This window comes from Triticum urartu, chromosome 2A (genome assembly GCF_056163025.1).
Source record: "Triticum urartu cultivar PI428250 chromosome 2A, HENAU_Tu73, whole genome shotgun sequence".
Taxonomy (NCBI): domain Eukaryota; kingdom Viridiplantae; phylum Streptophyta; class Magnoliopsida; order Poales; family Poaceae; genus Triticum; species Triticum urartu.
Genome location: NC_141874.1, coordinates 50,299,417 through 50,370,772, shown reverse-complemented (window position 1 = coordinate 50,370,772; position 71,356 = coordinate 50,299,417). Strand labels below are relative to the sequence as shown.

The 71,356-nt window shown below is 44.9% G+C and overlaps 3 protein-coding genes and 6 pseudogenes across 4 annotated transcripts; 5 read left to right on the top strand and 4 right to left on the bottom strand.

Moving 5' to 3' along the window:
* The first annotated feature begins 3,037 nt into the window (after positions 1-3,037).
* On the top strand, positions 3,038-4,706 carry LOC125540899 (aspartic proteinase CDR1-like; annotated as a pseudogene).
* Positions 4,707-13,932: 9,226 nt separating this feature from the next.
* On the top strand, positions 13,933-24,048 carry ESP4 (HEAT repeat-containing protein). The gene is made up of 28 exons (XM_048698532.2): positions 13,933-14,235; positions 14,626-14,785; positions 14,868-14,963; positions 15,048-15,162; positions 15,247-15,409; positions 15,624-15,795; positions 16,141-16,266; positions 16,416-16,877; positions 16,954-17,541; positions 17,742-17,810; positions 18,479-18,595; positions 18,678-18,923; positions 19,568-19,615; positions 19,697-19,840; positions 20,331-20,408; positions 20,487-20,549; positions 20,640-20,747; positions 20,916-20,996; positions 21,101-21,148; positions 21,575-21,649; positions 21,940-22,035; positions 22,136-22,216; positions 22,320-22,391; positions 22,637-22,681; positions 22,768-22,851; positions 23,232-23,335; positions 23,422-23,594; positions 23,751-24,048. The coding sequence occupies exons 1-27, from the start codon at positions 14,048-14,050 to the stop codon at positions 23,570-23,572; spliced, it is 3,780 nt and encodes a 1,259-aa protein (XP_048554489.1). The 5' UTR covers positions 13,933-14,047; the 3' UTR covers positions 23,573-23,594; positions 23,751-24,048.
* Positions 24,049-25,181: 1,133 nt separating this feature from the next.
* Positions 25,182-25,342, top strand: LOC147983610 (U4 spliceosomal RNA; annotated as a pseudogene).
* Positions 25,343-28,267: 2,925 nt separating this feature from the next.
* On the bottom strand, positions 28,268-31,499 carry LOC147983609 (MLO-like protein 1). Its single transcript, XM_087543038.1, has 13 exons — positions 31,319-31,499; positions 30,943-31,221; positions 30,656-30,772; positions 30,507-30,558; positions 30,308-30,399; positions 30,139-30,213; positions 29,970-30,058; positions 29,796-29,845; positions 29,606-29,646; positions 29,208-29,417; positions 28,979-29,046; positions 28,841-28,901; positions 28,268-28,629 (listed from the first exon to the last, which is right to left on the bottom strand). The coding sequence occupies exons 1-13, from the start codon at positions 31,442-31,444 to the stop codon at positions 28,426-28,428; spliced, it is 1,464 nt and encodes a 487-aa protein (XP_087399164.1). The 5' UTR covers positions 31,445-31,499; the 3' UTR covers positions 28,268-28,425.
* Positions 31,500-38,295: 6,796 nt separating this feature from the next.
* Positions 38,296-40,285, bottom strand: LOC147983608 (uncharacterized; annotated as a pseudogene).
* A 2,622-nt stretch (positions 40,286-42,907) lies between these two features.
* LOC147983607 (U4 spliceosomal RNA) lies at positions 42,908-43,068 on the top strand (annotated as a pseudogene).
* Positions 43,069-44,015: 947 nt separating this feature from the next.
* LOC147983606 (uncharacterized) lies at positions 44,016-46,746 on the bottom strand (annotated as a pseudogene). The gene is made up of 2 exons (XR_015614996.1): positions 45,517-46,746; positions 44,016-44,685 (listed from the first exon to the last, which is right to left on the bottom strand). The product of XR_015614996.1 is annotated as an uncharacterized LOC147983606 (transcript).
* An 11,394-nt stretch (positions 46,747-58,140) lies between these two features.
* LOC125540897 (peroxidase 21-like) lies at positions 58,141-59,659 on the bottom strand. The gene is made up of 2 exons (XM_048704427.2): positions 59,467-59,659; positions 58,141-59,341 (listed from the first exon to the last, which is right to left on the bottom strand). The coding sequence occupies exons 1-2, from the start codon at positions 59,657-59,659 to the stop codon at positions 58,383-58,385; spliced, it is 1,152 nt and encodes a 383-aa protein (XP_048560384.2). The 3' UTR covers positions 58,141-58,382.
* Positions 59,660-61,548: 1,889 nt separating this feature from the next.
* Positions 61,549-62,585, top strand: LOC147983605 (protein FAR1-RELATED SEQUENCE 5-like; annotated as a pseudogene).
* Positions 62,586-71,356: the final 8,771 nt, after the last annotated feature.

The following is a 71,356-nucleotide window of genomic DNA, read 5'->3' as shown; positions in this document are numbered from 1 at the left end:
TAGTATCTTTGGCAATCAAAACGACATGCATGCTTTTGACCACTGTAACAGAGGTCTTCATGGACATGTCACCTTTAATCCATTTTGTTGTTGATGGTTATAACATATGTATATTTGTGTATGGCCAAAATGGGTCAGGGAAACCCTTCACAATGGTTCATAATTTTCCCGTCTTTGTGGTAATTTTATTCTGATTGCAAAATCAAAACATTATTTTGTGATGTTGCAGAGTTGTCCTGAAATACTAAAGAAGAGCTTGGCGTCAGTTATAGGACTTTAAATTTAAATGTTCGATATTCAAGCACAGAGGATGGACACATTTCGTTATGAAATTTCAGATCTTCTTCATAGTGGTCCAAACAAGAAATATCCTTCATTGTTGAATTAGGTACTGATGAATCAAACTTGCAATAGTCATCATTATCCTATTACACAAATGAATCTCCTTTTTTGTGATATACATAACAGCAATCAACATTAGGAACTCGAAATAGCTCTCAAAAAGGCATTGCAGTTCCAGATGCAAACATAGTTTTGGTCGCATCGACCTTCGGTATGGTTGATTTGATGGACCTTGGTCAAAATAACTGTGCAGTTTGCTCAATGGCTATAAATTACAGTAGTCGCTCCTATAGGTAATGCTTGATTTTTCCAATGCCGACTTTCACTGCTTGATTTTTCCAATGCCGACTTTCACGCCAAAAAAGAAATAAATCTGAATCTGGTGTTTTTAGGGGATGGTTGAGGAATGCACTTTTCCATGTTCAAGGGTGAAAATTAACATAGGGCACAGTCCTAAGGGGTTGCATGCATCTTGTGGATTGACAGACTGAAGGAGGCACAACACATAAACAAGTGATTTGTTGAAACTAGCGGATGCCATCGTGTCCCTCGCTTGGAAAAATGTACATGTTCCTTACCGGAATTTAAAGCTTACTCGGTTACTCCAGGACTCTCTTGGTATCTCTAAAACTCAACATCCTAATTAATTTGCACCTTCTTGGAGCCGAGTCTATCACTGATTTGGGATGTCCACTTGTTTTGTAAAAAAATATATGAACACATGTGGGCCTCCCAGTTATATTATGCGAGTTATGTGGATGTGGATGGGGGTTGGGTTTGCTCTCTTCTGAGTAGAATAATATTCCTACTTTAAAAAATACGGCAATTCACTTATGATTGTCTGAGCAGAATAATTTTTCTACTTTAGAAAATATGGCAATTACTCTTCATTAGAGATGGTTTTGCAACAAATTATATGTGCGAGCGGTTCATATATTTTTAAAATCAACACATACAATTTTTTGGTTAGTATAGAAGGGTAAATGCATTGCTTGGTTGCTTCAAGAGTTAATAACTAACACGGCGCCTACCAGTTGCATGCCCAACAAGGGACATCATATTTTTATTCCATGGTAATATAATGCACCACATTCAACTGTATGTTACAACAAGGCAATGATTTAGGAGATATGCCTCCTCCCCCTTGATGGAGGTGGCGGATCGGCACAAACACGTGGGGAGGGGGTCATGCTGGAGAGCAGGACGGTTGACGGGGGTGTCCTCCTTGACGTTTTGTGCAGAAGAATGGTGTGAAGGAGAGAGGATGCCATGGCAAAGGTGAGGTGGGCGTCATCCGGTTTTGAAGCAATAAATGTCCTGCTACGGCGGGAAAGCATGTGAATACAGGAGGATCCCGCAGTAGAAGGGAAGGTTCTTTTTGCATTGGGCCCGCGCGTTGGAGATAACTTGATGGGTAGTTTGGACAACCACAATCCCATCCCCGAATTGGTCTAAATTTGGTGGTGCCCGGACTGTCCAGACGGTTAAGTTTTGAGGAGCCCGGACAGGATGGCAATTTTACCCATGGATACGGGTACCCGCGGGTACCGTACCCGCATGGGCCGAGTATGGGCACAAGTTTATACCCATGGGTAGTACCCATACCCTGCCCGTTAAGTTATGGGTAGGGCACGGGTATAGCCTCATACCCATGGATATACCCATACCCTATCCATTTATACTGACATGTGAACTTTATCCATGGAGCTCCAACATATGCGCAAGGGTTAGTAGTGTCAAAGGAGGTGGGCGACCCAACTACTCCCGTAATTAAGCCTCACACCATCACACGAAATACCTTCACCTTCATTAAATGTTTTTTATTGTAAAATATGCTATCAACGAATATAAAATTATGAATAACTTGTGCACTCCTTGATTTACCCGTTGGGTACCCAATGGGTATGTGTACCCAACGGGTATGGGTACGGGTAAAGTCTCATACCCGTGGGTACGGGTATGAGTAAAAATTTATACCCATTAACTACATGGTTATGGGTATGATATTGCTCTACCCGCCCTATACCCTGCCCATTGCCATCCTTAAGCCTGGTGGGCGCCCGTCAAAACATGCTTGGATGTGTGAGGGAGAAGTGAGCTTCTGCATTGCAAACGACCTTAATTATTTGTTTGATCTTGTTTGATGTTCAACACAGGATTGGACGTATGAGGAAGAAACGAGCTTCTATCTTGAAGACGACCTTAATTATTTATTTGATTAATTTATATGTATTATAGCCCATGACAACGCACGGGCGCATTCTACTATTTTTGCAAATAGTTCTCTCTTTCTCTCGAGCATGGTCGCTAAACCTGGCTCTTGAGCCCAACGATACTTCTATTGTACCTTATACTCTTATTATGCAATAAAGTGATCATGTTTATCCCTAAAAAAAGTCGTACGTAAGATCACGCTCCTTGCGATCAGACGGCTATGCACATCGCGAACAGACGGCCACGCACGCGGTTTATGCAATCTTTGGATCAGTCGGCTTAATTTGATCCATTTCCAACTAGTAACAAATAAGAAATATCAAATCAGTTCAATCGTTGCCGTTCCTGAAAGGTCTAGTGTTGATGCCATTTTTTTTGGCCCGCGGAGAAAAGGAATCAATTGATCACCTGCCTGTCTTGCCACTCGAATGCTTCATCCTAAATTCCTAATTAACATGCAATCACTAATCATCTTGTAGCATCAACTTAATTACCGGCTTCCAAGTATGCTACTCGTAATCAAAAAGAAAAGGTATACCACTGATCTCTGGCCAATCAAATCTGCAATTCCTGTAAAAAAAATCCTTACTTACCACTTTTGAAACACACTGCCCGCTATTAATACTGCCCTTAGAAGAAGATCGAGTTAGGAATTAGGAACTTAGAAACAAACAATCAATCAAATTCAATGGTGTGCACCATGTGTCGCGCCCTTTTGCTCCTTGGCCTCTTCCTGATCCTGACGCCGCTGGTGTGTGGGTACACCGACGGCGGGTTCAGCGTGGAGCTCATCCACCGGGACTCCCCCAGGTCGCCGTTCCACGACCCGTCGCTCACCCCGCACGGCCGCGTGCTTGCCGCCGTGCAGCGCTCGTACGCCGGCTCAGGCTCTCCCGACCCTGACGGCGCGGTGTCGGAGGTGATCTCAGGCACGTTCCAGTTCTTCATGTACGTCAACGTCGGCACGCCACGCACCCGGATGCTGGCCCTCGTCGACACCGGCAGCGACCTCGTGTAGCTCAGATGCACCAACGGTTCTGCTTCTCCGGCACCGCCGCCGCCAGCAGCGGCAGCAGCAGCCGGCGGGACGAGCAGCGTGTTCGACCTGTCCTCCTCGTCGACCTACGGCCTCGTGGGCTGCCAGTCCGACTCGTGCCACTCGGTCCACGGCACCTCCTGCGACGCCACCTCCTTGTGTCAGTACAGCTACTCGTACGTGGGCGGCTCAAGCAGTAGCGGCCTCGTCTCCACCGAGACCTTCACCTTCGACGACGCTCCCGGTGGCCCGCAGCTGCAAGTGCCCAGAGTCAACTTCGGCTGCGCCACCACCGCCAACTTCCCCGGTTACGGCATCGTAGGCCTCTCGGACGGGAAATCTTCCCTGATCAACCAGATGAGCGCGGCCACGTCGCTCGGCCGGAGGTTCTCCTACTGCCTCGCGCCCTACTTAAGCGACGCGTCCTCGGCGCTCAACTTCGGGTCCCGCGCCACCGTGACGGAGCCGGGCGCGGTGACCACGCCGATGGAGGCTTCCTACACCGTCGAAATCGTGGCCGTCAGGGTTGGGAACTCGATCATCAAGCTGCCGAATTCGAAGCGGTCCCCCGTCATCGTCGACTCCGGGTCGATGCTGACGTCCCTCGACGGGGAGCTGCTGGACCCCATCGTGGAGGCGCTCGCCCGGAGCATCAAACTCCCGCGCAAGCAGTCGCCCAACCCGGAGCTGTTTTCGGTGTGCTACCAGGCGGACGGCATGAAGGCGCTGGAGAAGGTTTTCCCGGACGTCACCTTGGAGCTGGGCGGGGGCGCCTTGGTCAAGCTCAAGGCGGAGAACGTGTTCATGGACCTTCTGCTACGGACCGTGTGCTTGGCCATCGTGCCGGTGAAGTATGAGGGTTCGGTTCCGACGATCGGCAGCGTCATGCAGCACAACATGCATGTCGGCTACGACCTCGACAAGCGCACCATCACCTTCGCCCCTGCCGACTGCGCCACCTCTTTCCCCTCTCCTCCCGCCTCTGTTGTCTAGCTGGTTAGCTAAAGCTAATTGCCAGGTAGTAATAATCACTAGGTTTAGGTTTTTTTAAGAGTGAAAAAAGAAACAAACTCTTCAATGAAGGAACTTTTTTTTGGGTGGAAACAATGAAGTAGCTTGTGAACGCTCCAAACCGAATCAGGATAAGAAGGTGAATGATAGATCAAGAAATCAAATCCAAAAAAAAAGGTAGAAGAACAAGGACAAGAAGCAAACGAACTAACATTTCCATTATTCCAAATTCTGAAAGAAAACTCCATATGTCGAAAAGCGGGTGTACATAGAAACAACGGATTTGCTATTTCACATACTTTCTAACCATATGATTTAGACACCATAGATTCGTGTTCTTTTGTCTTTTTTTTTGTCTTTTGGCGTTGCCTCTGTACGCGTCGTTCGCGCATGGTTTCCCCTAGCGTTTAGGCCATTGTTTTATTTTCTTAGAGCCCTCCTGTCTCGGCTCAGTGTTGGTTGCGGACACCAGTAATTTTTTTGCTTTTTATTTCATTTTTTTCTTTTTCAAATTTGTAAACTTTTTTTAATTCATGAAATCTTTTATTTTTTATTTTCTCCATTTTCTAAAAAATTAATTAAAAAATCCATCGCTGTCAATTGACTGTCCACAATAAAAGAGGCTGTCTTTTTTCTTGTCCTAGTTTCATTTGGGATTATTTGCTACTAGCGGACATTCACTTTGGCACATGGGAGCATATGCTTCTGCCACCGGTAAAATATTTCAGAATGTCAAAAAATTCCAGAAAAAACATTGGTGTGTATATCAAGAGAATCTATGTGGGCACACCAAGTTTTGCGGAAGACATTTTTTGTAGCCTATGTAAAAAAGACAAAAAGATTGTCCCGTGAAATGCCTTTTTAACATCGAATTTTGTCTTTTTCACAAGCGAAAGGAAAGTTGTCAGTTTTTCGCAAACAAATTTGTGAGGCGTAGAATGTTGAGATGTATGCATGAAACCTTTTGTCACCATTTTGTGACATTTGAAATACATTTAAAACACATTTTTAAAGCGAGAAGCATATACACCCAGGAGCCAAAACGCCACTCACTAGTATTTATTTAAATGGCTAGATAACATGTTGGTAGCTAGTCTGATGCACATTTATGTTTGGGTGGCTGATCAACGCAAGTTGTTTGCTGTTGCCATCACATTCTTTTCTTCTATTTCCTTCTCTCTCTCTCTCTCTCTCTCTCCTCCTTCTTTTGCTTGTGTGTAACTATCTACTAACTCGAAAGAGACGGAAATCAAAACGGAGTAAGGATATTGGGTTTCCACCTTACCTATTTCATGTCGGTCTTTTGCATCCCTAAAAATGTCCTCAAAACCATTGACTCCCTTCGTAGGGCCTTCTTTTGGGCGGGAGAGGATTCTTGTTCAGGAGTTCAATGCCTTATTGCATGGAAAAATGCGTGTACACCTAAAATGTATGGTGGTTTAGGGCTAAAAAACCTGCATGTTCAAAACAATTGACTGCTCATGAAATTCGCAGTTAAGGCTTTATCCTCTTCTCCGACACCTTGGTTGAAATGCTTAGACCTTCAACATCCAAACGCACTAGTCTCCTCCCACCAAACCTCTTTTCTCTGCCGTACCATCTCCCAACAAATCCCCACCCTCCAGAAAATCTCCTTCGTATTAACAAACAGTAGTTCACACACATACTTTTGGGACGACACTTGGTTGACCCCAAGACCTCTAGCTACCACCTTCCCCCACCTCTTCTCACACTCCATTATTCCAAATTCTGAAAGAAAACTCCATATGTCGAAAAGCGGGTATACATAGAAAAAACAGATTTGCTATTTCACATACTTTCTAACCATACGATTTAGACACCAAAGATTCATGTTCTTTTGTCCTTTTTTTTGTCTTTTGGCGTTGCCTCTGTACGTGTCGTTCGCGCATGGGTTCCGCTAGCGTTTAGGCCATTGTTTTATTTTCTTAGAGCCCTCCTGTCTTCGCTCAGTGTTGGTTGCGGACATTAGTAATTTTTTTTTATTTCGTTTTTGTTCTTTTTCAAATTTGTAAACTTTTTTAATTCATGAAATCTTTTATTCTTTTATTTTCTCTCTTCCATTTTCTAAAAAAATTAAAAAAATCCATCGCTGTCAATTGACTGTCCACAATAAAAAGAGGTTGTCTTTTTTCTTGTCCTAGTTTCATTTGGGATTATCTGCTACTAGCGAACATTCACTTTGGCACATGGGAGCATATGCTTCTGCCACCGGTAAAATATTTCAGAATGTGAAAAAATTCCAGAAAAAACATTGGTGTGTATATCAAGAGAATCTATGTGGGCACACCAAGTTTTGCGGAAAACCGGCATTTTTTGTGGCTTGTGTAAAAAAGACAAAAAAATTTGTCCCGTGAAATGCCCTTTTTAACACTGGATTTTGTCTTTCTCAAAGCGAAAGGAAAGTTGTCAGCTTTTCGCGAACGAATTTGTGAGGCGTAGAATGTTGAGATGTATGCATGAAACTTTTTGTCAGCATTTTGTGACATTTGAAATACATTTAAAACACATTTTTTAAGCCAGGAGCATATACACCCGGGAGCCAAAACGCCACTCACTAGTATTTATTTAGATGGCTAGATAACATGTTGGTAGCTAGTCTGATGCACATTTATGTTTGGGTGGCTGATCAACGCAAGTTGTTTGTTGTTGCCATCACATTCTTTTCTTTGTTTTCTTTCTCTCTCTCTCTCTCTCTCTCTCTCTCTCTCTCTCTCTCTCTCTTCTCCTTCTTTTGCTTGTGGGTAACTATCTACTAACTCGAAAGAGACAGGAATCAAAACTGGGTAAGGATATTGGGTCTCCACCACAAATTCCCCGGGCCTATCAACATCTACTCATGACTATGTACTTGATGGATATCTCGGCAGAATATGTTGTAGTAATTGACAGCCCCAATTGGTGGACTTGCATTCCAATTATTTTGTTAGTGGCATTAATGATGGATTAAATCGAGACAATAACGTGCTCTGGTGACATCGCCAAACAACAATGAGCACATACTAACACAGTGGCAGGAGGAAAGAGAAATCAGGCCTATATCTAATGATGAAGTGACAAAATGATTCCAAACAATTGATACCTCACAAAACTGTTACCTAGCTAATTGACACTTGTTGTGATAAGGAAATAATTTAGATAAGACATAACAAGAATATATTGGAAACCAGAAATCATGCCACTGCCCCGCAAAAAAAAATCGACTATGGTACATTTAAAACAATGTTAGTGGACATGACATCTATATATCAGCATAATAAAATATGAGCTATGATTTGACGCAAATAATCTTAATCTTAGCATTCTAATCTAAGCAATGACTCGAAAAGTTAAGTTCAATATCGGTAAATTTTGCAGTGGAGTTCCAAACTTGTCCGCATCTTAAAGTCAGCACCACATTCCATGTAATATTCGTGCAAAATTACAAAACCAATCTAATTGCTGCGATGCTATTGAAAACTTTTCTCTTCGAACGATTGTCGCAAGGGTCAATGGTTTGACCATGGTCTCAAATAACCACCCTGTCAGCACAATTCATTTTTTAGAGTGTGCGGATCCTGTCATGCATGCATGGTTGAACCTACCGACCGGGCAAGATCGCCCTGCTTGCTTCACTGACGCATCAGAACTTGAGAAGGCAGCAGATCGAAGAAACACGAGTTGCAGGCCATGCAGGGTTCACACTGGCTCCTCCCACTCCAACTATAACCAGTTGGCACTTAACTAGTAGCAGTTGGCGCCGATATGGTAACACTGCAACTACTGTATATACTACTCTCTCTCTCTCTCTCTCCTTATTAGCATGTTGCTGAGGAGGGAGGACAAGAAGCACAACTGGACACAGGAATCTTCCTGCGCATGGCTGGCCTTTGTCCCATTAGAGGGCACGGATCGCAAATCGCCTCCTCAGAGGGACAATGGTTGGGAGGCAGGGAGAGCATGGGTGACAGGATGATAAAGTGTGTGTTTTTGGAAAGCAAAGAAAGGAAGCAACACATGGATCATCCATGGGCCTCCTGGATCTGATTAGTTAACTACTCAAAGCTGATGATAATGAGAGCTTTTCATTTCTGCATGCACATGGATGGCGACTAGGTGACTGAGAGACACTACGGGTGTGTTTGGTAGAATGGATGAGGGCAAAAGTTCCCAATCCGACACACTTTTGCTTGTTTGGCAGGGTGCATGGGCTCACCTCAGCTATGCTCATCTGATGCATAAAAGTGCCCTCAGCCATGCTCATCTCATGCACCCCAGACAGGGTGCATGGAGGCAGCTATGCTGGCCCTGACACTCGTCCTCACCGATCAGACCATATCCGGATATGTTTATTTTTTCAAAAAGAATTAAAATTTCAAAATTGTTTAAATTTTCAAAAAAAATCATAATTTCAAAATTTCTTTGGATTTTCAATAAATATTTGAAATTTCAAATTTTCTAAAAAAATCATAAATCTTCAAAATTTCAAAAGGAAATCAAAATTTGTTTGAATTTTGAAAAAAAATAGAATTTTAATTTTTTATAAAATATTCAAATTTTGTTTAAATTTTCAAAAAAAACTCGTAATTTCAAATATGATCAAATAAAAAAACAGAATTCAAAGTTTATTTTAATTTCCCAAAAAAGTTTAGAATATCAAAATATGTTTAAATTTGTGTTGACATTTTTTCGATTTTGTTCATCCACCAAAAAATATATTCAGAATTCGAAATTGTTCAGCATGTCTAAACACATGCAGGCTGCCAAACAAAAATCTCAGCTCAGCATGTCTCAACGCATACATCACTGCCAAACAACAGCAACTGTATGGACTTAGGGCATCTCCAGCCGTTGGCCCCCCAGGAAGGGCAAAAAATCGCCCCCTGGGGGCGCACCGGCGCTAAACAGCGCACTAGGGGCGTGATGTCCCCCAGTCGCGGCCCCCCACGGGTTTTTAAAAGAGTCAAATACGGCACAAACACGACTCAAATTTAACGCAAACATCGACGAGTTCGTTCAAATTTAAACATACTTTAAAAAAAAGGGAAAAACTACCGCGGGCTACCCCGCCGTCTCCCTCGCCGCCCGCCCACGCGGTTCTACATGCCGAGGAGGCTGTAGAACCGCGTGTAGTCACCGCCGTCGTCGTCGTCGTCGCCCCCGCCTACGCCTCCGCCGTCCCTGCTGCATCCCTCCCCCGGTTGGCGCGGCGGGTTGGACGGTCCGAGGGCGTCGTCGTCGTCGTCGCTGTCGAGGACCACGATGTCGTGCTCATCCTCGCGCCCACGCTTGCGGCCGGCGATCTCCTCTAGGGCCCGGCGCTGCCGGACCATCTTGTCGCGGAGGTAGTCGTCCCGCGCCCACCGCAGAGCGTCCTCGTCGGAGAAGCCGCGCCGGGCTATCTCCTCGTACTTCGAGGGGAGGCCGGGCTCCAGCTTGGGCTCGACGAGGACGAAGCGGCCGGTGGGGGAGGCGTTGTCGCCGATGCGGATGAGGCGATTGATTCGCCGCGGGAAACGAGGCGATGAGGACGACGAAGGGCCGAGAAGAGAGCCGTGTCACTGACGCGGCGGGCCCGCGACTGTTTCGCATCAAAACAGTTCGCCCCGGCGTCCCCAGGCGCCCCCCAGCGCGCCGGGTTCGGCCTGGGTCCGCCGGCGCTGTTTTCGGCCCAGGCCGGCAAAAATCGGGCTCCTGGGCCGCGACTGGGCCGATTTTTCGGCGCCGGCGCAAAAAAAACGCCTGGGGAGGCCTTCCTGAGGGCGCGGCTGGAGATGCCCTTAGCATGTCTACACTCAGCATGTATGAAATAAGAACAACTAGGCTAGGTCCATACATGCTACCAAACACACCCTACACTACACAACCGAGCCTGCCTGCCTACCTACTACTGCGGCTCCATTTGTTTTGTTCCGTGAGATCGCTTGGAATGTGAGTCATCGATCGCTTATCTTACTCATGTGTCGGGACGATGCATGGTTCAAATGAACACGCGATCGTATGCTTCGGAATTGATTGAAAAGTGGGATCCGCGTCGACGACAGGCGGACTCCTGTCAGGACGCACACACTTGCTCCCTGTTTTCCTGTCTCGCATCTTCAGATTTAGAGGGCAGCTTCCTCCTATCTTCCGTCCGTTGAACTCCACGTGCTTCATCTAGCTAGAGGCGAGCTAGAGCTGCTAAAAAGGTCCCGACCAGCGTCGTCGAGTCCGTCTATTCCCAGATCGTCCAGGATTCGACTGTTCAATCACGGCGGCAACTTACTTAAGAAAAGAAGTTCATTCTCACGTCAGCTAATTAGCCCTCCAAATGCCACAACCTGTTGCATCCCAACGACCCTACGTTGCATGGATACTTGGATATACGAGTCAATTTTCTAAAAATTAGGATACGTGGATACGCTTTATATATATATATATATATATATATATATATATATATATATATATATATATTATCAAAAATATGAATAAAAAATAAGGAGCTTCCATGTAAAAGCATTGCCTCAATAGAATTACTCCTCCTTTTTTTTGCACTTGGTCCACCTCTATCAGTTGGTAGTGGGATTTTCCTAGGTTTATTGCTCTCAATCAGTGCATACGCTCTCTCTTGCTCACCTTTCAACTAAATAAGAATATCGATGGTCACCTTTTGACATGAACTCACCCCAATGTTGGAAATCTTCAAAAGGTGTGCCTTTGCTCTTGAGTAGATTTCATGTTCAACGAGGGGGGTCACGTATCCAAAATGTCCCGCAGCAGTATCCCATGAGTATCAAACACTATTTTTATTTTTAAAAATCAAAAATCGAGGGATACACATCCTGCTGTATCGGGGCAGTATCTGGCTGGATACGCGCGCTATCTGAAGTATCCGTGCAATGTAGCAACGACCAAGCAAGTGAAACCTCCACTAATCAGCTGCTAAACTAGCTTTACGAGGGTATTGGTACTTTGATCAAGTAGGAGTTAGTTCAGTAGGCTCTCCTTTCTTTTGCAGGAAAGAGTAGGCTCTCCTACCGCTTCTCTCTCAGCTCTCCTTCCTTTCCCCGCCACTCCGCGTTGTTTCGTCGGAGTGGGAGTGTCCAACTGCGTCGGGCCTTCACACATTACAGTGCTTGGAAGGATTTTGTGATATCCTCTCCATGTGAGCTATGAGGAGATCGATGAACTTTAAAGCCTTCTAGAGTTATGTTCTATGTACACTTCAAGCATAGGGAGCTCCCTCTCCATGTTGTGAAGTTCAGATCCACCACCCTATCTCTTTTCAAGTTAGGGTTCCACCATACCTTGATGGAATATAATTTCAATTCTAACTCATGCGGCTCCAAATCTTGTTGTTGTTATCTCTAACCAAACGCATCCTAATATGGTGAAATATTGATGTGTGAGAGCCTCTAGTGGTATCCAAATAGAAATATGTTGTATCACACATTTGATAAATAGTAGAAGAAGCTTTGGATAGCTTCAACTTGTGTGTTTTTCACCTCGGTGAGTTTTTTTTTTGTGAGAGCTGCTGGAGGCGATGTGTGCTGACAACACTCACAACTTGCCCTAGATTCATTTGGTGAAGCTGAACTCATACCATATATGTTGATGCATATGTTTGATCCTGCGATGAAGAATGAGTTGAGTTAGTACATAATAATAGTGCTAAAATTTCTTTAAAACATCTTCACTGTGCAATTCATTAATCTTTGTTGTGCAAAATACCACCAAGGCCGAGCATAAATGCTAGGTCTCTCTTATTGTGAGACCGTAACAACTCTTGCCTACATGTTTCCTCGAGTGGGCCGGCCCAACAACCTAGCGAGCGGTTGTCGGAAGGTTCTATCTACATTTGGGATTTATCTAAAAAAAATCAACATTTGGGATTGGCTTTACGAACCTTCTGTTCTGTGTGGTTTTTTTGTTTTCCTACGTTTTCCTTCATCGGTTTACTGTTTTTTCCAGCTTTTGTCTTCTTTTCCCCTCTCCCCTTCTGTTTTTTAAATACATGTCAACTTTTTGTAACACATCTCAAATATCTTTTGTGTATAGGTGAACATTTTTAGATGCATGTTGAACAGTTTTCAAATTCATGTTGAATATTTATTCAAATACATGTCACACATTTGTAGAATGCACATTTGAACATTTTTTAATACATAGTGAACATTTTTCAAGAATGGCATTAACATTTTTGTAAAACAAGCAAACCATTTAGTTAGTATTTATGAAATTCTTTTCAAATGAGAAAAACATTTTTATATGCTATGTATATTTTTTAAAAATTGCACGAACAGAATTTTACATTTCATGAACATTTTCTAAAATATCATGAACATATTTTTAAACGTTTGAACATTTTTGATATATCATGCATAATTATTTGAATGTCACAAATATTTTTAATCAATTATGAGAGAAATTTTTATATTTTCATGAGCATTTCTTAAACATCTAAACATTTTTGTAAATGTTGTGAAAATTTTGTTCAAAGGATATGAATATTCTTCTTATGTCATGAAAATTTTAAAGAAAATTAGAGGAACAAACGGGAGCATATCATACGGAAACCAACATTCGATGAAAATCGGTGAAAACTATGAGAAAAAGATGTTTTGAAGTTTTAAATTTTTTTGAAGAAAATGTGGGATGTTAAGAGGATGATGTTTTATTGGCACACAAAATTTCAAGTTGAAACACATTGCGAGATGTGAGCTATGAAAAAGACAAAATCAGCATTGAATAGTCCCAAATAGTAATGTCACTATTCAGGGCTGAATTTGTCTTTTTCATAGCTCACATCTCGTAATGTTTTTCAACTTGAAATTTTGTGTAGCAATAAAACATCACCTTCTTAACATCCCACATTTTTTTCAGATTTTTTTGAAACTTTAAAATATGGTTTTCATGAATTTTTCATTGAATATTGGTTTCCTATGCTATTCAATGCTGATTTAGTCTTTTTCATAGCTCACATCTCGTAATGTGTTTCAACTTGAAAATTTGTGTGGCAATAAAACATCATACTCTTAACATCCCACATTTTTTTAAAACTTCAAAACATCTTTTTCTCGTGATTTTTACCGGTTTTCATCAAATGTTGGTTTCCGTATGATATTCTGCCTCAAACTATTGCTGCACTACCGTGAGCGGCCTAGCTGTAGGCTAGACCGACATACTCAAATCGCAGGTTTCTCTCTCAAGAAAAAACAAAACTCAAATCGTAGTAGGCAATCACGGTTCAGTCCGCAAAAGCCAGAGTTCATTCTTGTCGCTGCTCGGCCCATCACACTTAACAGGCCTGCTTACGCCCCGATTGGATACTTAAAGGCACCAAAAGGGCCGAGCCATTAATTTAAGCAAGAAACAGGAAAAAGGTTTTAAGTGGGGGAGAAACCACTACTCCCAGGACGCGCGTCGCCGGGGATCGCCGGAGCTAGGGTTCCGTCCGACCGTCCGATGGCGGTGGCCCTCCCGCCGGCCTTCCCTCCGCACGGCCTTCCCCAGCTGGACGCTTCTGCCGGGGACATGGGCCCGCGCCTCCTGCAGGTGCGCGGGCTCCGCCGGCTGCCGCTCCACGAGCTCGTCCCCCGCCTCGCCGAGCTCCGCGCCGACGAGGCCGGCCCCGTGCGCAAGGTCGTCGTCGAGTGAGTGCTCCCGCTCCTCTTATTCGGCCATTCCGTCGGGGCACTTCAGTGCTCTGTCCCGCTAGTCAGTTTCGTCTGCAACTTAACCTTGCAGCCTCCTGCCAATTCGGTTCGAGATAACTTAAATTGATAGTGAATTCATCAACAAAAGTAGCAGTAAAGTTAACCAAATGTGTAGTTTCTGTTATAAATGTTCTGGAGTTCTATACGTTGCAGTGGCCAATTACTCAAATGTGCAATTTATACTAGTACCAAATGCTAAGGTTTCATGTGGTGAAATGGCAGCTGAATGCTTTCTCTCATGATATCATCTGATATTGTTTTCGCCACGCACTGAAATATGCTCATATCTTGGCTTATGTTTTAATTCAACTCGTCCACCTGACATAGGATGATTGGTGAGATTGGGTCAAAGCACACTGTGTTTATACCTGACATGATGCCCTCTCTGCTGGATCTTTTGAACGATGAGACGCCGGCGGTTGCGAGACAGGCTGTTAAAACAGGAACAGACTTATTTGCCAAAGTACTGCAAGAGCTCGTTATCCAGGTAACTCTTAACAGCAGCACCTTTAAGAGTTGCCTGTGTGTGGACTTTGGCTCATGTTGCTGTTTGCCGGTTCTAAATCCAGGGTTTGTTCTCGAGTGGGGGGATTGACGAGTCACTCAAGTCATCATGGGAATGGATGCTCAAGCTTAAATCAGCGGTGTCGCTCATGGCATTTCAGGTAAGCCGCTATCCTCTTTTTGCATCCAGTTAATTGCATCATATCGGCTTACAGTTTCTTTCATTTGTGGCATTTCCATGTCAGCCTACCAGCAATGAAGGAGTCAGGATGCTGGCTGTTAAGTTTGTTGAAAAAACAGTTCTTATGCACACCCCGGATCCTAATATCACATCTGATCCACCAAACCAAGCTACAGAAGGTGGAACATGTGCTGTACTACTTTATACAAATGGCCTGTTTTAAAATTGGATTTACGACATGATAAATTGTCATCCGTTTGCAGATATGGGATTCAATATAGCATGGTTAAGGGGAGGTCACCCTTTGCTTAATGTTGGTGATCTAGCCATGGAAGCCAGCCAGAGCCTGGGACTGTTGCTAGAACAACTTAAGTCTCCTAAAATAAGATTACTCAGCACTTCAATGATCATTGTCTTTGTTACTAGGTTGGTCTCATCCATTTGTATTCCATTACTATTATTTTTGTGCATGTACGGTTTATATCATCTTTCGAGCAATAAATTTCCTGAAAGATGGTGCTGTGTCATTTCTTCATTCTTTTTGTAGAAAATTTTCAGGTTATAGCCCTTTACATTAGCATCTGTATATGTTCTGATGCATGTGTTTCTTACTTCATCTTCTAATATCAACTTCTCCCAGTCTCTCGGCTATTGCTCAAAGAAGGCCTTCCTTTTATGGACGCATACTGCCAGTTTTACTTTCTTTGGACCCAGCAAATACCATTATCAAAGTGCAAATTCCAGGCGCATTCCATGCTTTGAAGAGTGCCATTGATGCATGCCTGAAATGTACACATTCAAGTGCTGAGCCGGTACTTCTTTTACCTTCTTGCAGTAAATTGTAAGATGCCATGTATAATATCTGTTTTGTCAAGGAACTTTACTTGATATGCATATGCTTTTTTCAGTAGTACTCCCTCCGTTCCGAAATATAAGTCTTTTTAGATATTTCAAATGGACTACAACATATGGATGTATGTAGACATATTTTAAAGTGTAGATTCACTCATTTTGCTCTGTATGTAGTCACCTATTGAAATCTCTAGAAAGACTTATATTTTGGAACGGAGGGAGTATATGACATCTCTCACTTAATGCTTACATTTTCAGAATCCGCTCTAGGTGCATTCTTACTAATTTGAAGATCTATTTTTCAGTGGCGAGCTCGTCTATTGGAAGCTCAAAATATTATAAACCAGGGAGATTCAATAGCTGCAAATGATTCAAATGCTGGTAGGAGTGCTGGAGACACGTCAAACAGGGCCGAATCGTTGCCTCTGACAGTATGTACCTCTATATCTAAATTATATCTCTTCTGCAAATTCCAACCTTTGCAATGAGCCCTCCCCCACCCCCACCCACCCACATACACCAAGTATTGATTCAATCTATAAGTGTTTCAAAATAACTATAAACTATGTTTCTATGACAGGAAACAAGCACCGACAACAGTAACAAGCGGAGTCTGGCTGATGACATGAATAATATTCTAGAAGATGATGGTCATTCCAGTAAAAGGGTCAAACAATCACATGATTCTCAGGAACATAGTGAAGAGGCAAACAAGAGAAATACCGAGGCAGCCTCTGTTGATTCATCATCCAATCAACCCACCCCTGCAAGAACTGAGAATTCTGAAGCTGTATATCAATTAATTGGTATGTTTGCTGCATTAGCTGCGCAAGGCGACAGAGCTGCTGGATCACTACAAATCCTGTCATCCAGTATCGCTGCTGACCTATTAGCAGAGGTTGTAATGGTTAACATGCAACACCTGCCAGTTTCTGGTCCTGAAGTAGATCAACGACAACATCCTTCAACTAGCCAGTCCTCTGTTGCTCCTAGTCGGAATCTTCTTTCAGGTCGCTTTCCGATGTTAGAGGCTCTGTGGAAGGTAGTTTCTCTAGCTGTCCCTGCTTATTTTGTTAGATTTTCTTGTTTCATTTTGTTTATTGAATCCTCCATTTCAGACAATAAGTGAAACTGATCAAGCTGAAGCACCTCCAGCTAAGGATTCTGCTCTGGTGACATCTGCTGCTGGTGAGATCATACCAGTTCTTGTCAGTTCTCCTGTTCCTTCTGCATTAAAAACACCGAAGGAGGAGGACATTAGTTCAGCAGTTCCACTAGATATAGAAATGGTAGAGGCTAAAGTGCCCACTGCAGATGCCACTGGGTTATCGATGGAGATTCAGGAATCATCAGAAACTTCCCATGCTTCTACAGAACCTCAGGGAACCCAAGAACATTCTGGCAGTTTTGTTACTCCATTGCCAGCTGACAATTCTTCTGTTGGTATCAGTTTGGCTCAATGTTCAGAAACTCGCAGTCCAAGCTCCTCTACTATTGACGGAAGCCAGTCACAGTTTTCATCTTTGAATGCCCCTACTTCACAGTATGTTCTTCCAAAATTGGTTGTGACTAATGTCGACCTGACCGATGAGGCTAAAGATCTCCTTCAGAAAGAAGCGTTTCTGCGTATTCTTGAGAGAGATAAGCAAGTAGAGTCTGGTGGTTCGAAAGCTCGTCTTCCGTTGCTTTCTCACCTAAGTGTTGAGGTATTGATCACCATTCCTCCTGTCGAGTACCATTCTTTGCCTTGAACTTTGCTTAATCGTATTTGTGTGCACCACTTTTTGGCTATTTAGAAATCCCAAATCAGTTTCTCTAGAAACACTGAACTGTTACTTATGCTCTAGTTTCTTGTATACTGTATTATTGACATGCTCTCTCTATTTTACGGTACTTTCTCATGCAGTTTCCTTTGGAGCTGGACCCTTGGGAGCTTCTCAAAAAGCATGTACTATCTGACTATGTAACTAAGGAGGTAAGACTCGTATAAATGGTTTTCTGTAAGTGTTATCTTAGTTATTATCCAGGAAAGAACTGGATGGCTAGTGATTTAACCCCAAAAAAGCCCAAATCAGAGCTTTGTCCTACTTAGGTGTCTGAACTAAGGTGGGAATCAGGTTCAGCCACCTGATACGTATATCCAGTCAAGTTTATTACTGGCAAGTACTTGCATAGAATACTTGTCCTAGGAGCCAATAGATACCCTGTCTGACAGCAGAGAATCAGATGCAACAAAATACCAGTAGAATTACAAAAGAAGAAAAACAAACCCCCAGAACACTTCTGCCAAATGAAAACGAACATAAATATATTTTTCACCATCACTTGCAATAATTTGTTCTTTTCTAGATTTGTACCATGTCTATGATCTGTTGTTCAACCAATGACCCAGTGATTGAATAAGTGAACTAGTGAATAAGCATGTTATCATTCTTGTTCATCTATATATTGTGTTGGCTTATTATGCATGTGTTCTTGATTTCATGTAGCAAGATTAGACAGACTGGTAGAAATTGTTATTATATGATAATGTTTGCCATTTTATGTTTGGTGCAACCTTCCTAGTTTGCTTATGTGGTTACTTACATGGTTTCACTCAATATGCCTCCTCCAGTGATTTCTAACTCATCTTTCCTTGAGCAGGGACACGAGTTGACACTGGGCATCCTGAACAGATTATATCGCGAGGCAGAACAGGATCAGGACTTCCTTTCATCTAGAACTGCAACATCAGTTTATGAATCATTTGTTCTGACAATAGTATGTCTCCTTAAAACTTTGGTAACTTTGACACAGCTACCTTTTCTTTGTATCATGACTGACCATTTTCCTTTTTGCCTAGGCTGAAAATCTTCGTGATATGTTTCCGGCTTCAGATAGATCACTTGGCAAATTGCTTTGTGAGATGCCATACCTACCAGAAGGTGTATTAAAATTGCTAGAGGGTTTATGTTCTCCTGGAAATAATGAAAAGCAGGACAAGGATCTTCAGAGTGGTGACAGGGTAACTCAAGGTCTAAGTGCTGTCTGGAACCTTATCATGTTAAGACCTCCAAATCGGGACAGATGTCTGGACATTGCTTTGCAGGTGCTGTATGGATACCCTGATATATTACTGATAAATATTTTAACATATATGTGGGATATGCTTGCTTAGCCATATAGCTCTATTAATATCATCCGTCTGTCGAGCAGTTTTAACATGGTCCCTCTTACCTCCTCTTTTCACATGAGAGGTAAGAGTATATAATAGATCTGAACCGTTGATTTCATTAAGTAGTGGGTACTCTTACCTTCTTACCTCCCATGTGAAAAGAGAAGGTAAGAGGGACCATGTTGAAATTGCTCCTGTCTGATTGGTCGCTAACTGACAAGCGCACGTTTGGGACATCTGTTCTGACTTCTGATTTGATGGCACAATGTAAATAATAGCAAACATATCATGGATTTCAGTTCCATTTTCTTTTGCATGTTTAGTAGCATTGTGAAGCACTAAATCAATCTTAATCGCTTCTTTCGAGCATGGCTGAACACTAAAATATAAGAAATGGTCAATCATTTATATTTCCCTTTCACTTACATGAGCTTTGGATTAAACTCTGAGCATGTAATTGCAGTGCATAAAACTTCCACACTGGTTTGTTTTTATGATCTAGTACAAATTTTCTGCTTCAAGTATAGTCTTTAGTGCCATTCCCTTCTTATGTCACTAAGTAGCAGTGTTTCTTGCAGAGTTCAATCAATCGTCTAGATGAGGTCCGCATGAAGGCAATACGTTTGGTAATCCCTTGATCCTTCCTGCTTGTAAGAAAGGTGCACATATGTGATTTTGTTCACTTCATTTGTCATTTGTAATAACAGGTAGCAAATAAACTATTTCCCATGGCAAGCATTTCCAAAAGGATTGAAGATTTTGCAAATGAAAAACTTAATTCAGTCCTAGAAGTGATTCCAGCGGCTGAATCTGCGTCAGCTGCTGAGATGGCCACACCCGAGGTTCACCAGGTTTGCTTCCTGCTCTAATTTCTTTCACATATTCCTTTGCTGCTATCTGAACTCACCATGGATTTAGATGATTCTTAAATCGGATTGCGTTGTATTCCATTATAAAGTTGATAAATAATCTCAAGAGAAACTGTTGAAAACAGAGAAAATATTGATAAACCAGTGTACTTAGGCATGCAAATTTGGAACCTTTAGGGTACACCCCGACCCTACTTAGTTCAACCAAATGAACTAAAATTTCAAAAGTAGTGTGAGTTCTGAAAATTTACTTTCACTTAGTTGAACCAAGGAGGGTCGGAGGGTACCCTCAAGGTTCCAAATTTGCATCCCTAAGTATACTGCTGTAAATGAAAAGAGGTGCAAACATTATTAGTAGGATATGCAGGTGTCTTAATAATATATTGGCTTGGGACGTACTCTTAGCATCATAACTCTCATTGTTTTCCGTTTCCTTTCAAAGCAAAATTTGGTTGACTTTCTGTTTTTGAAGGATGGTGGTTTAGAAAATTTATCCTCGGTAGCAGATGCTCTAACTTTGATGTCGCTGTATTTTGCTCTGTGTACCAAGGTTAGTAGTTCTCCTTTGTAACCCTTTGTCTGATTGTGTGAATTCTACTAACAGCATATGGTTTGTATCTTACTGCAGAAGCACTCCCTTCTCCGACGTGTATTTGAAATATATGGCAGTCTTCCACAGGCTGCCAAACAGGTCTTGCATCCGACATTCTCTGTGATGCCATTAGATCTTATTCAATCCGCCATGGCTCGTTTTCTATAACATAAATTCTATGTTTTCCAGGCAGTTCACAGACAAGTACCCATTCTGATTCGCACGATACGTTCCTCTCCTGACCTTCTTGGTATCATCTCAGATCCACCAGCTGACTGTCGGGGCCTACTCATGCAGGTGCAAGTTGCGCTTTTCTTTGCCTATTAAGATATGCCGTCTTCTATTTGTCAAACTTCTACATTACAATGTTTGGGAAAGAGGGTTCATGAAAATATAACTTGATCATTGAATTTCTTTTATTTGATTGCTTTTGTATAATCCAAGATATGTTACATTGTCATGCAGGTTTTACAGACTCTCACTGATGGTGCAGTGCCATCTCAAGATCTGATTTCTTCCATAAAGAACTTATATTCAAAAACTAAGGTTATCTACTTCTCTCTATCTGAGTTAAGCTTCAAGTTCTTGCTGGCATTTCTATGATCAGATTGTGTGATTCTAATTTACAAAACATTGTCTTCATTTTGCAGGATACTGAGTTCCTTTTCCCAGTCATGGCTCATCTGCCAAAAGATGAGGTTTTCTCTTTTACATTCTTAGAACATTTAAGATATTAAAAATAATTAGCAGTATGTACTGTATGTCTACCTTTTTGTACTATAGAATGTATATGGTGGTTATACTTAATGAATAGCTGACGTAATAAGTGTGCACATGGTAGCTGAAATGCTCACGTTATATTCAATTTAAGTTGACATGGCAACATGTTGTGGGCAATGGTTAATGTTTTGAAAGAAAACTCATGTTCTGGTTGGTATTAGATTTATTTCTCGAACCAGTGGTTGTGGACCTTGACAGTAACTGACTTGGTTCATTAGTGGAGCAAAAATTTAAGAATTATAGTCGAGATATCACATGTATTCTGTAGGCATTGCTGCCAAGGTATAACTTATGTTTTGTATGTAGTTTCATGTTAGTTATTCTTTGTTTTGTCCTTTTTTCAGATTCTGTCTGTGTTTCCCAATATTGTTAATCTTCCGGTGGATAAGTTTCAAGTTGCCCTTTCTCGAATCCTGCAGGTTGGTTTTTTCTCTACTTTTTTTCCCTTGGCTATGATTTGAAACATTATGCTGGTTCATCAATTGTAAGTTAGAAATAAAGCACTAGTGTTTGTTTATATCTGAGCGTGTTTCTTGCACACTTTATGTAAAATTTCGTACCTTCAAGGTTTTCTTGGAAAACTTATTTAGCTCACTCTTGGACTTCTATTTCTCAAGTCACTTTAATATGCTTCACCTTTTGTTTGTTTTAAGGTCTTTCCTCTTCTATGCAATGTTAATCAGGCAGCATAACTTCCTACCTATTGCAGGGATCACCACAACATGGCCCTATTCTTGACCCATCAGAAATTTTGATTGCGATTCATGTAATAGATCCTGAAAAAGAAGGAATACCACTGAAAAAGGTCTGTTAGTTTTCCACTTTTCCATTTGTTAAAATTCACATCACTTGGCGAGTTAATTCGCTACACTGACGGAGTGATAATTTATATTAATTTTCTGTAGGTTATGGATGCATGTGCTGCCTGCTTCGAGCAAAGGACAACATTCACTCAGCAAGTTTTGGCAAAAGCACTAAACCAACTGGTATCTATTTCTGGATATTATCACATTTTCCATTGTATGTGGCTATGTGCCTTATGATGTGATACTCTGTTGGCTCTTTCCTCAAATCCTTGTGTTTCCACAGGTTGAACAGATTCCCCTACCTTTGCTGTTCATGCGAACTGTTATGCAAGCGATAAGTGCATTTCCTGCCTTGGTAAGCCAATTGTCTGAACCCATTTTGTGTCAGAAATATGGCTTATGTACCTCATGCTCTAATCTAGCATGCGAGAGACTTGCCTGGCACGAAGTATATATGTGGATATGGATGATCTTGGTGTGGTTTATGCATTATCATCATGCTGAAGTCAACAGTTCTCAGTTTTGCTGAAGGCAACAGCTCTCAGTTTTGCTGATTTGTTACCCGGTATATTGTAACCTGATAGTGAGACTTCCTTGCAGGTGGATTTTGTGATGGAGATCATGTCACGCCTTGTTAACAAGCAGGTGCTCACTTTTGTGTTGGACATGAATTCAGTTAGTGTTTTTTGTTTCATTTCTGACGCTTTTCAGTCATCATTTTGTCATGGCAGATATGGAAATATCCGAAGTTATGGGTAGGATTCCTGAAGTGTGCTATCCTGACAAAACCTCAGTCCTATGGTGTGTTACTGCAGGTTTGTTCACTTCTCTTCTCCCGATACACCTACTACATGTGTTCTTTCGTATGCAAGAAAAGTTTCTAGGATGTGCATCAAGTGTTAGCTGTTCTTTTTTCATTAACGTACAAGAGGTACTAAAATTTTAGTACAGAGTGCATCATGTGTTGATAATGTATACTAAAATTTTAGCGAGTGCCACAAACAACTCTTTGTTTTATCTAATAGTTAGTTCCAGAAACAGAAATGGTAACGTCCTAATAGTTGAAGGTTAAACTGCCGATTGATATTTACTTTTCTCATAAGCCTGCACCAAATTTCATAATTATTCCTGTTCAAAAATAGAAAAAACTGTCGTGTATCAAGATTTGTCCGTAACATCACACTCGGTTTGTCAGTTACCAGCTCCACAACTCGAAAATGCCCTGAATAAGAACCCTCTACTGAAGGCGCCCTTGGTCGAGCATGCCAGCCAGCCAAACGTGCGATCAACTCTCCCGAGGTTTGTCGCCTTGCTCTATTCACTATACAATTTCAAATGCGTGGGGCTGGATCTGATTGGAGCTTATGCCTTTTTTTTGTGGGCAGATCTATCTTGGTGGTTCTGGGTCTCGCCGAAGATCAACAGCAGCAGCCCGCACCTGAGGCACAGAGCAGCCAGAACCAGGCCGCGGAGACCAGCAGCTCCGCCGCAGAGGCCACGACGGAAGTAACTCAGGAATCCTCCGCCGCCAGTTGACATTTCCCCCGCAGCAGTGCTGGTAAGTGCCTCCCACAGCATATCATTGATTATATATATATACCCTTGTTTGTTCGATCATCAGGAACGGCATTCTTTGTGTCTCTGTATTTCCTTTAGGGAAGATACGGACATTGCGTACCGTTAATGATCTGGACTGATCGGTGATATATCGCAGGCCTTCTCTGTATTTGCTGGAACAGAATGGAGGCATTTGGCAGGCGACGAAGTGCTGCCTGCATTAATGTAGTACCGGGAAAGATGGCATGGCAAGACCATGTGGCGAAGCAGTGTTCAGCTGCTGCGCGATTTGTATAAAACATTTATTACGCTAAGAATTTGAAAATAGTGGTAGGAGAAAGTTGTTGCTGAGCCCTGCTGTTCTTTTGTTTTGGTAACCTGTAGTTCCAGTCCACTAAAGTGGTATGTAGAACATTAAACAAGGCTTGTTGTCAAAAAAGTTCTGAATTTGTGTACTATCTTGTTCTATTAAGCTGTTCGTAACGGTGCATTTGAGCTCGGGATTAGAAGGACACTTTTGTGTGACGAGGATCTTTCTTGCTAAATGGAATGTAGTAGCATCTCTCGAACTATGCAGTTTGTTTGTTTGTTTGTTTGTGTGAAGAGCTCGCTACCCAGTTACAGAAGTGGCCTGTTCCTCTGCTTGCTCTCCATCCAGTGTTACCAATGGCGTAGTGCGTGTCAAATTGCTGCAGACATAGGCTAGGTTTGGCATGCCGCCGGCTCTGCAAACAAAACAAAAAAGCTTGGACTCCACTACAAATCTGGCAGATTTTTTAGCAAATCGGACGTTTTCCCTAGCCAATTATGTTCTTCGAGGATGGCAAGTTTAGTTGGTGAGCAACTGAGCATGGCAAACCCGCCTCGGTTTTAGCACAGACGAACACGAGAGCCAGAACAGACGAACAGCTTCGTCCCTCCTCGACTAGCCAAGCCAGCCCACTTCCTTTTTCAGCTGCGGGAGAAGCCGTGGTTGCTCTCTTTAATTAGTCTGTTAATGTTGATAGAGTAGCCTGTTAGGTTAAGCTAGGGCTCACATGAGCAGATGATTAGCCAATGTACGCACTAAGCACTGCAGTACGCTATAATTTGTCATTTGATTACCAAGAAAGAGATAGTGGTTCAGTAAACTGAACTGCAACTGTATGTAAATGTAAATGTAAATGCCTCGCACAGCTTCGGTGATTATACGTTCTCTGCTCGACCACATCAGGACAGCTTCAGTACGTACTATCCGGTCACAGAAATGCTCTGTTCGTTTTGCCCTGACGTAAGTGGAGATTCAAATAAAATTTTCAAAAACTGAAGCCACCATCCAAAGCATCGTATACCTTCAGATAGATAGAGAATCGTGTGAGTCTTGGGCTGAGATAGAGAATCTGCTGTATACGCTGGGCCAGATAGATGGGCCTTCAACGACGAGCCGGCAGCGTGGGAAAGAAAAGGCCTGGTCGATGCTGAACCGACGTGAGAGAAACGGGAAACCGGGCGACAGAGAACGTTATTATTAGTCCCACCTCGGCTAGCTACGAGGGGCTGGGTGCAGAGCTCGGCTATAAGAGGGAGGGGGGCGCCCACGTTGGGAGGCATCTTTGCGCTTGGGGCAATGACGCAGCTAGTGAGGTAATACCGAGGCGCGTCAATTGCTGGTTGAAAACTATTTCCAAACCCCCTCTTTGGCACTCCCTCTGTGGTGGGCCACTGAGAATTTCTGAAAGGGCTCCCTCTCCTTCGGGACTGGGTAAAGCCCTACAATACCCTTTCGCAGATCCGCCATGTTCAAATCTATATGTTTTGCTCCTTTCGAGTACTTATCATTCTTTGAGAAGAAGACTGCAGCGGAAATATCACAATAAATTTTCAATATTATCAATAATTTGAAGGCATGACATAAAATTCCACAGCCACAGTGATTCAATAGTGGCCTCAAATGATGCCAATCTGTGTAACCAATCACCTCAAGATGGCCTGATCACTTTTATGTGAGCATGTGATCCTTGATCCATTGCAAATACCTGAGAAACTTTTTCGGAGCCTTCCAATGATCTATTCAAGTATTACTTTGATACCGACCAAGCATTCCAATAGCAAAGCTGATAGCTGATATTATTCATGCGGTCTATGGCTCCCATCATACATGAAACTATATATAGAAAGAGTACTTTTGTTACCTGTAATATTATTCATGAACTTAGGAGCTCGAATGTCGAGGCTCACAAGCTTGTGAAGCATCTTATCCCTGGGGGTTCGCCGCCATGTTTGGTTAGGTCAGGTCAGCCCAATGGACTTGATTTCATCCCTCTAAACCTTGTGACGTTTGAATAAAAAGCTTCTGAGTTTGTCTAAAACAAAAAACAAAAAAAAAATGATGAGTTCAATAAATGCATTGATGCCTGGGTAAGCAGGCTTCTCTGTGAGTGTCAGAGGTTGGTTATTTGTACATGCAGATCGTCTGAAACCTGCAGGAAGTTATTTGTACATGCAGATCATCTGAAACCTGCGAGATTTTCTCTGAATGGCTTCTGTGAGTTTCTGCCATTCCAACGCACAAAGGTACAGACCAGGGCTGCCCACGGCCACATGCTCTCGATGTCAAGCTTTCTAAGCCGGGGTGAAGGTGGGTGGCTGCTTTCATCGCATTCAACTAAGTTTGTGCCACGCATCATCAGGCACAAGGTGATGCCGTGCCATCGACAGGTTCAGTCTGACGGAACTGAAGACGGTATGGCGTTTGCCTTGAGCCCCATATCTGAACTTATGATTTGTATATCTCTGTGTTTTGGTAGCCGTCCATTTGCAGCTAACGAAACTTGACCACCGGCGGTACCTATCACCTACGGATCCATTTGTCTTGCGCGTTGGTTTTCTTCATCTGCTAATGCTGCTCATAATCACCCCACAATTTAAAAAAAAAATCATGATTAGTACTAGTTCACTTCTTTCTCCATTCCATAAGAGACGAGATGAGATGTTGAGCGCACTACATCGCACCCCTGTGCTGCTGAACTGAAGATTGGTCTGAGCTCAAGCCTAGTGCCAGTGGTGTCTTGGCTGCTGTGCTGCTTCAATGCTCGTAAGTAACTGCAAATTCCATTCCTTTAATCTGCTGCCATGACAGCGAACGCTGCCGCCGCTACTAGTGGCGTTGGCCGTGGTCTGAGGCTGAACTACTACTCTGGGAGATGACCTAGGGCAGAGGAGGTCGTCGAGGAGCAGGTGAGGAGCAGGTGAGGGCAACACAGCTGTGTCATGGCTCAGGGCCCTCTTCTCTTCCATGACTGCACTCTAAGCCGGGATGTCAGGGCCCTCTTCTCTTCCATGACTGCACCGTCCCGTCAAGTCCTGCGACACGTTGCTGCTCCTCGAGACCGACGCGGCCAGAGGCCTCGTCTCCGAGCAGTCCTCGCTGAGGCAACTTCAAGTCCGTTGATTAAGGGCCTACTTACAGGTCAACGGCAGCCAAAAAAGAAACCAAAATAAAGGCATCGATGATGTCCAACCACCAAAAGATGCAGCAGAGGATGAAGAAATGGGAGGCAAATCACGTCTTGTGGTTTTGCTGCTGCCATTGTTCCTTTTGTTACAGTTTCACCGCAACGTTGGCCAGCAGCTAAAGTGTTTGTTTAGATTAAATTACCGTAGAAATTCAGATGTTTCTTGCGTTTGTTCTACGTAACATGGAAATGTGGTGAAGAAAAAAATGAAAGGAAGGGAAGGTTGTGCAGTTTGCCAGTCTGAAACTGTAGTAATTTGTACCCAACGTGCAGCTTCTTCTCCAAATGGCATTGTCCAGCTCAAGGATCAGAAGTACATGTTCTTGTTTTTTTACCCGCAAATGGTTAGTAAGCCATTACAGGGAAAGACTGGGACAAAGAACATGGCAACAATGTGAGTGTGTTGGCAGAATGCTTCATGCTGCAAACTTACAAGTTAGAAACTCAAATAGAAATACTTCACACACAACAGAACTTACAAGTCGGAAATGAAAACAGAAACACGTCACAGAAGAGAACTCGGAAAGTATAGTCAGCACACAACTAGCTAGGTATCTTACGTAGTTGTTTCGATACGCAAACACGTGAACAAGCAAACAACTGGCAAAACATAAATACATGAATACATGCAATTGGGTTAAGGTTAGACTAAGGAAAACGCTAACTAAGGTTTTTTTCAGACAACATGTAAACACTGCTGACCACACTGATATGATGTGACAAACTCAATGAGCTGCAGCAGCCCTTCATTCACTTAAGAGAGATTTTTTTTAGTAACATAATACAGTAACATGGTACAGATAAATGCAGAACCTAATCGAACATAGTGTATAAACAAAATGAGTGTATAAACTCATGATCACTTCGGCAACATAAGGAAGAGCTATGTAATAGATATCATATTCCTGATTATATCTCAGAGAAATACCAGCAACACAAAATAAATCTTTGGAGCGTTCTGATACTCTAATCTGTTGGGGTGGGGGAGTCAGTGTTGTAACTGACTATCTCTAATAACAAAATGGACTACTAACACAACCCTTCCAGCTTATCTATTCAGAACAGAGCTATATCAATGAGAGCTTTAGGCATGGTTAGATAGGCACAAACTGGTAATATCAACACCACCATGATATTTAATATATGGATCATCTGGTTGTCATTTATGCTGAGGGAGGGGTAGAGAAGGTGAGCAGTTCGTTAGGAAGAATTAATAATGTCTTGAACACATAAATAACTAGCATTATCAAAAGATATTTTTGTCCTCTAAAACATATATATTTACAATTGTCGAAATTGTTACTATATGACCCTTTGTAAAGCAATCAATGTACACAATTATAATAGCCTAGCGGTCCCTTGCTCCACTGATGAGTTGGCATGTGTATTTGTCATTTGAACTGCGCCACCATTTGCCTCGTCAATTGGCTCTGTAGTAATTTTATTTGGGTTTCTTGTGCGCCTCCGAGCCTTTTCAGCCCAGTTGACAAGGCCTTCAGTCACATTGTCATCAAATATAGTCTTCTTGAAAGAAGTACCCATCTACACAAAACGATGAGACAAAATCAGAATAAAACGATCGATAAGAAATATTTTTCTTACCATGTCAATAAAAACCTTTACAATGGTATCTATTTGTGAAAGCAAGCTTTGTGTTGCTCAAGAATGGCTACTTATAGGTAAATTTCAAGACAAAAGAAGCATTAAATCCCAACAAAACTACAATTTTATCAAGTTTATGAATTGAACTCACATGAGAGACGATAGCGTATAGTGGTAGGGTGCTGTAACCACAAAGGAGTTGGCAGATTACGCTGAAAGAAGGAAAAGTGATGAGTATGTTCTCAAGATTTCTCAACACAGTATTGCTATTATTGTGATTTCTATGTACCTTATGACAATTCGAGTAATAACATATGCTGGTTTCCCCATGATGCATGATTTAAAACCGTATGTCACCTGCAAGGTTGATAAATGCCAGAGTTAGTTCTACTTTCGTTCATTAGATTCCAATTTGGAACTAGCAAATCCTAAACTTATAATCTGTTTGAAGGTTATGACACTCTCTAATACTTCAAGTAAATTTGGTCGAGTACAACTAGATTATTTATTGTTCTTACCAAGAGCCAGAAGAAAAATGCAATTTCAAATGCATTTTGAAACAGGACGACGTGGATCAACAGAAGGACTAATTTAGGCCGGTGGAACCAGAAGAAGTCATCTGAAGGGGCAACTACTAAATCTCCTCGAATAGCTGTATGCTTCTGGGCAACCTCATAAGCCAATTCCGTAATGATGTGCTCCATCTTACTTCCTACCACAAGTAGCATCTGCCAAAAACAAATACATAAGTTGATGTCATAACCCTGCCCCTTTATTGGATCATCCGTAGTTTGAAAGGTCGTTGTGGAAGTTATATGAAGGCATATAATTATTATTTAGTCCTTAAAACAAGCACACATGCAGCGGAAGTTCCTTTTATGTATTTTTCTATAGATAGTAAATCATGTTTACTTACAATGAATGGAACCAAGGTTATCCAAATGTAGACATACCACCCTGCAATGTCGATAAACAAGAGTGGAGTTATTTTTCACATAAAAATATTGTCTAGTGAATGTAACCAAATAAAATTTTATAAAAATATTTTGCGAGAGTTTAACTCAATAAGAGTTATGTAAGTACTTATGGCCTTTAGTGATACATACCTTGAACATTCAATAGTAGGAATATCATCAGCATGGCCCAAAGGTACCAACTACATAAGCATAACATGGAGATCAATTCGATATTTTTCTCTATTGGTAATTGATATAGACATTGCAAATGATTTAGAAAAAAAGTAGGTCACATATTTTGTAACAATGGCATTGAACATTTACCTGATACCGACAACCTTCTTAAAATCAAACTCCAAAGCTCTAATCATGTAACTATAAAAGTTGAATTTTGGTGTCCCCTTACAGTGTTTCTGTGAAAAAGGAACGAAGCTTATATATAAATTTCTTCGATTCCACTAGCAGTATTTACTAGAAAATGTAGGTTGGTTACCATGATGAAACCAAGTCTCATTGTTGTGTAGTCCTCATCAGTGACTGATCCATAGAATTGTTTGAAGAAGGAGCGCTAAAAAGATGATGAGTTGTCTTATACCCCAATTCCAAAGTAAATAACAAATGCATTTTGTTTCGATACTTAAGACATAAGAAAAAAAACATACCATCCAACCAAATATCCTCGACCGTTTTCTATGACCTTTAAAGTGGTCTTGAATAAATTTGAATTCTTGAACATGCTTGATCATTTTAGGTGCTGCAAGTTAGGACCCAACATTCATAAGCAGAATATAACACAACTTTATATTGAACAAAACTTGTGAAGTCATCGTTAGCTAAACTAGGGAAGTGTTTGCAACATACCACCACCATCATTTTCTTGGATCTTGGCCTCCCAATGTCGCCAATTTCTTGTCTGAACAACAATTAACATGGTAATTAGGACAATCATGATACACTAATTACGCGTTACTAACAAACCTCTAGTTGGACTTTTAGTTAGTACTATGTACCTGTGCAATTCCTAGAAGGACTGTAATAGCACTGAGAACGAAATGAGTGACTGCCAACACGAAGATAAATATGTGTAACTGATGAATAGCTTCAGATGAAAGTAGTGGAACTTTGCCCTGCATATGTCAAATGGCGTCAAATGAATCACTGGATAAGAATATCGTGGAACGGGTCAAATAGTTAAAGTAGTAACAATATACCAGAGTTTTCGATCGACAAAGACGAGAGAAAAAAAAAAGGAAAAGCATAGTATCATAGACAAAATCAAGCACCAATTCAGTTGTACCTTCTTGAGGCAGTATTCGTCGGAGGAGGCTCCTCCAGCCAGGAGGCGCCTCGCCCCACCCATCACGCCGGTGAACACGGCGCCGCCGAGGTGGTCCGTCTTGTGCGGCGGCGGCTTGCAGGGCAGCAGGTGGTGCATGGTGCCCGGGCTGACGCAGAGCTTCCCCATGGGGCCCTGGAACACGGTGAGCAGCAGCGAGATGAACCCCAGCAGCATCAGCTCCTCCTTCACCTTGAGCAGGGCCTCGTACAGCGGCTTCTTGCGGCTCCTCATCAGCCTCTGCATGGAAACGCGCGTGCCCAGAAGCTGTTCAGCTGATGGTCGCTTGGACTCGATGTGTGTCTCTCTCTCATGGTGGGGGCACGCAAGCACGTACCTTGCCTAGGCGGTGGAGCAAGCGCTCGAAGAGCAAGGAGATGATGACTATGACGGAGCAGACCGACGCCACGATCCATGTCGGCGTGAACTCGAGCGGCTTGGCTTTCCCTCCTCCGCCAGCCATGGCGTCCCAAACTGGTCAAGAACACCTTGTCGTAAGAATGGAGTGACAGGCAAGACCTGTTCTTGATCAATTTATAGATAGAGACTGATTTACTTACATGGTCATATTTGACTTGGCACGATCAGAGCAATCATATTCCAAGCTGCACACCAGAAAACAAGAAACAACCTGTTACCTTCCTGAATACTAGTGCTATTATTCCACTGACATGTCCCATGTGATCAATTACAATTATATTTATAGAGTGCTCTTCTATTTCGTTTCTTCATCACATTACAATTTTCGGTCTACCACACTACTATTAACGAACTGGAAACTCATTAAAAACTAGTTAGTCTGGGTTGTTTTGTATGATGTTTTTTTAGAAAGGAGGCACAAAACGGAAAAAGGGGATACATGCCAACAGGCCGGTTTCGTATGATGTTCCCAACTGTCTAATCGGATTTGATAATTTTGATTGAATTTAGTCTTTGTTGTTGGTTAATTTGTTGCCGAAATTCAGTTTTTGTAGTGTGGCTTTTGGTAACTTTGCTGTCTACAATGAGTCACTTTCCGTTGCCGCTAAACAAGGAAGAGGTCATATATCCGAAATTTTCAAATTTATAGTCGTAACTCTAGTTTTTCTTTCTTAAAAATAGTTTTAAAGGAACTCAAGACCTAGCCCAGGTGCTCCCTCTCACTTTCGTCACACAAGCAGGTCGGAGGTCTTGGAAGTTTCAGCACAAAAAAAATGGTGTGTGTGTGTGTGTGTGTTTTTTTTGCGAGGAACACAAAAAAATGGTGTTGATTAGCTTCTTCTTTTGTTGACCGGGTAGGGTAGTGGTATTATTTTAGCTTCTCTAAAGGCACCATTGGAGTATCTAGCTTTTCACAAAAGAAGAAACATTTCAATCTGCGACGCGGCGTCTACAAAATCAAAGTCGCCGCAGGACGCGGCGGTCAATCGTTGGGGGTGGAAGTCTGAAGCCTTTGGTTTTCAAATGCACATGCGTCCAGTCCTGTCCTGTGGGCAAGGTGCAGGTCCTGACCTAGCTAGTGCAGTCTATTGACTCGGCTGTGATTTAGACAACAAAGCCCCACGAAGATATATTTTAGATGTATGAAGTATGAACACATATGTAAGCGTATAACATTGTGGTCATTATGTGCACGAATATGCTACTAATTTGTTCAAGATTACACAAAGTGCAAAATAATTTGCATTAAATATCTATATTTGCTTCAGGGGAAGTGTTTAATTTATTAGGCAGTTTGCTGAGGGATGGGCCTGAGCGCAAACCACCTGATCCGAGAAAAACGAATTGGCCCCGTGGCATGGTGGTGCAGGTGCTGGCACACCAGCAAGGCGCGTCGTGTCAACCCCCCCCCCCCCCCCCCCCCACCCCACAATCGACGAGATAGAGGTGTGACATGGGTGCATCAATCCATGCAGTGGACAGGGGTTTATCCAAATGGTCTATTTATTCATTGATAGTTGTCAGCGTTAATTTAGATGTGTGCATTCTTTTGTTTTTGCAGGGGGGCATTCTACGATCGTCGGCAATTATAGAACAGATGTATAATTAATTACCAACAAAATGTGTTATGACGTGTGGATGTGGCCTATGAAAAAAACTCCAAAAATTCTGAAGCAAGATTTAGTTCCATGTTGCTAAGGGAAGAAGGTGGACATCAATATACAAAGTGAACCTCCAGCCATGCAATATAGGAGTATTTCTGTAGGCACATGACGTGATAGAGACTTTGCCTAAGTAGCTGCAAAGACTTGTAATCTCTTGATGAGAGCAATTAATGTTGTCCAAGTCAGCTTTTGTTTTCTATCAGCTTAACAGACTTAACCAATAGTAGGCTGCTAATGTGTGAACACAAAGACCGGTAAGCATCCTGGTTCCACACACTGACACACCGAATCAAGTAGCTACTCCTTCTACACCCTTGGAGGGAATAAGATTTATGGGTAGCGCGTCAAGCTAACCTCTACACGGCAGGCAATAAAGTCTCTTCACCGTGATGAACATGGGTGCAACTAGCACCAAACCGGCAATGTGACTGTTCGATGACACCAGTAAACCCTTGGTGAGTTATAAGAGAGAAGTAGTAGTGCAATGTCCATAATGTTTCATAACATGATTCGCCTGCTCTTAGAACTAATATTTTTCATCATTAGTGTACTATGGATGATACTCCCTAATCGATAAATATTGCCTCTATTTTCAACCATAAAATAACTAGACTGGCCGGACTAACTTGGTCGTGTAGCTTCAACTAAGGAAGTGGTTTATCTACCAAACCGTGTGCTTTGAAAATTTGAGATGAATTGGTCATACCATGCATGCACCTAGCTAGATTTCTATATGGGTGAGGGTGTCCTAGAACTAATTATAAGGAAGAAGAGTAGTTGGTCGTCGAATGCAATGAGATACCTGGTGAGGGTGCATCTGGTGCATGCAGCTACATATGATCATTAATCGCCCGTTTGTCCTAGTTGCACATGAGGTATATGATTGGCTGACAGCAACGAATAAGACCATTTCGAAAGGCAGCTACACAAATGATTGTAAGTGCCTTGAGTGCACATTTCGCGGATGGTTAGCTGACGACTATATGTTGTGCGTGTGCATATTAGCCATCAAAAGACGACTAGAGGACAGCGAGTCTAATCAAGTCAACCGAACTCTCTACCCGCTTCTCTGGACATGAGGATATGGCTTCGTGGAAGATACCAACCAGCCAGCCGACCGAACGGACATGAGGACATGGCAAATCCATCCCTCCGCTGGGTCAGTCATGACGTGATGATCATAGTGCAAATCTGAGGCAGGATGGTGATTAATTGCGACACTGAGTCACGTACTGATATGCCAACTTACGTGTGCATCCTTCGAGCAGAGGTGCATATAGATCACACTCACACATCTCACATGTTTGTCCCATAATCAAAACATGTTTACGGAAATGTACAGTGATTGACAAGGCATGTTAACAAAATCGCGGAAGCAACAAGATCGATTAGCACAAAACTGATTCAACCCAGAGAAAACCCTTTTTTTTTTGCGAGGGCAGAGAAAACCCTTTACATGTGCAACATTACACATCCGTACCTTGGGCCATGTTGACACCCGCCATAGCGAGTTTTCTCGCCTCTCTTCCTCCTTTACCTTTAGCGATCTCTTGATGGCTAGAGAACTCTTCCTTCTTTACCTTTAGCGGTCGTTTGATGACTTGAGAACACGGGAAACTCTCATGTGTGTTCTTATTCCCGTCACTTTTCCATACCATAAGGTGTAGCATGCTTTATCTATTTATGTACACGCATAAGCATGCACTAAGCATTGTCGAATGAAACTTCAAAGTCTTAAACGGCAGCGCTTACTCAAGGTAATTAAGCTGCACTAAGTGGGTGCCATTTATGCATGAAACGTACAATGTGTTTCATGCCAATTAAGATCCATTCACTAGGACATGGATGGTAACTCTTATTTTTCATGCGTTGCTCATGTGGTAACTCCACACATACATCTAATAAATGCATTACTTTAATTATAACACACAAATGCCTATACAAGGGAGAGGAGAGGGAATTCAAACCCACTAATTCTTAATCCATTAGTAAAGCAACCATCACACTAAGACCCTTAATACTCCATTAGTCTAACCCATTCTCTCGACGTGGCCGGCCACAAAATGTATTGGGTGGTAGTCCTTTAGTTAGCAGATCCGCTATGTTCAAATCTATATGTTTTGCTCCTTTCGAGTACTTATCATTCTTTGAGAAGAAGACTGCAGCGGAAATATCACAATAAATCCTAAATGGCCTTTCAAGATTATCAATAATTTGAAGGCATGACATAAAATTCCACAGCCACAGTGATTCAATAGTGGCCTCAAATGATGCCAATCTGTGTAACCAATCACCTCAAGATGGCCTGATCACTTTTATGTGAGCATGTGATCCTTGATCCATTGCAAATACCTGAGAAACTTTTTCGGAGCCTTCCAATGATCTATTCAAGTATTACTTTGATACCGACCAAGCATTCCAATAGCAAAGCTGATAGCTGATATTATTCATGCGGTCTATGGCTCCCATCATACATGAAACTATATATAGAAAGAGTACTTTTGTTACCTGTAATATTATTCATGAACTTAGGAGCTCGAATGTCGAGGCTCACAAGCTTGTGAAGCATCTTATCCCTGGGGGTTCGCCGCCATGTTTGGTTAGGTCAGGTCAGCCCAATGGACTTGATTTCATCCCTCTAAACCTTGTGACGTTTGAATAAAAAGCTTCTGAGTTTGTCTAAAACAAAAAACAAAAAAAAAATGATGAGTTCAATAAATGCATTGATGCCTGGGTAAGCAGGCTTCTCTGTGAGTGTCAGAGGTTGGTTATTTGTACATGCAGATCGTCTGAAACCTGCAGGAAGTTATTTGTACATGCAGATCATCTGAAACCTGCGAGATTTTCTCTGAATGGCTTCTGTGAGTTTCTGCCATTCCAACGCACAAAGGTACAGACCAGGGCTGCCCACGGCCACATGCTCTCGATGTCAAGCTTTCTAAGCCGGGGTGAAGGTGGGTGGCTGCTTTCATCGCATTCAACTAAGTTTGTGCCACGCATCATCAGGCACAAGGTGATGCCGTGCCATCGACAGGTTCAGTCTGACGGAACTGAAGACGGTATGGCGTTTGCCTTGAGCCCCATATCTGAACTTATGATTTGTATATCTCTGTGTTTTGGTAGCCGTCCATTTGCAGCTAACGAAACTTGACCACCGGCGGTACCTATCACCTACGGATCCATTTGTCTTGCGCGTTGGTTTTCTTCATCTGCTAATGCTGCTCATAATCACCCCACAATTTAAAAAAAAAATCATGATTAGTACTAGTTCACTTCTTTCTCCATTCCATAAGAGACGAGATGAGATGTTGAGCGCACTACATCGCACCCCTGTGCTGCTGAACTGAAGATTGGTCTGAGCTCAAGCCTAGTGCCAGTGGTGTCTTGGCTGCTGTGCTGCTTCAATGCTCGTAAGTAACTGCAAATTCCATTCCTTTAATCTGCTGCCATGACAGCGAACGCTGCCGCCGCTACTAGTGGCGTTGGCCGTGGTCTGAGGCTGAACTACTACTCTGGGAGATGACCTAGGGCAGAGGAGGTCGTCGAGGAGCAGGTGAGGAGCAGGTGAGGGCAACACAGCTGTGTCATGGCTCAGGGCCCTCTTCTCTTCCATGACTGCACTCTAAGCCGGGATGTCAGGGCCCTCTTCTCTTCCATGACTGCACCGTCCCGTCAAGTCCTGCGACACGTTGCTGCTCCTCGAGACCGACGCGGCCAGAGGCCTCGTCTCCGAGCAGTCCTCGCTGAGGCAACTTCAAGTCCGTTGATTAAGGGCCTACTTACAGGTCAACGGCAGCCAAAAAAGAAACCAAAATAAAGGCATCGATGATGTCCAACCACCAAAAGATGCAGCAGAGGATGAAGAAATGGGAGGCAAATCACGTCTTGTGGTTTTGCTGCTGCCATTGTTCCTTTTGTTACAGTTTCACCGCAACGTTGGCCAGCAGCTAAAGTGTTTGTTTAGATTAAATTACCGTAGAAATTCAGATGTTTCTTGCGTTTGTTCTACGTAACATGGAAATGTGGTGAAGAAAAAAATGAAAGGAAGGGAAGGTTGTGCAGTTTGCCAGTCTGAAACTGTAGTAATTTGTACCCAACGTGCAGCTTCTTCTCCAAATGGCATTGTCCAGCTCAAGGATCAGAAGTACATGTTCTTGTTTTTTTACCCGCAAATGGTTAGTAAGCCATTACAGGGAAAGACTGGGACAAAGAACATGGCAACAATGTGAGTGTGTTGGCAGAATGCTTCACGCTGCAAACTTACAAGTTAGAAACTCAAATAGAAATACTTCACACACAACAGAACTTACAAGTCGGAAATGAAAACAGAAACACGTCACAGAAGAGAACTCGGAAAGTATAGTCAGCACACAACTAGCTAGGTATCTTACGTAGTTGTTTCGATACGCAAACACGTGAACAAGCAAACAACTGGCAAAACATAAATACATGAATACATGCAATTGGGTTAAGGTTAGACTAAGGAAAACGCTAACTAAGGTTTTTTTCAGACAACATGTAAACACTGCTGACCACACTGATATGATGTGACAAACTCAATGAGCTGCAGCAGCCCTTCATTCACTTAAGAGAGATTTTTTTTAGTAACATAATACAGTAACATGGTACAGATAAATGCAGAACCTAATCGAACATAGTGTATAAACAAAATGAGTGTATAAACTCATGATCACTTCGGCAACATAAGGAAGAGCTATGTAATAGATATCATATTCCTGATTATATCTCAGAGAAATACCAGCAACACTAAATAAATCTTTGGAGCGTTCTGATACTCTAATCTGTTGGGGTGGGGGAGTCAGTGTTGTAACTGACTATCTCTAATAACAAAATGGACTACTAACACAACCCTTCCAGCTTATCTATTCAGAACAGAGCTATATCAATGAGAGCTTTAGGCATGGTTAGATAGGCACAAACTGGTAATATCAACACCACCATGATATTTAATATATGGATCATCTGGTTGTCATTTATGCACAACACATAACAGGAGAGGAATTTTGCCTTATCATCACCATCATCTTTGGCATATGTGTTATTTACATCACTGGATAATAACAGCTGAATGGACAATAGTGCATTGGTGGCTTGGTGCATGCTATCCACGTTGGCATCTAGATATTTTTTCATATAAAAAGCTATATAGTCCAAACCTCCCAAATTATATTCAGATATGTTCTAACCTGCTGAGCCATTTAAGCACATCACCACATCAAACCAGATAGTCACCCATTGTATCGTGCACCAGCAATTCCAATGCCTAGAAACATAAAACATGCAATTAGTAAAAGTTCCAAGGAAAAGACAAATGGATATGAGAAGGCAACACTGAATCTGTTGAATAGATGAATCGAGAAATATAAGAAACAGAACTCACTTGTAGTTATGTTTTATAGCTCACAATTGATGCTGGCAACAGTAAACAAAACCACACATGTTGCGTTTTGAAAGGAACATTCTTGAAAGCAGTATACATAGCTACCTTATAATTAAGAAGTTAGCTTTAAAAGAAGAAAATAAGACATGGTCTAGACTTTATATTATGTAAACTCATTCCTCATCATGTAAGAAGACAAAATAAAACATGCCAAAACGCATAAACACTACCAACAGAAGTGACCTTGGGTATTCAGATTTAAATAAATGAAGCCTGGTTAGAGAAAACAACTTCAGGGGAAAAGGTGTTAATCATTTGACATTTGCTTTTACACTAACACCCACTTGATATTTGATTTGTTATCTCCCAAGGATAAAGACAACTACATCGAATGATGACACAAAAAGGCTATAAGCTTGTATATCTAACGAACGAACAGTGAAGAGTGATACACCTAAGAGTTCAGCTAGGAAAGAGACAGTCATTAACTTAGTTTTAAGTCAGTGAACACTTACGAATTGCAACGAAGGTATTCGAGCAACCATGTACAAGACATAATCATATTAAGTTACTCCTACAATGTAAGGACTAAGGATGAACAATCACCTGGCATATAGAAACTGTTGAAGGAATTACAAAGGGTAGCGTGATGGGTTTCCCAGAGTTTTCTCGATTGCATCGACTTAAGTTGAACCATGTAGACAGTGCCATCCAGATATAAAAATATTTCATTGGCATCCTCGGCGTATCCCCGTATCAGTGCCACCCGGCCCCTTCTTGCTACCTCAATCGGAGGAGGGAGCCCAAGAATATCGTGCATTTCGGTGGTCTTCCGTAGCACCCATGTGCCAACACCATGGCAATTAACCTTCCTCTGCCACACTTGAAAGTTATGGTAACGGTGAGACAATATGGCGAGACCAAGAGTACCATCCTCGGCCTGGATGATCTGACAGTTGCAGGGAAAACTCATCCTGGGAGGGGCCTCAATCACATTGAGGCTGTGTCTATCCAAATCAAACTGAAGTATGCCATCGTCTTCCGCATGATTTAACAGCCAGTAAAGAACATTACCAACAAGGGTGCTCTGAGAACCACTGCACTGCAGCAAGTCGAACCTGAATATGGAGCCTCTGTTGTGATGGGATCGCCCCATGTGTTGGTCTCGGAGGAGTAGACCCGCGCGAGGGCATGATATTCATGGATGCGCATGAACACCAACACCACCTTGAAGTGGCTGGAGTGGCAGCCGCCGTGCACGTGTCCCTGGCCGCGGTCAGCGCAGAGTACCGCCCCGTTGACGTCGTCCGTTGTGAACTCCGGCGGAACGGCCGCGCGGCGCTCCTCGCCCGTGATGGGATCGCACATAAGGACCTCCGCACGCTCCCGGTCGAATACGAGGACGCGGCCGTGGCGGCAGCCGAGTAACTGTGGCCCCAGGTAGGGGTGGTCGTCGGGGAGTCGCAGGTCGAAGCGCTGGGGAGGGACGCGGTCGGGAGGGGCCAGTACGGGGGCGAACACGATGCCGTCATCGCGGTGCTGGAAGACGCCGAGGAGGGGCGGCTCCCCGTGGTGGGCGCGCAGCGGGCGGTGAATTTGGGGTCGACGGCGACGCATCGCCACCGCTTGCAGACGGCGGAGACGCGGGGGAGTGAGGAGGGCAACGACGGGAGACGGATGAGGATCTCGGCCAGGAGATCGTCGTCTTCGAGCAGTGGCGGGGGCGGCGGCGGCGAGCTGTGGCGGCGGCGGCTGGGGGTCATTGGCGCCTGGCTCCCGCTCTCGCTCTCGCTCTTTTTTTTTTTTTTTTGAGGTGTGCTCTCGCTCTTGCTCGTGGGGAGCGTTTTTTCTGGATGGATACGACGGAGGAGAGTGGTTGGATACGACGGCCCACTTTGGGAATTCGCTGGGCTGGGCTGCTGTGTCGTTCACTGGCTCCAACCATTATGAGAAATTTAAATATCCCCTAAAAACGAGCAATTTGAATATTTACCACCTTGTGGATTGTCGTTGCTAAACTGCCACTTACATAATTACCTGAAGATGGGAGACTTCTACAGTGGCAAATTATTTGTACTTGTAAATTTGATGTGAGTATTGTTACAAGTGAATTTCACTTCAATATTTTCAAAATTTGACGGATTGAACGGGCCTTGAAGGATGAAAGCACCCCCAGCCTGTATGTTTTCTGCAGATATTTTGTCAGAATATAAGCTGCTGTGTGAGACAGAACAAGTAGTATTGCGCAGCGTGCTTTGTGTGGGTTGTTCCAGAACAGAAGTTGGTTTCAATCAGAATGTCTGCTGTGAGGTGCATACTCTGTAGGCGAGCTTCTCGGTGGTGCAGGCGAGGGACTGGAGGCTGCACCAAGACGCGGGCCGGGTGTCCTCCGGGGTGTTCCTCGGGGACACGGGCCATTCCGGCACCTGCCTCTCTCTCTCTCTCTCGCTCGTGGGGCTTTGAGGACTGGAGTGTTATTTCCTGGAACCGCTTCTTCTTCTCATGCACAGGGAAAAGAAAGGCAGCAGGACGAAATATACCATGTGTCACGTTTTTGTGACAGAATGTGGTTGTTTCGAACAGGATAGATCACACGTAGAGAGTAAATGGCCCGGCCCACTTACCAGTAGAAAGATCTTTTCAGAAAAAAATCCTATGTGTTGCGTTTTTCGTTTTCTTTTTCAAGAAATTCAAATGTTTGTTTGAAATTTTTAAAATGTTTGTGACTCCAGAAAAAAATCAAATCCTTTTTCAAAAAAATCGAAATGATAAATCCTGAACGTTCGGTATTTAACCATGGCAAATGAACGTTTCCGATGGCAATTCTCGTGATGCAAGGATGACAAGTTCGTTGACACGCACGGCAATTTTCTGGCAAAAAATAGACCAAAGCACGAACTTGCCATGCTTATCAACTAAAGTTGTCATCCTCGCATCACTAAACTTGTCCCAAAACATTCGATTTGCCATGATGAAATCCTGAGCGTTCGGGAGTTATCGAATTCCAAAAAAAATCCTTTTCTAAAAATTATCACAAATTTAATAAAAGCTCGCGTTTCAAAAAATGTTGACAATTTTAAAAAAATGTTTGTGTTTTCAAAAAAATATTCGCAAATTCAAAAAATGTTCATGTTTTCCAAAAACATTGTTCACAACTTCCGAAGATGCTTGCCCTTAAAAAATGGTCGTACTTTCGAAAAAAATGATGCATTGCTCATGCTTTTTCCTAAACCCAAATGAAAATAATGAACACTAAATAACCGAACCACTACAGTTCTGATCCGCTACAATTGCCCGCTTAGTATTTTAGCAAGAGCAGTCGCTCACTCATTGACAGTATTGCTACGCGGGGTGGCCCAGTAGGACGCTGCTGCGTCATGGTGTTGCTGGGTTTTCGTAATCATTTTACTCCATCTGTTTCAAAATATTGTGTATTTGTTTTTTAAAATGTCAAACCTTTTTAAGTTTGACCAGAAATCGTTACATTCATCATGAAATGAATTTCTATTTTCTTTCTATTTAGTATTGTCGAATTTTGTATCACGGCCTGCGGACAGAGAGAATCGTGTTTGTTTTGGGCTAGGAATAAAATAAATTACTCCACCTGCTATATGTTACTAATAGATTAGCCTGTTAGGTTAAGCTAGGGCTCACATGAGCAGATGATTAGCCAATGTACGCACTAAGCACTGCAGTACGGGATAATTTATCATTTGATTTTCAAGAAAAAAAGATGGTGGTTCAGTAAACTGAACTGCAACTGCATGCTGGGCCTTCAGAGCTAGTAACTGTAGCCCGGGTAAATGTAAATGCCTCCCACAGCTTCACTGATGTGGTAAGAACTTTTAGTACGTACTCCCTCTGTAAACTAATATAAAAGCGTTTAGATTACTAAAGTAGTGATCTAAATGCTCTTATATTTGTTTACGGAGGGAGTACTACCCGGTCACAGAAGTGCTCTGTTTGTCTTGTCCTGATGTAAGTGGAGATTCAAATAAAATTTTCGAAAACTGAAGCCACCACCCAAAGCATTGTGTACCTTCAAACCTTTCAAACTTAACATCGCAGAAGAAAAGAAGGAGGTTCCAAATTTTGAATCACGCCTTCTTCAGAGAGATAGAGAATCTTTTTTTTTTGGTGAAAAGATAGATTTTTCTTTGAGGGATTTGTGAAAAGATAGTTAGAGAATCGTGTGAGTCTTGGGCTCAGATAGAGAGCCTGCTGTATATACGCGCCTAGGCCAGCCAGATCGATGGGCCTCACTGACCGGCCGGCCGGCAGCGTAGGAAAGGAAAAAGCCTGGTCGATGCTGAACCGACGTGAGAGAAGGCCGGCAGCGTCTGAGAACGACGAAGCAATTTTAGTCCCACCTCGGCTAGCTACGAGGGGCTGGGTGCAGAGCTCGGCTATAAGAGGGAGGGGGGCGCCCACGTTGGGAGGCATCTTTGCGCTTGGGGCAATGACGCAGCTAGTGAGGTAATACCGAGGCGCGTCAATTGCTGGTTGAAAACTATTTCCAAACCCCCTCTTTGGCACTCCCTCTGTGGTGGGCCACTGAGAATTTCTGAAAGGGCTCCTTCTCCTTCGGGACTGGGTAAAGCCCTACAATACCCAAATTTAAATCTTTTTCTTGCCGCTGGGTTTATCAGCCGTAGCGTTTGATTGTCAGTAGGTTCTCTCTTCTGTCAGTGCAACCAGCATCGTCGGAAAAAAAGTAGCGTTTGGTTGTCTGGGATTTTGATGGTTGATGAATTGTTGTGGCCACACAACTGACATTATAACAACGGCACGCTTTCACAGACAGAACCACCACCGCAGGATGAACAAAGAATGCAGAGTACCAACCAGGCCGCGCACACATCACCATCTCTCTAACCAAACTTCATTTCTCTCCTCAATTTTGAGTTGCACAAACAAAACTGAAGACCTCTGATGGCGACGGTGATGGCCAGACCGACGGTGGCAAGCATAGATTTAGGTTTTTTAGATAGATGTTTTATTACTTGTTTTTCACATTTAGGGATCTATGGTGGACTTGATCTAAGTTATTTTTCTTACCTCTCAACCCACACTGTCTTGAAATATATTCAGTAAGCAGGTCTTTGGTGAAATATATTCAGTCTATACGCTCAAACTCTCTAGTCACCCCAAGCACCAACAGCACACATTTGCGAGCTAAAGTACATTACCATAGCTAGTAGCTCTGCCGCAAAGTGCAATTCCTTATGAAATAGACCCGCTGTCCAAGCTAATCCTAATTTACTCTCAAGTGCACACTCAACATCTGAAAGTGCAGCTTTCTGCCAGCCATCAAACAAACCCTAATTTACTCTCAAAATAAATGTATGTACACACAACTTCTGAAAGGCATTTAGTTTAACTTTGTGGTAGTTCGGAATAATCCATCATTCTCGCTAATATTTCCTTACTTCTACAACATGAAAACATTTGCTTCATTGTTAACTGTTCAAACTAGTTAAGCTGAGATTTCTTACTTATTAAACGCCCCCCCCCCCCCTTTTTTTATGGACGTGGTACCCATCCTAGCACTTTCCATGGCCAGGTCAGTGAAGAAATGGCGGTCAAATCACGTCTATAATCTTGTGGTTTTTCTGCTGCTGTTGTTCTTTGGAGAGAAGAGAGCAGTTTTGGAGCCACAAACTTCATCAGTTTGCGATGTTCACCTGTCTGAAACTGTAGGAATTTGTACCCAACGTGCAGCTTCTTCTCCAAATGGCATCGTCCAGCTCAAGGATCAGAAGGAGCATTCTCGAAAAAAAAAAGGATCAGAAGGAGTACATGTTCAGCTTTTCTTTTACCCCCAGACGTTAATAAGCCGTTACATGAAAGCACCATAAGAAAGGAACATGACAGCGACATGAGTGTGTGTGTTGGCCGAATGCTTCACGCAGCACAAGTTACAGGTTAGAAATTCAAATAGAGATACTTCACACACAACGTAAGATGAAAACAGAAATACTTGACAAAAGATAACTTGTAAAGTATAGTCAAGACACAAATAGTTAGGCATCTTACATATCTGCCAAATACTTGGACAAGCAAGAAACTAGCAAAACATAAATATATACATACAACTGGCTTAAGGCTATACTAAGGCACACACCGAATAAGGCCTTTTTGAGGTAACATGTAAATACCGTCGACCACATTGATATGATGTGACAAGCTCAATGAGAACTGCAGCAGCCCTTCATTCACCTATAGAGAAAACCAAATTGCCAATCTGTTAGCAACCAGATACATATCGGCAGAACCTAATAGTAGAACCTACTGTAACATAGTGTATAAACAAATGAGTACAAATTCCGGACCAGCTCGGCAACACAAGGAAGAGCTAAGTAATACTCCCTCTGTTCCTAAATATATGACGTTTTGGCAGTACAATTTGAACTGCCAAAACGTCTTATATTTAGGAATGCAGGGAGTAGATATCAAATATCATATTCCTGGTTATATCTCATAGAAATACCTGCAACACAAAATAAATCTTTGGTGCATTCTGACACTCTAGTTTATTGGGGTGGGGAATTAGAATGTTGTAAGACATGGTTTCTAGGATTTATCTCATGCAAACTCATCTCTCATCATGTGTCAACGAGACAAAATAAATAAATACATGCAAAAATGCAACACTGCCACCAGAAGTGATCTAGAATATTCAGATTTAAATAAATGAAGCCTGGTTAGAGAAAACAACTTCGGGGAAAAAAGGTGTTGATCATTTGACATTTGCCTTTACATTATTACTCACTTCATATTTGATTTGCTATGTCCCAAGGTTGAAGACAACTACATCATATAATGACACAAAAAAGGCCATAAGCATGTCTATATTGACCGATAACATACACGTAACAGTACAGCTACAAGTTCATCTATCTAGGAAAGGGACAATCTGTAGCTAAGTTTAAGTTGTTAGTGAACAACCGAACATCTAAAAACTGAAACAAAGATATTCTAGCAACCATGTACAAGACATAACAAGATTAGGTTACTCCTACAATATGAGGACTAAAGATGAACAATCACCTGGCGTGTAGAAACTGTTGAAGGAATGACAGGCTTTCCCAAAGTTTTCTTGACTGCATCGACTTCAGTTGAACAATATAGACAGTGCCATCCAGATACAATAACATTTCATTAGCATCCTGGTCGTATCCCAGTATCAGTTCCACCCCCTTCTCACTACCTCAGTCGGAGGAGAGAGCCCAAGAATGTCATGCATTTCGGTGGTCTTCCACAACACCCATGTGGCAACACCCTGACAATTGACCTTCCGCTGCCACGTTTGAATGTTATGGTAATGGTGGGACAATATGGCGAGACCAAGAGTGCCATCCTCTGCCTGGATGATCTGATGATTGCGGGGAACATTCATACCCAGAGGTGTCTCGATCACATCTAGACTCTGCCTATCCAAATCAAACTGAAGTATGCCGTCTTTCGCATGCTTTAACGGCCAGTAAAGAACATTGCCAATAAGGATGCTCTGAGCACCACCGCAACAAGCCGAACCTGGGTGTGGAGCCTCTGTCTGGATGAGATGGCCCCATGAGTTGATCTCGGAGGAGTAGACGCATGCGAGGGGTCGATGATCGTGGCTGCGCATGAACACCAAGACCACCTTGAACGGGCTGGAGCGGCAGCCGCCGTGCATGTGGCCCTGGCTGCGGTCAGCGCAGAGCACCGCCCCGTTGACGTGGCCCGTCTTGAACTCCGGCGGGACGGCCACGCGGCGCTGCTCGCCCGTGATGGGATCGCACACAAGGACCTCCGCCCGCGCCACGTCGAAGACGAGGACGCGGCCGTGGCGGCACCCGAGGAGGTGGGCCTCAGAGTCACATCGCGGATTCGCAGGTCCAAGCGCTCGGGATGGACGCGGTCGGGAGCGTCCAGGACGGGGGCGAACACGATGCCGTCGTCGCGGCGCTGGGAGAAGCCGAGGAGGGGTGGCTTCCCGTGGTGGGCGCGGAAGCGGGCGGTGAACTTGGGGTCGACGGCGACGCGTCGCCACCGCCTGCAGACGGCGGAGGCCCGGGGGAGGGAGGAGGGCTGCGGCGGGATACGGAGCAGGATCTCGCGGAGGAGGTCGTCGTTTTCGAGCGAAGGCGGAGGCGGAGGCGCCGGCGGCGAGCCGCGGCGTTGGTGTCGGCGTCGGCGGCGGGTCATTGGCGGTTGGCGTCGGCGTCGGTGGGCTCCCGCTCTCGCTCGTGGGGGTGGGGATGGATTTGGTGGGTGGAGTGCTTTTTTTCTGGAACCGCTTCTTTTTGTTTTTTGAGATGAGAACAACCGCTTCGTCTTTTCGTACACAAAGGAAGAGAAAAAAGAGCGACGTGCTGTTGGGCCCGGAGAGTTGTTGTAACGAGCGCTTGCTGGGATCTAGAAGAATGGACGGCCCATCCTGGGGATTTTTTTTTTTGCGGATAGAAGACTTGTATTACTCAGAAACCAAAGAGTTACAATCAGCGAGGGCTAGCTCTACAGCTACTGAAGGTCCAGAACCAAACCAAGTTATAATCCTACCTCCAGACCTAGCAAAGGAAGCTAGACTGTCGCTAACCATATTCTGAGAACGACTAGCAAAAGTAATACAAGATCTACGAAGACTTAAAAGGTACTGAATCTCTCTTACGATGGCTGAGTATAAGAATCTATCCACTCCTTGTGCCTGAATCATCTTCATGGCAACCATAGAATCCATTTTCACCATAATTGGTAGCTCAGTGTGTTGGATCGTCAAAGAAATCCCTTCCATGCACGCACAAAGCTCAGCTTCCAACACATCTCTGCAAGAGAAAAGTGCTCGACATGATGAAAAAATAATAGCACCCTTGTCATCCCTAAGGACCATGCCGGCACCCGCCCTGCCATTTTCATCAACCGATCCATCTTTATTTAACTTGACCCAACCAGCATCCGGCAATTTCCACCGACCACTACGCAAGGAGTCTCTGGAGTTCACCACTGGCGCATCAATAGGAGTCTTCCCCTTCCCCTGATAGTTGCATATATCATATTTCAGTCCTAGCAGGGAATCAAGATAGCTCACAAGGAACCTCTTCGAAGACTCAGCTGGAGGTGGGGGTTTATGGTGGACCACCTCATTCCGGACAAACCAAGCACGCCACAAGGTCATCAATAGCATGGATCGATCAACATCAGATAGAGGATCTAGTGCATGCAACAACCACTCTCTTCCCGTATGCTCTATCGTATCGATATCTGGCAGTGACCAAACCACCATCATCGTATGCCATAAATCCCGGCCAAGTGGGCAACGTACAAAAGGGTAAAAATTATCCTCAGCTTCTGTAGCACAAAGCGGACAGAGATCCGATGTTTCCAGCCCGCGTTTATGCTTGTTTTTCCAGGTTGGCAAGGAATCAACTACCACCCTCCAAGCGAAGTTGTGGACCGAAGGTGGAATGTCACATTTCCATATCAGCTGCCACACTTTTCTTCTGCCATCAGGTGCCGAGCTGGAGGCCGATTGTGCAAATCGATAAGCCTCTTCAAACGCAAAGTTGTAGGCACTTTTGACAGAAAATCTACCTTGTTTTCCTGGCCCCCAAGCAATGATATCTTCCTCCTATCTCGGGGATGCTCTGATTTTCAGTATTTCTACAACATCAGTTGGGAGGAAGTATTGTTGTAGTAAGGCCATATTCCAGGAAACGTTAGGATTAAGCAAACCTGCCACAAACCTGATTCTGCATGTACCCTGCACGGTTATCGGTTTGAAATTGAAAGGTCTGGGAATCCAGTTGTCGCGCCAAATTCTGATGCTTCGGCCATCTCCAACTCTCCAAAGGATCCCCTTCTTCAACAGGTCCAGGCCATGGCTGATCGCTTGCCATGATGAAGATGCATTCCCACTAAACACTGTATCCTCGAGTTTACCATCCGGGTAATATCTGGCCTTCAACACCTGTGCACAAAGAAAGTGTGGTATGGTAATGAGACGCTAGGCCTGTCGAGCTAACACGGCCTGGTTAAACAGTCGGAAATCCCTAAAGCCAACTGACGAGGACATGTATTGGGGGTAGGGTAACATGCCTGACCTAAAGGCCCTACCCATGGACACCGTATACTTTGTACTGGACCCCTGGGCTAGATCGCCGTTCAGATGTACCGCGACTTGAAAGTCACTCGGACGGCGATAACCACTCGGAGCACGGCACTTCACTCGACGAGCTCATTCCACTCGACCGTGTAACTCACTCGGATATGCAAAGACCAATAGTCAGCATGACGGTTTTGTAGTGGACAGGCATTATGGCATTGATGCTCCACTGTGTAACATAAGGGGTGAGGGGGTGGCGCACTCTATATAAGCCACCCCCCACCACTAGACTAGGGGGCTTTTGGGGGGCTTCCACCTCTCTCTCTTTCTAACCATTAGTCTCAGGACATAGCTCAGGCATGGAGATCCGCTCTCCCCTCTCTCTCAAACACACATTGTAATCCCCGGATACATACTCAGATAAAACAAAGCCTCTCCGGAGCACGAGACGTAGGGTTGTTATCTCCACCGTGAGAGACCCGAACTCGCTAAAACCACCGTGTCATCCATATGCATCTCGATAGATGATGCTCCTTTATCCTACCCCTCTTTTATTTATTGTCGGAATCGTTACCACGACAGTTGGCGCCCACCGTGGGGCATGGCGTGTATCGAGCCATGATGCAGATGGTTATTTCTTCTACCACCAGCGGCACTTCCATTCCTGCTGGTGCCCTCTACTTGGTTTGATCTTCATGTTTCAATATGTTTTCTATACTGTTCATTTACACGACGAGCAAAGCATCACAAACAGAAGGAAAGCGTACACCCATCCAAACACGTACAAGGAGAGCTATCAGCCTTCAGGTTGGCTGGCCTCCCATCTGCATGAGCTGATTACTTGAATCGACGCGAAAGCAAGAAACCGACTGCGCCTCCACGGACGACCACCGGCGCCATCCGTCCCGTTGTCATCTTCGACCTCGGCACCACCGACCGCGCCTCCGCGCGCAGCCACCGGTGGCGTCCGCGTCATCATCGTCGCCAACCTCGTCGCCGAGCCGCACGGACGTCCGTCGTCGCCGTTCGCCTCGCCGTCGACTCCGGCCTCGTGTTCTCGGCTGCTCGCCTGCAACCTCTGCGGTGGCGGCGCAGGCACGTAGCGCTCCCGCCTCCGGTCCAGCGGCCTGCGGCGGTCTCCGTGGTGGAGGCGCGCTTCGGCGGCGACCTAGGAAACAGCCTCAAGCGACGGCCGTTCGGGATTGAAGGAATAAGTGCCTGGTAAGTGCATGCATAACGTAGGCCACCTAATCGAGCGATAACTGCATGCAGGAAAAAACGAATGGAAGGACAACTCCCACACGTACGCAGGTAACGCGGCTCCATCGGCAATCATTAAGTGCATGCTTAATTAACGTCGATCTCATAATTCCGTCAAGCATGGATCGACCGTCGTTAAGGTAACCACCTTATTAAGCGGCCAATTAGGCGTCCGTTACCTAATTAGGGCATGTACATCAGTGCAGACGCCTGCTATCTATAACATGTGTACACATCATCTATAGACACCACCAAAAATAAAACGTACAACAGGGCATCTGGTTAGGCTGGCTGTACACACTCCAACCGCTTGTAAATACATGGCCCACGAACCTGCGATCTACTCCAGCCACGACGTGCGATGGACTCGTACAACGGGAAAGAAGTCGTCTATAAGCAGCGATATATACGCGAGCAGACCGTCGATATATCTACAGACAGGCTCTAGCGTTTTTCCCTTTCTCTCTCTCCCACGCCACTTTTTTTGCTACATGGCTTGTGTTACAGACGGCTGACTAGATGCCTTTATACATGCCCTTAGGGCATGTACAATGATTGATAAGATAGTTTTATCTTAAGTTTTGCATGTAATTTAGAGATAACAAAAAAAGAGTTTATAATGGGTCATCTCTTAGTCTTATCTTCAATAATTAGCAATTCCTAAAAACGTGGTGAGACATATTATGCTAAGAGATCATCCACCTCATCATTGATCCTACATGGCATTATTAAGATAGCACCATTGTACATGCCCTTATGGTGATTGACACCCCCGCCTTTCCCGCAAATTAATGGCTTAATTGCTCACCTTTCGGTTTCCACACCGATTAATCTGTGCATGCATGCACGGTCATGCGTGGTCTTTACTCTTTACAAAGTAGCATTCATGCATGCATGCACGGCCATCCGTGGTCTTTACTCCTTGCAAATTAGCATTTGTGCATGGACAGTTTATTTCAACAAAAAATACTTATGGATGTACTAACTTGTATTGTAGGCTTACTGAGACGAACAACGTCGATCGACCAACTCGCCATTTATTGCACTATGCTGATGGCGGGGCGACCGATTCACCTTTTTCACTCGACCGGCGAGCGAACAGGTTCACTCGACCGGCTAGCTCCGAGATGATTTTTGCACTCTAGACAATTAACATGCAAGCTATTCCATTGGTTGGCCTCAGCATGCAGTCACCGGCGCCATTCACCTCGTCGTCGTGTCCGGCTTCGTCTGCGAGGCCGACCGCCGGTGCCACCCGGCTTATCGTAGTCCCCAGCTACTCGACAGAGGATTAAGGACCTTATCTTTTCCGATCATTTATAGTTTAGAACAGTCTTTTTTCTGTTCGAACCCAAGTTCACTCGGATAGGACTAAAGTTCATTGGAATGACCATCCACTCGAACGATTCGCACGCATGTTTGGACAAATTGACTCGGATGGTTAACAAACCATTGCGACAGTCGGACATGGGCGTTTTGGTCCAGCAATCACTCGGACGCCCGCGCATCATCACTCTGCGGGTCGCGTCTACTTCACGCGGACGCCCGATGCATCGTCACTCCGCAGCACGCGTCTACATCACTCGGACGCCCGCGCAACATCACTCCGCGCCACGCGTCTACTTCACTCGGCCGCCCCGCGCGTCGCCACTCGGTTGGTCACCTCATAACCACTCGGCCGCCCCGCGCGTCGCCACTCGGTTGGTCACCTCATCACCACTTGGCCGCCCTCACCTCATCACCACTCGGCCGCCCCACGCGTCGCCACTCGGTTGGTCACCTCATCACCACACAGATTTTAAAAGTTTTTTCTGAAATAATTGTTGTTGCTTATACTTGTAACCAAAATCCCCCAGTGGGTGACTTAGCTGCGAATCTGTTTCGCCTAAGTTCAAGAAATCCTATCGAGTGATGAGTCAGCCTCCCACTCGGGGGCTTAGCTGCAGTCCAGTACTCGCCTAAGTTTGAAAAAATCCTACCGAGTGGAGAGCAAACCTCTCACTTGAGGGCTTAACCGCAGTCCAGTACTCGCCTAAGTTTGAAAAAATCCTACCGAGTGGAGAGCAAACCTCCCACTCGGGGGCTTAGCTGCAGTCCAGTACTCGCCTAAGTTTGAAAAAATCCTACCGAGTGGAGAGCAAACCTCCCACTCGGGGACTTAGCTGCAATCCAGTACTCGCCTAAGTTTGAAAAAAAATCCTACCAAGTGGAGAGCAAACCTCCCACTCGGGGGCTTAGCTGCAGTCCAGTACTCGCCTAAGTTAGAAAAAATCCTACCGAGTGAAGAGCAAACCTCCCACTCGGGGGCTTAGCTGCAGTCCAGTGCTCGCCTAAGTGTTTGAAATCCTACCGAGTGGAGAGCAAGCCTCCCACTCGGAGGCTTAGCTGCAGTCCAAGTACTCGCCTAAGTAGCCAAAATCTGACTGAGACAAGAGCAAACCTCTAACTCAAGGAGCTGCATCACAAGTATAATGTGCGCTCCATCCCTATCCGCAAGGACACCAAGACGAAGGTCGACTGTCACCATCGCCTCGTCACCACTCGGCCACTCGCGCGCCTTCAGATAGCTAAGTCATTTTACATCCTGTTATTTCCGTCTTCCCGAGTGTCCCGTAATTCACACATCACGTTCACTCGGAGGCCATGCCGCCGAGTGTACCTCTATGCTCGGCTGCTTATTTTCACATACTTGCTTAGTACTGGTTATGTGACTCACGAGTCCAGCTTCCATTTTTTCGCATGCATCATTCACGAACACCATGTGTCGTTCTTCATTTCGAGTTTGCATCGGTCCTCCGGGGCTGCAACTCAGTTAAAACACTACACTTCCATTTTATTTGAGCCAGTATTCCAATGAGTTCGGTCGGATCCGTCGCTTCGACAAGTTTGAACGGATCCTTCGCTCTCTCAGACTCTTGCTGGTCAACCAGCAAGCCCCTTGCACTCCCAGCAGGTGTCTATGGGTGTTATTCACACAAATCATTTCAGCACACATCAAATTTCCTTGAGAAATTATTTCGTTGGCTTGTGCCATTTTTACACAAGTTATGCGATCACTCGACGGCCCTATGCGCCAACTTCATCGCTGCTCGGACTCGGTCACCGTACCGGTCCTAGCGCACCACAACACCGACCTTGTCACCTGTTGGCTTCAAACACATTCGGCCAACCCCTCAGAGGAATCCTCTTCATCATATCAATGACATAGACCTCGTCAGGCATGAGACTGATAAGTCCCTTTTATAATTAAATTGCACACTTCACTCCCTGCGAGTTTGCCTCTTTCGAGCATCACTCAGAAGCCTCTCCTCATCTTTACCCGAGTCCGACTCGATGAATTACAAATTATTCATTCAAAACTATATTTCTTGTATTCTGGCACGTCCGTTGTCGAAGCCTATAGTACGCTTGGGGGCTACGCCGCACTCGGGAGCTGCAGCTCATTCGGAATGACACTCTCCTAAGTGGTCGAGTACTTCATCACCAGTCAGACCCTTCACTTCAACAAGTACATTCGATCCGTCACTTTGACAAATTACATAATCACCCAGACACTCTGCACGCCATCTTCGTTCCTACTCAGACTCAGTTGTCGCGCCGGTCTTGTTGCGCCGCAGCCACACTACACCGACCTCGTCACTACATCATCTTCGAAAGCATCTGGCTAACTCCTTCAAGGACCATTTTTGCCACTTGGCTGGACACTTAGTCCTTCACTAGGCCACCTCGCCTAGCATCACTCGGCCGCCCCACGCGTCGCCACTCAGATTTACACGTCTTCACCACTCGGCCGCCCCGCGCGTCGCCACTCGGATCTGCACGTCTTCACCACTCGGCCGCCCCGCGCGTCGCCACTCGGTTGTACACGTCCTCGCCCCTCGGCCGCCCCGCGCGTCACCATCAGTTGGACATGTCCTCACCTCTACACCCCCAACACTGGAACAACTAAGTTACTCATATGTTCAAACCTCATATCACACTCTGTAGCAATCTTACCTTTTTCGAGCATCACTCGGGGGCTTCGCACAGCCCTGGGCCATGTCGCCCTCATGGGTTACGCCCATTTGGTCAACCTATTGATCACATTAGGAATATTCTTCTGACCATACATGCTCGGTCTGCCGAAAATCTATAAGGGTAGTACTGTCCACTCGGACGATCGCCCAAATCGTTACCTGAAGTCATCTTTAAGACTGCAAAGGGTGAAAACAACGCTCCTCTACGGATACACTTGACCCTTATCCTAGGCTCCAAGGCGTCAGTTTTCCAAACTTGGACTCGGAGATAGCATGTGCTGGTGTTCCTCTAGGATAATGAGTGACCTCTCTCCGGAGAGTCAGCCCACACACTAGCCTCGCCACTCGGGTTTCATAGCACGTCCATGTCAGACCACTAGTCTATCTCCTCCGGGAGACATACGAGTGCCACCAAGTTTTTCCTTGCAGTCAACATACCTCGATCAGTCGGGAAGCATGTCCACTCGGACAAATATCCCTTTCATGCAAAAGGGTGAAAACGAAGCTCCTCTACGGATACGATGTACTCTTGCAAATACCCCTTCCACACAAAATCTAACGGTCAATATAAGAAGTACTACTGGAACGATTACTCCCTGGAGTGTCCGGCTTTTTTCTACAGTCGGCAGTTTCAAAGCCGAATTCATTCACCGTGCCGAGAGCACGAAGATTCACCTGCTTGATCGAGTTCCAGCCTGAATTTATTTACCGTGCCGAGTGCACGAAGATCATTCCGACTGACTCAGCTCCAGGCTGAGCTTATTTACCATGTCAAGCACCTGAAGATGCATCCGATTGACTCAATTTCAGACTAAAAGATATTTACCGTGTCGACTGTGTGGAGGTTTACCAGGAGACTAAAACCCTCTGCCCGACTCATCTAGTCCGACAGAGGCTCGGGGACTACACCCAGCGGGTGCACTCAGCGTGCCCCCACTGGAAGATAACTCGGAAAGAAACATTTTGCTCGATGCAAAACCAGCTCCAGAATTACTCGACCTCCGAGTCAGAGAAGAACAAGTTCGATCAGTACCATCTAAGAAGAGTTTTAGTTCTCTCAGACCCCTGTCGACTGCCCGCAGTCGACGGCGGTCTCGGGGACTACACCCAGTGGGTGCACTCAGCGTGCCCCCACTGGAGTAATCTCCACTCGGTATGGCCTGACCAGTCCGAGTGATGAACAACAACAAAAAAGACAGGCGCTAAGACTCCCGCCGACTGTTGGTATCCACTCGGAACGGTCCACCCGGTCCGAGTGACGGCCAAACAACAACAAAAAAGACAGGCTCTAAGACTCCCGCCGACTGCCCGCAGTCGACGACAGTCTCTGGGACTACACCCAGTGGGTGCACTCAGCGTGCCCCCACTGGAACGGTATCCACTCGAACGGTCCGCCCGGTTTGAGTGACGGCCAAACAACAAAAAAAGACACGTTCCAGGCGTGAAGAAATTTCGAGTAATCAGTTACTCAATGCAGGACCAGCTCCAAATCACTCCAAAAAAATTGCTATAAGGTGAGTTTAACGCTCCTCCACGGACCCGTTTGAGCTCATTTCACTCGGACACCATACAGTCTGGAATCCGTCAAGGCAACATGCGGAGATAAGATCGCCGGGTGACCAGAGGGAGTTCATAAGTGCCTCTGCAGCACTCGACTCATCTGGGAATTCACCTCGACTCGACCCGCTCAACCTCGACCGATTCAGGGGCTAATGACGAGGACATGTATTGGGGGTAGGGTAACATGCCTAACCTAAAGGCCCTACCCATGGACACCGTATACTTTGTACTGGACCCCTGGGCTAGATCGCCGTCCAGATGTACCGCAACTTGAAAGTCACTCGGACGGCGATAACCACTCGGAGCACGGCACTTCACTCGACGAGCTCATTCCACTCGACCGTGTAACTCACTCGGATATGCAAAGACCAATAGTCAGCATGACGGTTTTGTAGTGGACAAGCATTATGGCATTGATACTCCACCGTGTAACATAAGGGGTGAGGGGGTGGCGCACTCTATATAAGCCACCCCCCACCACTAGACTAGGGGGCTTTTTGGGGGCTTCCACCTCTCTCTCTTTCTAACCATTAGTCTCAGGACATAGCTCAGGCATGGAGATCCGCTCTCCCCTCTCTCTCAAACACACATTGTAATCCCCGGATACATACTCAGATAAAACAAAACCTCTCCGGAGCACGAGACGTAGGGTTGTTATCTCCACTGTGAGAGGCCCGAACTCGCTAAAACCACCGTGTCATCCATATGCATCTCGATAGATCATGCTCCTTTATCCTATCCCTCTTTTGTCGGAATCGTTACCACGACACCAACTCCTCCTTTATTCTTCGGTTGCATCAGACTATCCCACGAGCGCCAGTGAGCCTTTCTCTTCCCTTGCGCCGAGCCCCAATAGTAGCTCCTGACCATTCTTGTGAGCTCGTCACAAACAGAAAACGGAAGTTTAAAAACTTGATGTACATGGGGTAGGACTTGTGCTACTGATTTAATAAGGACCTCTTTTCCGGGCTGCGCCAAGAATCCATCTCCCCACTGTAACAAGTGTTTTGTTAAGCTCATCTGAAGGAATTCGCTCGTGAGAGAGAAGTAAAAAAAAAGAAAGAGAGAGAGAGAACTTTTATTTATTTTTTAAGATCCAGCATGATGCATTGCTGTTGGCTTTCATTGATATAGCATAGGAGAGCGGGGAAACAGGGTTTGATCAAGCGAGTTTGGTTCAAGTTGGAGCGCGCTCTCTCTCTCTCTCTCAAAATAAAAGGTTGAAGTTGGAGCAAAAATAAGTAGTAGCACCTGGCCGCTATACGAATCCCCCCATCTTGTGACCGTGAACACACTTGAAAATTATGGGCTACTTTTCTTGACATAAAATAGCCGTACAACTTCATCAGATCAGGCAGAAAGTGATGCTGTGCCGACGAAACCAAACTGAAGATTTTCTGAAACTTGGGGGTATCCGTCCACTTGCTTCTGATCGAACTTGGCCATATGAATCATATTTGTCGTTCACGTTGTTTTTCGTCGTGGGTGTGCCAATAATGCCCTGAGAATCTTACGGATGACATGATATGTGCCCATGTGGATGTGGGTTTGTATTTTGAGTATTAAATTGTTCTAGCATGCAATATAATTTAGTATTTCCTCCATATCAAAATAAGTGTCGCTCATGTAGTACAATACAAGTATACAGCCCTTTTAAACTGCTGGGGACGGAACAGGTAGTACAGTATATAGCACGCAACGCTGGAATAGATGAGTTTAGTTCATCAATGCCTCCTGCCATACTATCGTGCTACTTGTTCTACGTAGGTCGGCAGAATTCCATTTCGAGATTTTCAGTGTTGCAGACGTTGAAAACAAACAAGGTGTTGTTTTGTTTTCACCCTAGTTGTTCTACTTGTTCTACTTGTTCTACTCAGGGTGTTGTTTTGTTTTCACCCTAGTTGCAAGTCCACCCCCGACTTGCAACTCGAGGCATGTAGTTTTTTTAGGGGCCCAATTGCAAGTCAACCTTCGACTCGCAACTAGGGGGCGTATATTTTGTAGGGGCCCAATTACATGTCAACTATCGACTCACAATTGTCCATGTGCGGAGGGACTGGCCCAGGCACACTCGTCTGCTATTGTGCTTTTTTGGACAAACAAACAAGAGACAATACGTGGGATGATGTCATACTTAGATGTGACATAACTACTCAAAAAAAATGTGTCCTTGTTTTTGGGAAGTGTTAGTGTTTCAGAAAATATTCAAAAAAAATTAAAAAAAATGCATTTTAAAAACTTTTTGAGTTTTTTAAATTGTTCATGTTTTCAAAAATTGCTTGTGTTTTCAAAAATGTTTGCAACTACAAATATTGTTCACATTTTTATTTAAATATTCTGCATCTATAAATTTGTTCACAAATTTTTAATAAATGTTCAAAAAGGTTTCAAATCTGACGATGTAGTGAGTTCCTAAATATTCACGCTGATTAATTATCGCAAACATCCATTTATTCTAGTGGCTAGAAGACACGCGTTAAGTAGTTGGAGCATGGTAGTTCGATTCCTTCTTAAGTGTGGCTTTTGTCTTGCAACTTTTTCTTGTTTTTTTTCTGAGACGAAACAACATACTTAAGATTTTTTTTTCCTGTGTGCTACAAACCAAGAAGCTTCGGTGCCTAGCTGTGTATACCCGCCAGTCGAGACGCACTCAGCTTGTTTAGCACCAACGGAGAAACTCGGCTGGACAACCATCAAACAAAAATTAAACGAATCAGCTGTAGAAAGTTGTCAATGAAAGAGCCACAAGCAAAATGTGACATCATATTAGATGTAAGATAATATCTCACATCTAAATATGACATAGAATTCGGATAACGCATATTTATCGGGTACAGGGAGGCATCATGCATGCTCATACAGCAAGCCAAGCATGCAAACAGCCACACATGATACGTGGCCCCTTCATCACTTCCTCTGAATTATTTTCGTGCCCCACGCCACGAGCACATACACACACACACACACGATCACGTCTTGCCACTGATCACTAGCCCTTACTTAGCGTTGACGAACCTGCAGTCCTTCCTGACCTCCCCCTGCCCGCCGGTGAGCGGCCCGTTCTCCGACATCCTCACCAGCGCCGCCGCGAACGTCTCACGAAAGTACCCGTTATCGGCCGCCATCTTCTTCACGAACGGTGCGGTGCGCGGGTCGGAGGCGAGCCGCTGGTCCACGAGCAGGAGGCCCCGGCCTTTCAGCAGGTTCTTGTGGTACATGTTGTCGAGCACCATGGGCGTGGCGCGGTCGTTGCGCGCGTACGCCACGTCGCGGGTGTCCTCCCTCGCGTCCGCCGTCGGGCACCGGTCCCGCAGGTACGCGCCGTACGCCGGCTCCATGCCGCCGTCCACTGCCGGGTACAGCCGCGCCACCAGGTTGTTGCAGTGGACGCGGCCCACCGAGTGCGCGCCCAGCAGCGCCACAACGGCCTCCGCGTCCAGCCCCATGGCCGCGAACCGGGACAGCACCGCCGACACCGTGTCGTTGTGGTTCGGGACGTACCGCTCCACCTCGCCGTACCGGCTCTCCGTGGCGTCCCGCCGCCCCGTCCGCATCGGGATCGCCGCCGGCCCGCCCAGCATGGCCGCGCCGTCCCTGGCGGCCAGCGCGAGCACGTCGGCGCACGACACTGTCCCCGGGCATTCGCGCTCCAGGGCGGACTTGATGGCGCCCACGTACTTGAAGTTGCGCATGCCGAAGCTCCTCGGGGAGGCCTGCTCGGAGACGAGGCCCGTGGCGGCGTCGGTCTCCAGGAGCAGCGACGCGTCGCAGGACTTGACGGTGCAGTCGTGGAAGAGGGCCCGGAGCCACGACACGGCCGTGTTGCCGTGCTCCTCGTACAGCCTCCTCACCTGCTCCTTGACGATCTCCTCCGCCCTCGGGCAGCTCTCGGAGTAGTAGTTCAGCCTCAGACCATCGCCGCCACCACCACTCGCCGCGGCGGCGGCAGCATTCCCTGCCATGGCAGCAGATTAAGCAGACCGTGTTGAAGTTCTACTGCTCGAGAAGTACTTGTAGATATCCATGATCGATGCATTTCAGACGGAAACTAAGGAAGGAAATTTGCAGTTAGTAACTTACGAGCAGTGAAGCAGCACAAGAGGAGCAGTGCAGATGCCACTGGCACTAGGCTTGAGCTCAGACCCATCTCCAGTTCACTCTGCCTTACAGATATCCAAGGGGAGTGGAAGGTGCTCCACCCACTCTCATCTCGTCTCGTTCTTATAGCCTGGGCGCCGAGTTGGAGGGAAGAGGTGAATGAAAGTGACACCATTGGAGATGGTCCAGTGCTCTATATCCATGAAAATGCAGTTACTTCCTGGCTGACCGACACATGCGAAGGTGTGTGCAAGTGCAGCAGTAACAGAAACACAAGTCATAAACTTGGTTGAATGCGATTAAAGCCACGTTGAAATCAACTTTCTGTAAGAGGGGCCTTACTTGACAGTTGCTGAAAGAAGAACAGCGGTCAGTTCCATACCTTCCCAGCTTCCGGAAAGTGGGGACGAGCGCGCTTACATGAATTTGACATGCACCACCACCTTACTCCATTTCAGCCAAAGAGATTTGCAGTGCATATGTGGTTCAATGAAAGCGCTTGAAATGAATGCATCCATCAGTTACCTGACTTGGTTTCCTAGACCTCAACTCACAGCCTGCAAGCTTCAGACGATTGCATATGCCACTACACATAAACTTCCCAACAGAGATCCACATTAAAAACCTCCGGGAACTGGCTACCATGAACAAGCAAGGTAGTATGGGGGGAATTGGATAATTAAATTAAAAACCATTGTTTCAGCGTTGCGTGCCTATCTTAAACATCTGAAACTCGGACAGCAATGCATTGGTCTCAATCAGGCTTAAGTTTCCAAGTACCCACGCTATTGCAATGCAGTGCATGAGCCATTATTGCGAACCACCGCTAAGAACAAATTGTGTGAATGCTGAAAAATATTGCAAATAATACGACAGACTCTATAAATGATGTTTTGGGATATCTATTTTTTTCAGGAGGTCTGCTTCGGTACACCCCCCCTCGCTTAACGTATAAGGGCATTTTGGGCATACGGTGCTTAACGTATCCCGCGCCGTATGCGGCGTGCCCATACAGGTAGAGCCGAGCGCATGGCTCGAGCCGATACGGTCGGCTCGCATCTACCCTCTCCCCCTTCGTGCGAAACAAAAAAACCACGACCTGCGTTGATCACGCGGCCCGTTCCAACGTCGCCCCGCCCCGCCGATCGCCGCCATTACCCGCCGATCGCCGCCCTTACCCGCCGATCGCCGCCTTTCCCCGCCGATCGCCGACCATTTTCCCGTCTTCACCCGGGATCTGGCCGGCGCGGACGTTGTTGGAGTCGCCCGCCGTACGTGATGTCGCCTCCGTGCATGTCGTCGCGGTGACGTGGCCTACGTGGACGCCGTCGCCGCACGCAACTCCGTGATCAACCTCTCCGGGAACGTCCTCGCCGTCCGCAGCCACGCCAGGCCGGCCGAAGTGCACGTGCACGCCATGTAAGCCGTCTAGTTTGTCAAAAAAATTGTATCAGTAAATAATTATGTGCGATCACTTGTTAGATAAGAAGTTGTCATATGTATGATCGTAGTACATTTAATTTGATTTAAAATTGATAGATCAATTTTTATTATAATATTGCAGTGTTGGTTGTGAGATCATTCAATGGATAAAGAAACTGCATTTACGGATCTGTTTTTGGACACGAGTGAGTGGGATGGTAGCGATAGTGTTGATCGTACGAATGGTAATGATAGTAAAGATGATGATGATGGCAGCGACAATGAATCCTGGTCGTCGTACGATAATTTACCTGAGGAGGATTTTCAAAAGAAGGAGGAGGGTGCTTGTAGTGAAAACGTAAGTGTCGTGTACAATCTTTTCGTCGGATGAAGAACCATATGGTACTTACATGTGCATATGATTTTTTTATGTGCAGGAGGATATTGACGTCCTGAACGAGGAAAATCATGGTGTTGAATCTTTCGCGGATAACATAAACCAGGTTCGGTCCAAAATTTAAGATGTCATTGAATAACAAAAACTTGTTGATGACAACTTACACTTGCTTATGTGGAATATTGTAGGCTAACTTTGATGGTTGGAGTGGTGATGATGAATATGAGCATGAGGATGGAGCTAATATGGACATTGAGGAAGCTGAAATCCAGCAACGTGCGCTGGAGACACAGTTGAAGGTTATGGGTATGACATTTGCATCACAATGGGAGGCCTACATGTTCTATAATAACTACGCCAAAGACCGTGGATTCAGTATCAGAAAAGATAAGGTGAAACGAGGAAAAGGACTTTCAACCACTGTTCGGTATAGGCGATACGTTTGCTCGAGGGCAGGAAAACGTCTCAGTAAATTTTTAAACCCGAGGGCCGTACCCGCAGGCTAAGACCTGAGACTCGTTGCGAGTGTGGCGCACATTTAGTCGTGAAGTTGGACAAAGGACGTGGAGTTTGGTTCGTGGCAGCTTTTATGGATGATCACAACCATTTGTTAGCGAGACCAGATGAGGTGGTATTTCTGTGGTCACATCGAGTGATGGGAGATCACCAGATAGCTGAGATCTTGGCGATGGAGGGAGCTGGGATCAGAAAGCATATCATCGTCGACAACTTCATTAGCAGGTATGGCTCGTATGATAAGTGTGGGTTTCTGAGACGAGACATGTACAACCTATGTTGCCGAGAAAAAATGAAGTTGATTGCGAAGGGTGATGCTAACACGGCAATCGGGATTATGAGGAGCAAAAAGGAGAAGGATCCAGACTTTTTCTTTGAGTACGTGCTCGATAAGGAGGGCCGTTTGAAGAGCATGTTCTGGTGTGATGCACAGTCGCGGTGGGACTATCAGTTGTATGGAGATGTGACTGTGTTCGACAGCACGTATAAGATGAACAGATATGGTATGCCGTTTATCCCCTTTGTTGGTGTAAATAATCACCGTTGCGCCACAGTTTTTGGTTGTGCCATTGTGTCCAACGAGACCGAAGCGACGTACGTGTGGCTGCTCCAGACATTCCTGAGGGCCAATTGTCAGAAAAAGCCAAGGTCAATCATCAGAGATGGAGACGCTGCAATGATACGAGCTATTCGGTTGGTTTTGGTTGATGTGTTGCACCGTCTCTGCTCATGGCACATGGAAAAAAAACATGCAGAAGCACCTTAATTACAAATCGCTAAATGAGTTCAGGGCACTCTTGTACTACTCCACCTCTCCAGCCAACTTTGAGGCGAGATGGCACGCTTTTGTCCGTAAATGGAAGACTGATAAAACAGAAGAGTGGCTGAGTAGGATGTACAGGAAGAGGAGTCTGTGGGCAGCATCATATCTGTCCGATGGTTTTTTTTTGGGTATGCGCAGTAATCAGAGGAGTGAAAGCCTTAACTCTTGTCTTCACCTTCACCTGGACGGCGGTATGACTATTGTTGACCTAGTTGTGCATTATGAGAATTGCATAGTTCGACTACGTGAGAACAAGGCGCATGATGACTGTGTTTCAAATCAGTCATTCCCACCATCAGTCACAGAATATAAGGATATTGAGAAGCATGCTGCCGAAGTATTCACTCATTCCAATTTTTATATTCTTCAACAAGATCTGAAGAAGATGGGAGAGCTTGAGATTTTTGAGATGCTAGTGGGAGTTGACTGTTGGGTAACGTTGCAGAAAACAAAAATTTTCCTACGGTTTCACCAAGATCCATCTAGGAGTTCATCTAGCAACGAGTGATTGGATTGCATCTACATACCTTTGTAGATCACGCGCGGAAGCGTTCAAAGAACGGGGATGAGGAAGTCATACTTGACATGATCCAAATCACCGGAGATCCTACAGCCGAACGGACGGCACCTTCGCGTTCGACACACGTACGGTCAGCGTGATGTCTCCTCCTTCTTGATCCAGCAAGGGGGAATGAGAGGTTGAGGAAGATGGCTCCAGCAGCAGCACGACGGCGTGGTGGTGATGGAGCTGCAGTACTCCGGCAGGGCTTCGCCAAGCACTATGGAGAAGGAGGATGTGTTGGAGAGGGAGAGGGAGGCACCAAAAGCGTGGGGTGAGAGGCCCTCCTTCCCCCCCACTATATATAGGGAGCCTAGGGGGGGCGCCGGCCCTAGGAGATGCAATCTCCTAGGGGGGCGGCGGCCAAGGGAGGAATCCCTCCTCCCCAAGGCACCTAGGAGGTGCCTTCCCCCTTTGGGACTCTTCCCTTCCTTATCTCTTGGCGCATGGGCCTTTTGGGGCTGGTGCCCTTGGCCCATACACGCCAAGGCGCACCCCCTACAGCCCATGTGTCCCCCCGGGGCAGGTGGCCCCACCCGGTGGACCCCCGGGACCCTTCCGGTGGTCCCGATACAATACCGGTGACCCCGAAACTTGTCCCGATAGCCGAAATAGCACTTCCTATATATAATTCTTTACCTCCGGACCATTCCGGAACTCCTCGTGTCCGAGATCTCATCCGGGACTCTGAACAACATTCGGGTTACTGCATATACATATCCCTACAACCCTAGCGTCACCGAACCTTAAGTGTGTAGACCCTACGGGTTCGGGAGACATGTAGACATGACCGAGATTGCTCTCCGGTCAATAACCAACAGCGGGATCTGGATACCATGTTGGCTCCCACATGCTCCTCGATGATCTCATCGGATGAACCACGATGTCGAGGATTCAAGCAACCCCGCATACAATTCCCTTCGTCAATCGGTATGTTACTTGTCCGAGATCCGATCGTCGGTATCCCAATACCTCGTTCAATATCGTTACCGGCAAGTCACTTTACTCGTACCGTAATGCATGATCCCGTGAGCAGACACTTGGTCACTTTGAGCTCATTATGATGATGCATTACCGAGTGGGCCCAGTGATACCTCACCGTCATACGGAGTGACAAATCCCAGTCTTGATCCATGTCAACCCAACAGACACTTTCGGAGATACCCGTAGTATACCTTTATAGTCACCCAGTTACGTTGTGACGTTTGGTACACCCAAAGCACTCCTACGGTATCCGGGAGTTACACGATCTCATGGTCTAAGGAAAAGATACTTGACATTGGAAAACTCTAGCAAACGAACTATACGATCTTGTGCTATGTTTTGGATTGGGTCTTGTCCATCACATCATTCTCCTAATGATGTGATCTCGTTATCAATGACATCCAATGTCCATAGTCAGGAAACCATGACTATCCTTTGATCAACGAGCTAGTCAACTAGAGGCTCACTAGGGACGTGTTGTGGTCTATGTATTCACACATTTATTACGATTTCCGGATAATAAAATTATAACATGAATAATAGACAATTATCATGAACAAGGAAATATAATAATAATGCTTTTATTATTGCCTCTAGGGCATATTTCCAACAGTCTCCCACTTGCACTAGAGTCAATAATCTAGTTACATTGTGATGAATCGAACACCCATGGAATTCTGGTGTTGATCATGTTTTGCTCTAGGGAGAGGTTTAGTCAACGGATCTGCTACATTCAGGTCCGTATGTACTTTACAAATATCTATGTCTCCATCTTGAACATTTTCACGAATGGAGTTGAAGCGACGCTTGATGTGCCTTGTCTTCTTGTGAAACCTGGGCTCCTTGGCAAGTGCAATAGCTCCAGTGTTGTCACAGAAGAGTTTGACTGGCCCCGACGCATTGGGTATGACTCCTAGGTCGGTGATGAACTCCTTCACCCAAATTGCTTCATGTGCTGCCTCCGAGGCTGCCATGTACTCCGCTTCACATGTAGATCCCGCCACAATGCTCTGCTTGCAACTGCACCAGCTTACTGCCCCACCATTCAAAATATACACGTATCCGGTTTGTGACTTTGAGTCATCCAGATCTGTGTCGAAGCTAGCGTCGACGTAACCCTTTACGACGAGCTCTTCATCACCTCCGTAGACGAGAAATATTTCCTTAGTCCTTTTCAGGTACTTCAGGATATTCTTGACCGTTGTGCAGTGTTCCTTGCCGGGATTACTTCGGTACCTACCTACCAAACTTACGGCAAGGTTTACATCAGGTCTGGTACACAGCATGACATACATAATAGAACCTATGGCTGAGGCATAGGGGATGACACTCATCTCTTCTATATCTTCTGCCATGGTCGGACATTGAGCTGAGCTCAATTTCACACCTTGCAACACAGGTAAGAACCCCTTCTTAGACTGATCCATATTGAACTTCTTCAATATCTTATCAAGGTATGTGCTTTGTGAAAGACCTATGAGGCGTCTTGATCTGTCTCTATAGATCTTGATGCCTAATATATAAGCAGCTTCTCCAAGGTCCTTCATTGAAAAACTCTTATTCAAGTAGGCCTTAATGCTGTCCAAGAGTTCTATATCATTTCCCATCAAAAGTATGTCATCTACATATAATATGAGAAATGCTACAGAGCTCCCACTCACTTTCTTGTAAACGCAGGCTTCTCCATAAGCCTGTGTAAACCCAAACACTTTGATCATCTCATCAAAGCGAATGTTCCAACTCCGAGATGCTTGCACCAGCCCATAAATCGAGCGTTGGAGCTTGCACACCTTGTTAGCATTCTTAGGATCGACAAAACCTTCCGGATGCATCATATACAATTCTTCCTTAAGGAAACCATTAAGGAATGCCGTTTTGACGTCCATTTGCCATATCTCATAATCATAGAATGCGGCAATTGCTAACATGATTCAGACGGACTTTAGCTTCGCTACCGGTGAGAAAGTCTCATCGTAGTCAACCCCTTGAACTTGTCGATAACCCTTAGCGACAAGGCGAGCTTTATAGATGGTCACATTACCATCCGCGTCTGTCTTCTTCTTAAAGATCCATTTATTTTCTATGGCTCGCCGCTCAACGGGCAAGTCAGTCAAAGTCCATACTTCGTTTTCATACATGGATCCTATCTCGGATTTCATGGCTTCTAGCCATTTGTCGGAATCCGGGCCCGCCATCGCTTCTTCATAGTTCGAAGGTTCACCGTTGTCTAACAACATGATTTCCAAGACAGGGTTACCGTACCACTCTGGTGCGGAACGTGTCCTTATGGACCTTCGAATTTCAGTAGGAGCTTGATCAAAAGTATCTTGATCATCATCATTAACTTCCTCTCTAGTTGGTGCAGGCACCTCAGGAACATTTTCTTGAGTTGTGCCATTTTCCGGTTCAAGAGGTAATACTTCATCAAGTTCTACTTTCCTCCCACTTACTTCTTTCGAGAGAAACTCCTTCTCTAGAAAGAATCCATTCTTGGCAACAAAGATCTTGCCTTCGGATCTGAGGTAGAAGGTATACCCAATAGTTTCTTTAGGGTATCCTATGAAGACGCATTTTTCCGACTTGGGTTCGAGCTTTTCAGGTTGAAGTTTCTTGACATAAGCATCGCATCCCCAAACTTTTAGAAACGACAGCTTAGGTTTCTTCCCAAACCATAATTCATACGGTGTCGTCTCAACGGATTTCGACGGAGCCCTATTTAAAGTGAATGCGGCAGTCTCTAAAGCATACCCCCAAAAAGATAGCGGTAAATCGGTAAGAGACATCATAGATCGAACCATATCTAATAGAGTGCGATTACGACGTTCGAACACACCATTATGCTGAGGTGTTCCAGGCGGCGTGAGCTGTGAAACTATTCCACATTTTCTTAAGTGTGAGCCAAACTCATGACTCAAGTATTCTCCTCCACGATCTGATCGCAGGAACTTGATTTTCCTGTCACGTTGATTCTCAACCTCACTCTGAAATTCCTTGAACTTTTCAAAGGTCTCAGACTTGTGTTTCATTAAGTAGACATACCCATATCTACTCAAATCATCAGTGAGGGTGAGAACATAACGATAGCCACCGCGAGCCTCAACACTCATTGGACCGCACACATCAGTATGTATGATTTCCAATAAGTTGGTTGCTCACTCCATTGTTCCTGAGAACGGAGTCTTGGTCATTTTACCCATGAGGCATGGTTCGCACGTGTCAAATGATTCATAATCAAGAGACTCTAAAAGTCCATCAGCATGGAGCTTCTTCATGCGTTTGACACCTATGTGACCAAGGCGGCAGTGCCACAAGTATGTGGGACTATCATTATCAATCTTACATCTTTTGGTACTCACACTATGAACATGTGTAGCATTACGCTCGAGATTCATTAAGAATAAACCATTCACCATCGGAGCATGACCATAAAACATATCTCTCATATAAATAGAACAACCATTATTCTCGAATTTAAATGAGTAGTCATCTCGAATTAAACGAGATCTTGATACAATGTTCATGCTCAAACTTGGCACTAAATAACAATTATTGAGGTTCAAAACTAATCCTGTAGGTAAATGTAGAGGTAGCGTGCCGACGGCGATCACATCGACCTTGGAACCATTCCCGACGCGCATCGTCACCTCGTCCTTCGCCAGTCTCCGCTTATTCCGCAGCTCCTGCTTTGAGTTACAAATGTGAGCAACTGCACCGGTATCAAATACCCAGGAGCTACTACGAGTACTGGTAAGGTACACATCAATTACATGTATATCACATATACCTTTCGTTTTGCCGGCCTTCTTGTCTGCTAAGTATTTGGGGCAGTTCCGCTTCCAGTGACCACTTTCCTTGCAATAAAAGCACTCAGTCCCGGGTTTGGGTCCATTCTTTGGCTTCTTCCCGGCAGCTTGCTTGCCGGGCGCGGCAACTCCCTTGCCGTCTTTCTTGAAGGCTTTCTTACCCTTGCCTTTCTTGAACTTAGTGGTTTTATTCACCATCAACACTTGATGTTCCTTTTTGACTTCTAGCTCTGCTGATTTCAGCATTGCAAATACTTCAGGAATGGTCTTTTCCATCCCCTGCATATTGAAGTTCATCACAAAGCTCTTGTAGCACGGTGGAAGCGACTGAAGGATTCTGTCAATGACCGCGTCATCCGGGAGATTAACTCCCAGCTGAGTCAAGCGGTTATGTAACCCAGACATAGTGAGTATGTGCTCACTGACAGAACTGTTTTCCTCCATCTTACAGCTGAAGAACTTGTCGGAGACTTGATATCTCTCGACCCAGGCATGAGCTTGGAAAACCATTTTCAGCTCTTCGAACATCTCATATGCTCCGTGTCTCTCAAAACGCTTTTGGAGCCCCGGCTCTAAGCTGTAAAGCATGCTGCACTGAACGAGGGAGTAGTCATCGGTACGTGCCTGCCAAGCGTTCATAACGTCTTGTTCTGCAGGGAGAACAGGTGCGTCACCCAGCGGTGCTTGTAGGACATAATCTTTCTTGGCAGCTATGAGGATGATCCTCAGGTTCCGGACCCAGTCCGTGTAGTTGCTGCCATCGTCTTTCAGCTTGGTTTTCTCTAGGAACGCGTTGAAGTTGAGGACTATGTTGGCCATTTGATCTACAAGACATATTGTAAAATTTTAGACTAAGTTCATGATAATTAAGTTCATCTAATCAAATTATTCAATGAACTCCCACTCAGATAGACATCCCTCCTGTAATCTAAGTATAACATGATCCGAGTTAACTAGGCCGTGTCCGATCATCACGTGAGACGGACTAGTCAACATCGGTGAACATCTTCATGTTGATCGTATCTTCTATACGACTCATGCTCGACCTTTCAGTCTTCTGTGTTCCGAGGCCATGTCTGTACATGCTAGGCTCGTCAAGTCAACCTAAGTGTTTGCATGTGTAAATCTTTCTTACACCCGTTGTATGTGAACGTTGGAATCTATCACACCTGATCATCACGTGGTGCTTCGAAACAACGAACTGTCGCAACGGTGCACAGTTAGGGGGAACACTTTCTTGAAATTATTATGAGGGATCATCTTATTGACTACCGTCGTTCTAAGTAAACAAGATGCAAAAACATGATAAACATCAGATGCAATCAAATAATAATAGTGACATGATATGGCCAATATCACATAGCTCCTTTGATCTCCATCTTGGGGCTCCATGATCATCTTGTCACCGGCATGACACCATGATCTCCATCATCATGATCCCCATCATCGTGTCTCCATGAAGTTGCTCACCAACTATTACTTCTACTACTATGGCTAACGCGTTTAGCAATAAATTAAAGTAATTTACATGGCGTTTCTCAATGACACGCAGGTCATACAAAAAATAAAGACAACTCCTATGGCTCCTGCCGGTTGTCATACTCATCGACATGCAAGTCGTGATTCCTATTACAATAGCATGAACATCTCATACATCACATATATATAATTCATCATTCATCACAACTTTGGCCATATCACATCACAGAACACTTGCTGCAAAAACAAGTTAGACGTCCTCTAATTGTTGTTGCAAGTTTTACGTGGCTGAAATAGGGTTCTAGCAAGAACGTTTTCTTACCTACGTGAAAGCCACAACGTGATTTGTCAACTTCTATTTACCCTTCATAAGGACCCTTTTCATCGAATCCGCTCCAACTAAAGTGGGAGAGACAGACACCCGCCAGCCACCTTATGCAACTTGTGCATGTTAGTCGGTGGAACCGGTCTCACGTAAGCGGACGTGTAAGGTTGGTCCGCGCCGCTTCATCCCACAATACCGCTGAAGCAAGATAAGACTAGTAGCGGCAAGAAAGTTGACAACATCAACACCCACAACAAATTGTGTTCTACTCGTGCAAGAGAACTACGCATAGACCTAGCTCATGATGCCACTGTTGGGTAACGTTGCAGAAAACAAAAATTTTCCTACGGTTTCACCAAGATCCATCTAGGAGTTCATCTAGCAATGAGTGATTGGATTGCATCTACATACCTTTGTAGATCACGCGCGGAAGCATTCAAAGAACGGGGATGAGGAAGTCATACTCGACGTGATCCAAATCACCAGAGATCCTAGCGTCGAACGGACGGCACCTCCGCGTTCAACACACGTACGGTCAGCGTGACGTCTCCTCCTTCTTGATCCAGCAAGGGGGAAGGAGAGGTTGAGGAAGATGGCTCCAGCAGCTGCACGACGGCGTGGTGGTGATGGAGCTGCAGTACTCCGGCAGGGCTTCGCCAAGCACTATGAAGGAGGAGGATGTGTTGGAGAGGGAGAGGGAGGCACCAAAAGCGTGGGGTGAGAGGCCCTCCTTCCCCCCCACAATATATAGGGAGCCTAGGGGGGGCACCGGCCCTAGGAGATGCAATCTCCTAGGGGGGGCGGCGGCCAAGGGAGGAATCCCTCCTCCCCAAGGCACCTAGGAGGTGCCTTCCCTCTTTGGGACTCTTTCCTTCCTTATCTCTTGGCGCATGGGCCTTTTGGGGCTGGTGCCCTTGGCCCATACAGGCCCAGGCGCACCCCCTACAGCCCATGTGTCCCCCCGGGGCAGGTGGCCCCACCCGGTGGACCCCCGGGACCCTTCCGGTGGTCCCGATACAATACCGGTGACCCCGAAACTTGTCCCGATAGCCGAAATAGCACTTCCTATATATAATTCTTTACCTCCGGACCATTCCGGAACTCCTCGTGACATCCGGGATCTCATCCGGGACTCCGAACAACATTCGGTTACTGCATATACATATCCCTACAACCCTAGCGTCACCGAACCTTAAGTGTGTAGACCCTACGGGTTCAGGAGACATGTAGACATGACCGAGATTGCTCTCCGGTCAATAACCAACAGCGGGATCTGGATACCCATGTTGGCTTCCACATGCTCCTCGATGATCTCATCGGATGAACCACGATGTTGAGGATTCAAGCAACCCCGCATACAATTCCCTTCGTCAATCGGTATGTTACTTGCCCGAGATCCGATCGTCGGTATCCCAATACCTCGTTCAATCTCGTTACCGGCAAGTCACTTTACTCGTACCGTAATGCAAGATCACGTGAGCAGACACTTGGTCACTTTGAGCTCATTATGATGATGCATTACCGAGTGGGCCCAGTGATACCTCACCGTCATACGGAGTAACAA

Coding starts and splice junctions, on each gene's coding strand:
- ESP4 (XM_048698532.2), top strand. CDS start 14,048: ATGGCGGTGGCCCTCCCGCCGGCCTTCCCTCCGCACGGCCTTCCCCAG. Junction 16,267..16,415: donor CCGAATCGTTGCCTCTGACA/GTATGTACCTCT, acceptor TTTCTATGACAG/GAAACAAGCACCGACAACAG. Junction 17,811..18,478: donor CTGACTATGTAACTAAGGAG/GTAAGACTCGTA, acceptor TTCCTTGAGCAG/GGACACGAGTTGACACTGGG.
- LOC147983609 (XM_087543038.1), bottom strand. CDS start 31,444: ATGGCTGGCGGAGGAGGGAAAGCCAAGCCGCTCGAGTTCACGCCGACA. Junction 30,400..30,506: donor CCAAGAAAATGATGGTGGTG/GTATGTTGCAAA, acceptor CCTAACTTGCAG/CACCTAAAATGATCAAGCAT. Junction 29,846..29,969: donor AAGAAGGTTGTCGGTATCAG/GTAAATGTTCAA, acceptor ATGCTTATGTAG/TTGGTACCTTTGGGCCATGC.
- LOC125540897 (XM_048704427.2), bottom strand. CDS start 59,659: ATGGTGTCACTTTCATTCACCTCTTCCCTCCAACTCGGCGCCCAGGCT. Junction 59,342..59,466: donor CTTGTGCTGCTTCACTGCTC/GTAAGTTACTAA, acceptor CTGCCATGGCAG/GGAATGCTGCCGCCGCCGCG.